Source organism: Macrobrachium nipponense, chromosome 47 (genome assembly GCF_015104395.2).
Source record: "Macrobrachium nipponense isolate FS-2020 chromosome 47, ASM1510439v2, whole genome shotgun sequence".
Taxonomy (NCBI): domain Eukaryota; kingdom Metazoa; phylum Arthropoda; class Malacostraca; order Decapoda; family Palaemonidae; genus Macrobrachium; species Macrobrachium nipponense.
The window spans coordinates 26948575-27020663 of record NC_087222.1 but is presented as its reverse complement, the minus strand read 5'-3'; the positions used below and the strand labels follow the sequence as shown (position 1 = coordinate 27020663).

Sequence of the window (72089 nt, the reverse complement as noted above, 5' to 3'; positions counted from 1 at the left end):
CTTAATTAATGGTCAACTATCACCCTTCAGCCATCTTAGCAACGGCGGTCTCCCAAGGACCTAAGGGTTGTTTGCAAATGCCTTGGTGACTTGAGACCTGAACTGAATATAACATTCAGGCCAAAAGATCAAACGTTTGGACCTATGAGGTCATTCAACGCTGAAACGGAAACTGGCTGTAGAAAAGGTTTAAAGAACCTTAAGCCCTGCCTACAGTACACCCCGTTGTACTTTAAAAAAAAAAAAAGGCTCAGTGATTGAAGTCCAGCAATCGCAAACCAATGGCATCGACAACCTAATACACTCGTGTTGCCCACGCAATTTATCGAGACCCTCATAAACAGAGGCAGGAAGTAAGTTCCAAAGCCTGAACGTGGAAGGAAATAAATTCTTAAACTGGTCTATTACTCCAAGGAAGATCACTGGTTTCCACAGACAGTAGATACGAGAAGAGGTGGCCTTGAAGGTTACACTTGAATTTATAAGAGACCGGTGGATATTTATCAAAACCATGTTTTAGTAAAACAGTTTTAACTTATAGACCTCCATACCATTTCAGAGACCTTTATGGCGTTCAAAGTTATTATAGTATTTTTAGTTTTAACTTACTGTAGTACACAATATTGGACTAAAATACACATAGAACCTGGTCAAGCTATCTTCATTAGTTGTGTACAAGAGTAAAACTCCACTGGAAGACATTACAAATACTATTGGGTAATAGTGCCAAAAAATGTAATAGTGCCAATAATTGAAAAAGAAACCCACAAAATCACTGTGTAACTTGTTTACTTCTAAGTATTTACATTTAACCTTAATCCACACTCATGAGTGTGGAGTAAAAATTAAATGTAAATACTGAGAAGTAAACAAGTTACACAGTGATTTTGTGGGTTTCTTTTTCAATCTTCAGAAGAAAACTGATAGAAGTTAGTGCCAATAATTAATATAAACACTGGAATTTGGCCTTCAAATGTAGCAAAGAAAAAAATACCGAATTCACGAATAAAAAACAGAACATAAACCTGAAAAAAATTAGAAAAACAAAAACAAAAAAAAAACTTACCACAAAAGCAGATATACACGATAAAATCCAACCTTATATAACAGACAATAACCACTTCTTATACACCTGGCGCATGAGCAGCTCATTAAACTCTCATTCAAGAGAGCAACTTGCGTCTGGAATCCATGGACTCTGGAAATCATGGGCTCTAGAATCCATGGAATTTGCAATCCATCGATTCTGGAAGATGGGAGTGATTCTCATACAAGGATTCCTGGAATCTATGGACCCTCGAAGATGGTGACGCGATTCTCATACAAGGATTCCTGGAATCTATGGACCCTCGAAGATGGTGATGCGATTCTCATACAAAGATTCCTGGAATCCATGGACTCTGGAAGATGGTGATGCAATTCTCATACAAGGATTCCTGGAATCCATGGACTCTGGAAGATGGAGGCGCGATTCTCATACAAGGATTCCTGGAATCCATGGACTCTGGAAGATGGTGACGCAATTCTCATACAAGGATTCCTGGAATCCATGGACTCTGGAAGATGGAGGCGCGATTTTCATACAAGGATTCCTGGAATCCATGGACTCTGGAAGATGGAGGCTCGATTTCATACAAGGATTGCTGGAATCCATGGACTCTGGAAGATAGAGGCGCGATGCCCATACAAGGATTGCAGACGCGTAGTTTGCTAATCACCCGACAGATGGCGGTGGGATCTTCAAGCAGGCTAATAGCTACTAATTTTTTCTGTGTGTAACTATAAACTTGTCCAGACCAGAGACCACATCAGCCCACTACCGACCAACTACGTAATATGCGTCTAGGCCAACATAAACACAAAGGTTTAAACTGCTAAGCTATAATGCGCAATTTCTGACCACACGAAAGGGATGCTTTATGACGTCATCGAGAAGGGCGTGGTCGAGCCCTTGTGCTTTTATGTCTCTCTCTCTCTCTCTCTCTCTCTCTCCATATACGCTGGAAGTAGAATACGTGGATTATATATCATGCCCATTTTAAGAAGTGCGTCCGTGGACGCTCGCTTGAATTCTGAGCCTCTCTCTCTCTCTCTCTCTCTCTCTATGAATTTAAGAATAATAATTAATGGTTTGGCTATCATCATCACTCTCTCTCTCTCTCTCTTTATGAATTCAGGGATAACAATTAATGGTTTGGCCATCATATCTCTCTCTCTCTCTCTCTCTCTCTCTCTATGAATTTAAGAATAACAATTAATGGTTTGGCTATCATCATCACTCTCTCTCTCTTTATGAATTCAGGGATAACAATTTTGGTTTGGCTATCATCATCACTCTCTCTCTCTCTCTCTCTCTCTCTTATGAATTCAGGGATAACAATTAAAGGTTTGGCCATCATCATCATCTCTCTCTTTCTCTCTCTCTCTCCCTCTCTCAAATTAGGAATAACAACAAACCGACCATCGTATCTCTCTCTCTCTCTCTCTCTCATTTCAAGGACCTGCCTACTTTCTTATTTGATTCAAAAGAATCATCACACGATATTTCTTGCATCATAATATAGTATCTATAATATCTTGAAAACATTAGGTTTGGTCATTCCTTGGAAGGGTGGCAGCTAAAAACGACAGATGGGCACCGTCTCGGAGATTAAGCGCAAGGGACGAAAGCTCTTCTTACTCCTCCCCACCAATCAGAGAGGTTAGAATCCAGATAGATCAGCCAATCAGAAGAGAGATAGAGGCTTGAGGGATATCAGAGGTGGAAATTTACCGTCAGTTTCTAAAAAATAGCAGGTATATTGAGTGATTTTATAATGGGAGAAATTTTATTTTTAAAAATAAATTGTGTTTTCAAAAAGTGTTATATATATATATATATATAATATTATATATATATATACTATATATATTATATATATAAATATTATATATATATAGATATAAATATATATATAATATATAATATATATATATATATATTATATATATATATATATATATAGAGGACCTGACCAAAAACGCCTTCTATTAACTATACATAGGACGCAACCACATCTAGAATCCTAGTGCTTATCCTTCATAGGACCCACTCACGCCTAGAATCCTATAGGATCTGACCAAAAAACCCCTCAATTAACTATACACAGGACACAACCACAAAGCAATAACAGAAGCACCTCTTCACATCTAGATAACTCTATCTAGATACTTCCTTCTAGACGCCTTCTTCTAGGCCCCGTTTTCCAGTCCTGCCCTTAGGAACCAAAGGAGAGGATTCCCTCAACCTGCAGGACCTGTATAGGATGACGAAAGGAGTCGCCTTCCATCCGGTAAATCCTGTGGGAGGAAAACTAGTTCCAGGCAGGGACTGACTCAAGTCACATCTTGGATATACTTAGTTTTTTTTTGTTATTGTCGTTTTTCTTGCGTACATACGTACACACGTACACACATATATGCATACATATATAAACACATGTACAATGTATATACACATACATCAGCTGTTATCAACTCCTTAATCTCTGGCAATTATGAATTTCAATTATCTTATCAAACCCTGCCAGTCATGATTCTAAAACAAAAAAGGATAGAGAGAGAGAGAGAGAGAGAGAGAGAGAGAGAGAGAGAGAGAGAGAGAGAGAGAGAGAGAGAGTGGGGGAGAGTTTTTTTGCAATTCTCTCTCTCTCTCTCTCTCTCTCTCTCTCTCTCTCTCTCTCTCAGGCACGACCGTGAAATGATTAAATCTCACAGGAGCGTGACGAATAGTTCCTGACTCACGACGTAATCCATTTCCTTATCGCCTTCTTAAATGAATCTTATCAAATCTATTATTAGTATTACTATCATTATAACAGTCTCTCCTAATTTTTCCAAAGTCTTATTTACAGAGAGAGAGAGAGAGAGAGAGAGAGAGAGAGAGAGAGAGAGAGAGAGAGAGAGAGAGAGAGAGAGAGAATTACAAAAACTCTCCACGGAGACCCCATATTGCTGTTTTCTGTACTCATGAGCATTGGCGTGGCGGCCTGTTCCAGGAGGCAGTGGGTTCTAAAGAGACCCAAAACCGTCCCAAATATAGGCCCCGAAGGTCAATTAGCTTAATGGCCAAAGCCTGGAGGCCTGGCCGGCGGGGAAAATGGCAAAAGACACACACACACAGCCATTACGGTGATGAAAGCAAGCTCCATCGCTTAATGGATCCAGCGTCGCCTTAGGCGGTCATTTCACAGCCGCCGATGAGACTGCTATATCTTCTTCTTCTTCTGCTTAGAGTTGTGGAATCTTCCTTCTCAGTCTCCACCTGTTAGGGAAATTCGTCTCCTTTGAGTGGCACTATAGATCTTTCTACTCGAGTGGCTTCAAGATGCGTCAACGTGTTTCTTTTTTTAGTTTGTTTTCTTGTTTCCATTCTCCCTGTAAGTGTGGGTAGCCCAGTTTTATTCGAAGTTATATACATTCCTTGACTTTTTAAAACTTACAGGAAGTATTATACGTGCTTACGAAGAAAGTAAAACCCTATTTAACAGTTTCTGTAAAACTTGGCAAAAGGGTGGTCCCAAAGACACAAGGCTCTGTTGGTAGTTGTTCCAGGATTGGTTCCAGACCCCTGGAAAGTACGGTTAGGTTATGCCATCAAAACTAATTCCAGTATCTGCTGGAATGCCTTCCAGAATCTTCTGGAAAGCGTTCTATCAGCTTCTAGGAGACTGGAACTATTGCAAGTATGTCTTGCTTCAGCTAGAAACCACAGGACCAATCAGAAAGGTTTGTACCACAAAACTGATTCCAGTATCTGCTGGAATGCCTTCCGGAATCTTCTGGAAAGCGTTCTATCAGCTTCTAGGAGACTGGAACTCTTGCAAGCACATCTAGCTTGAGCTAGGAATCACAGGATCAGTCAGAAAGGTATTACCACAAAACAGATTCCAGTATCTGCTGGAATGGAATGCCTTCCAGAATCTTCTGGAAAGTATTCTATCAGCTCCTAGGAGACTGGAACTCTTGCAAGTATATCTAGCTTTAGCTAGGAATCACAGGATCAGTCAGAAAGGTTTGTACCACAAAACTGATTCCAGTATCTGCTGGAATGGAATGCCTTCCAGAATCTTCTGGAAAGCGTTCTATCAGCTTCTAGTAGACTGGAACTCTTGCAAGCACATCTAGCTTGAGCTAGGAACCACAGGATCAGTCAGAAAGGTTTGTACCACAAAACTGATTCCAGTATCTGCTGGAATGGAATGCCTTCCAGAATCTTCTGGAAAGCGTTCTATCAGCTTCTAGGAGACTGGAACTCTTGCAAGCACATCTAGCTTGAGCTAGGAATCACAGGACCAGTCAGAGAGGTCTGCGCCCCGAAACTGATTCCAGTATCTGGTGGAATGGAATGCCTTCCAGAATCTTCTGGAAAGCATTCTATCAGCTTCTAGGAGACTGGAACTCTTGCAAGCACATCTAGCTTGAGCTAGGAATCACAGGACCAGTCAGAGAGGTCTGTGCCCCGAAACTGATTCCAGTATCTGCTGGAATGGAATGCCTTCCAGAATCTTCTGGAAAGTGTTCTACTAGTCTCTTTAGAAGACTGGAACTCTTTTAGGGAGTTAGAATTGTCCAGTGCCAATTCCAGGCGTTTTTTGGGGCACACATCCAAGTGCTTAATCAGCTTGATGGAAAGAGAGGTGGGAAAGTGAAGATCTTACTGTATGATATTGATAAATGGTAACCCTTCCAGGTAATGTGCACACATATATATGAAATGTGTCTAATAAATCACACATACACAGACACACCCACACACACTGACATCCATTCACAGATATTACTTGATGATCACTTAGCTGCAACTAATATATATGTTCAGACTGTGATCTTGAAGCAATTATGTTATTAAACCAGTGAAGTCTCCAATATTAACCTTCAAACATAGCTTTCCCCAATAAATTCTCACTCGTCAGAAGTTATATTTTCTAAATATTATCAATGATATATTTTTAGATATTTTTTTTTAGATAACGTAGTTTTTCAAGATCGAAAAGATGGAAAAAATTGAAAATGGAAACTTTGAAAAAATTGGAAATTGGCAAAGTAAAAAATAGTAAATACCTGAAATAAATTTTGCAAAATTTAGAACAAAAAATTATTTTAAATCTTTTAAAGAAGATGGTCTCAGGAATTTAACATACGAATATAAAAATGAACAACATTCACTTGTCAAATTGAACGAAATCAAAGAAAAATATTTGAAGACAGAAATATGATAATAGCCATGAATCTAATTAAGAATTCACCGCATAAATGAAAGGAAAAACAAAGGCGTGACGACCTCCAGCTTACTCGGAGTGCGAGCTAAAATCTACGGTCTAATGGCATGTTGTTTCACCAACGAAAATAAAAATGAATGCGCTGATTTTATTAGAAATTATTGTTCTGTACTGTTTAACCTGCACATTATTTATTTTCTACATTTTTATTCTAATAAATACTTCATAAATATCCTATCATAAAATTCCTGTAAATTTAACTCAACAACAAACACTGTTTCCAGACCTTTTAAGGCTTTTCCATAGACCTTTCCTACCCCCTAACAATAACAAAAACAAAGCATTTTGTAGGCTTACTCCCCGAGCAAAAGAAAATTGATAGCAACAAAGTGTATAACTGTATTCTGATTAGCAAGTGAATAAAAACGTAAAATTACCTAACATATTATTACCAAAGAGTAAAGTAACGGTGACTAAGTTATATAAATAGAAAAATACGACTGATTAATTATTGAGAGAGAAAATATACTTGCACAAGGCCCCAGTCATTCCTCATGTTCGAGAAAATCATTAGAAAAAAAATATCTATTTTGAAAAATGTGAAGACGAATATATCTGGGAGCGATGCAGGGGTCAACAATCATTCTGTCCGAAAGCTGAAGATGAGTAGTGTACCTTGACACACTTCCAAAAGACACTTATATTTTTAAAACAGAAATTAAGTTTTTCCTGAAGGAAAACTTTCATTTCTTGTCTCTGGGAGATTCGGGAGTGTTTATTTCCTATGAGTTGGATGAATTCATTTGATTAGAATTGAAATTCTCATACTGTCATCGTATCAGATATACGTGCCTGGAGATCGCACCAAAATGATAGAGTCATCGTTTCATCTAATGGTATCATCATATTGCCATCAGCTTTCGCCCGAATGTTGGGAATACCTTTCCCTGATGTCCTCAGTCATTTTTCCTCCCTTCTCAGCGAGGATGTCTTGAGAGAAAGGGATAATTAACGGGTATAAAAAAAACTGTCATCATCTCATACTCTGTACGGAAGTCTTCCCGCCTTTTTTCCCGTAATTTTTTCGCGCCATATTTTCCCGCAATTTTTCTAGAATCCTTGGGGAGTACTTCAGCGTCAGGAGGCAATTTGAAATCACTTTGCCAGTGAACGACCTTTCTTATAGTGTGAAGATTCTCTCTCTCTCTCTCTCTCTCTCTCTCTCTCTCTCTCTCTGTGTGTGTGTGTGTGTGTGTGTAAGAAAAGAAGGAATTACTCACAGGCTTCATTGTGCCCCACATTCTGACCGACAATCTGCGCATAGTTACCGAAGTTCTTCGAAGGTAAGGTAATTCAACATCTTGGTTAGTCTTTGAAGTCGCTTTCTGAGGGACCCCTGATTTCCTGATTAAATATATATTAAATTTATTTTAAAGTATTGGCTGGGATTACGAGAGGACTTTAAAACTACGCTATGTTACTGTATCTGTCCAAAGGACAGTGATTTGTCAGAGACAAAACAACTCGAAAATTAAGAAAAATCAAGCGACAAGTCCAGAAAATATGCAAAAATCTTTTGTCTTTATACCTTTCCCAAAGCAAGGATTCACCGCAGACCCAAAACAACTCGGAAATCTTAGCGAAAAAAAGTCAAGAAAATGGCCTTTGTTTTCACCTCTCCAAAACGAGGATTCGATCAAGACGAAAATAAGACGATAAGTAAGCTGTGACCATGATTCCCGAAGGTCTATAGAGAGAAGAGGAGTCCCACAGGGTGAAACTCTTTACCCTCTGGCGATCTCCCTCCAAGTTCACTCTAAAAAAAATCGGCTTTTTCTGGGAGAAGCAGAAGGAATAGGAGGTTAGGAAGGTGAAGGAGGGAGCAAGAAGATGTTGGAGGATAGGGAGAAGGAGAAGGGAGGAGAGGAACGGATGCGGAGAAGGAACACAAAGAAACATTTGAGAGAATGTGTCTAGTAGATTTGTCTGACGCGGAACCACTTTGGTGGCTGCTTGCTCAGTTCTCACGGAAAACTAAAGAGGAAATTCGTTTCCACGAACCGTGAAAACAAAAGAAGAAGAAGAGGGAGAGAGAGAGAGACAGCGTCTCTCGCAATCTCACACGCCAGGCCGGAAACAATAGACCGATGAGGGCTGGAAAATGAACCGTTTCTCACGGATATATGAGCCAGTGGGCTCCAAATTAAACCACTCCATTCGAAAATCAACCACCGAGCCAAAAAAATAAACCGGTGCTTTCAAAGGTAAACCCGTTCGCTCGAAAATAAACCAGTTCGTACAGGATTGAATCTACGTGCTCAAAAGTGAGTGTGGGGGAGTAGTTTTTTCAGTGTTAACCCTCAGGATTATAGAATAAACCATTTTGAGGTTCTATACGGTCCTATATTCGGAAATAAACCAATGAGGTTCAGGATTAAACCCATGAAAGTATGTGATAAACCACTGAAGCTGTCTTGACGCAAATATTTAGATTCCAAAATCTATAGATTTCCGATTGGAATCTAGACCGAGTAACTGAAGTTTTGATTAGTTTAGGGTTTAGTGTAAACTTCCTGGTTTATCTCAAACTCGCCCTAGCGTCTAGAGCAAACCATAAGCCAAGCTACAATGATAAACCACTGTGTTCCTTTACCTTTCGAAAGAAGAAATTGAGTTTTTGGGAAGAATTCATTCGTGGCTTTAGAACAAGCGGATAAATTCCTGGAATTAACAAAATTTAAGCTCCAGAATAGAGCTCTATCTTTCTCCAAATGATTCCTTGAGGCTCCGCCTTATTCCCGACTATAAAGAATATGCCATTGATGCTCCAGCATAAGCCACAAATGCTCGAGAATATGAATGAATATACGACGCTTTAAACAGCACTAGGCCTAGTACCAACACCTGTTCCATACCGATGGCTTTCCGACTTATACAAATGATTCCCCCGCCCCCCATGACATTCCAGCAGAGCTCTGGAATACATCCGCGATGTTCCAGTACTGGACTCTCTCTCTCTCTCCAGTACTGGAGGACTCTCTCTCTCTCTCTCTCTCTCTCTCTCTCTCTCTGTGTTTCTTTCGCATGACTCGAGTGTGCTCTGGAGTCGAGCGAAGGTGAGGGTCTCAAGGTGGCCTTGTGCACTGACTGGAACGATCGAGAAGAAGAAGAGAAGGACGTTACAAGGAGAAAGAGAAAGAGAGAGAGAGAGCTGAATAACTGGCTAAGGAACCTGAAATAATTCTGGAAACTTTAAATAAAAGCTTGGCTTTTACAAACACACGTTTTTCCAGTCTAAATTGTGTGAAAATGGGCCACCATAAGGATAAACAAGCCGAGACAGGGAGTGAATAACAGAAACATTTATCGTTCCTCAACCATATCAAATGCTGTGCGTAACCCTTTATCTATTTTCCTGAGTGTAACACAGTTTACGGTATAGGTCTAACAACCCCATTCCAGAAGGCCTTTTGTACAGCCTGATTTAAAGGGGACAAGGCCCTCTGGACCCTTGATTTTAAAGAACATGAGACCTCAAGAACCTCGATTTTAATGGTTTAAAAGGTATACCCCTCTGCAGCCACTGATTTAAAGAGTAAAAGACCCTCTGGAGCCACCTGATTCAAAAGGTATATCCCCTCTGGAACCACTGGTTAAAGAGTGAAAGACCCTCTGGAGCCGCTGGTTAAAGAGTAAAAGACCCTCTGGAGCCACTGTTTTAAAGAGTAAAAGACACTCTGGAGCCAAGACCCTCAAGAGCCACCTGATTTAAAAGGTATATCCCCTCTGGACCAAGCCATTGATTTTAGGGACAAGACCCTCTGGAGCCACTGATTAAAGAGTAAAAGACCCTCTGGAGCCATTGATTTAAAGATTAAAAGATATTCTGGAGCCACCTGATTTAAAAGGTATATCCCCTCTGCAGCCATTGTTTTAAGCGGAGAAGGCGCAAGATGTCAAAATTCATGAATATTCAAAGACCCTTCAACCCAGGACCCAAACGCCACTCGGAAGACGAACTTCCTCCGGAATAGTTGTGCAAGTTCTTGCCGAGCTTTCATTTCGAAAGAGGAACGAAGAGGAAGCTACCAAGAGGAGGAGGAGGAGGAGGGCAATTAGCTACAACCTCTTGGGGCACAAAAGGTTGTATAGGGGTTGTGGTGGCAGGAGGTTGGTGTTGCAACCATCCGTTATTATATGCTCGTCAGCGCGCTTCTCGTGAGCTTCGTGGAACGGTAGGAGGGGGGTAATGTTTGCTTCAGACTTCCCTTTCTACTGCTTCATTTTCCCTTCTCTCTCTCTCTCTCGCCCGCCTGAGGAAAGGTAGCCCAAGGAAGGTGTATACGTACATACCCTCGTGTGTCTTTTCGGCCCCCGAGGGCGATGGCATCTCCAAATTCTTTCCCCCCAGGATGAATAGAGAGGTCTTTGTTTCCGCTTCAACAAAGATATTTTTGTTTCCGTGACTTTTCTAACCTCTCGTCTTTTGACAGGCGGATAAGCTAGAGAGAGAGAGAGAGAGAAAGAGAGAGAGAGAATCCGGGAAAATGCTCTGTTAGCATTACCAAAATGAGTACGAAGCAATTGTAGCCACAATTCGAAACGGTAATCAAATCTGAAGCTGTAATTACAAATACAGGTGGCATTGAGAAGCATTATATTTAAAGCAAAACTAACCAGTTATTTTCGTTTTGGTCGGTGACTGGAAGGGTGGGCCAGACTAAATAAATAATATCAGAGCTCTTGAGACCGTTTGTAAGTTATAAACAAAAAAGGGGGATAATAAATATATCAATTAAAACTCACGTGACCTCGAATCATACGTGAACTCCAGATCACTTCCTCATCGACGGTGAGTCGTTAATTCGGTGAAGATGACATCATTAACCTTAGAATTCGGTGACGAAAACGTATCAGTCGTGCTTGGCCCTTAATCGCCGTCCTTCGACGAGCGACCAACTCTACCGAAAAACAGAACGAGATTACGATTGGAATTGATCGCAACTATGAATCCGGGTTGAGTGAGAGGTCGGCGGGAGCCACCATCTGACGGGAAGAAGGGTTAGTAGTAGTAATTGGGAAGTGTAGCCTTTGGAACGGCTCATCCTAAAAACAGCCTTTAATGAGGCCCTTTCGTGACCTGTGGATGGAGACCGTTATCCTCACTCTTAAGCTCTGAGGCAACTGGAGGCGACTTCCTCTTGCATTTTTATGCGGTGACGGAAGGTCGCGCGTGAGGTGGATCTTGCAAAAGCGCGCGATGGTGAGAGAGAGAGAGATGGTGATGATGATGAATCTCGAGTTGATTTGCGCCTTGAATTTGTTTCCCTTTGTCGAGGTAAATATTTATTTATTTTTTAAAATATATTTCTTGCTTTGCAGATGAAATTGGGATTAGAGACAATCCCACGAGGGGGAATCGACTTTGCCTTTGGTCAAGGTAGAAAAAGAGAGAGAGAGAGAGAGATCATGAAAACTGAGAGAGAAAGAGGCAGGGAGATAATAATAAACTTAGAGAGGGAGAGTGATAAAGAGAAAGATAACAAACTGAGAGAGAGAGAGAGAGAGAATAAACTTAGAGAGAGAGATAGAGATAGATAATAAACTGAGAGAGAGAGTTACAAGGAGTTACAAGGATTAGGATGTCTCAGAGACTTGTCAGTCCATCCTAAGAGGAGACATCGTGCGCTCACTTATCTGTAGGAGCAGGTTTTACTGTGCATTCACAGTGTCCTCCTAATGATTTAGATAATAATAAACTGAGAGAGAAAAAGACAGAGAATAATAAACTGAGAGAGAGTAATAATAATAAACAAAGAGATAATAATAAACTGAGTGAGAGAAATGGAGAGATAATAATAAATTGAGAGAGAGAGTTAATAATAAACTGAGAAAGAGAGCTTAGAAATATAATAATCAACTGAGAGAGACAGGGACAGAGAATAATAATAAACTGAGTGAGAGAAATGGAGAGATAATAAAAAAAAATAAATTGAGAGAGAGAGTTAATAATAAACTGAGAAAGAGAGCTAGAGATATAATAATAAACTGAGAGAGACAGGGACAGAGAAATAATAATAAACTGAAAGAGAGAGAGAGACAGAAATAATAATAAACTGAAAGAGAGATAGAGAGCTAATAGATAATAATGAACTGAGAGAGAAAGAGATAATAATAAACTGAGAGAGAGAGAGATAATAATAAACAGAGAGAGAGAGAGAGAGCACATAGCTCGGCATCTTACGTAGCGAAGGAAGAAGTTCCCTTCCTTTCAAGGCTAACCACTACAGCTTTTCCCTCACCCATCCACTACCTCTTCCCCCCCACCATTAATCTCCCTCCTCTCTCTCTCTCTCTCTCTCCTCTCTCTCTCTCTCTCTCTCTCTCAAACAGACAATCTCTGGGACAGCCATCAAATCAATGATAAAAATGTGAACCTGCTACTACACTCCTTTCTCTCTCTCTCTCTCTCTCTCTCTCTCTCTCTCTCTCTCTCTCTCAAGTCGACAATCTTCAGGACATTTCTCTGATCAGCTAAAAAATGCGGTGAACCTGATATGCTTTCTCTCTCTCTCTCTCTCTCTCTCTCTCTCTCTCTCTCTCTCTCTCTCTCTCAATATTTCACTAAAATGAATAATTCCCGTTTTCTATATACAAAGGTAAATTGATTATTTATAGCGTCTCTGTTAACGGTATTCTTTGTTTCTAATCATTTCCTATGTTAGTTTGTTTGTTTGTTTGCAAGCTAACGCTCACACTCTGTGCACTTCCAGTCGTGTATTTGTTTGCGTTTGTTTGTCAGCTTTTATTTGTCATATGTATATATATATATATATATATATATATATATATATATATATATATAGTATATATATACACACACATTTACACATCTATACATATATTCATAACAAGAAAAAAATTCTTGGCATAAAACCTGGTTTTTCAAAATAAATCCTTTCTCTATTGATGTTTTTTTTTATCTGTCATCTTTCCTTTTAGTTGTATATCTACCGGAAGACATTCCCACTCTCTCTCTCTCTCTCTCTCTCTCTCAGTTTTTATTATTTTCTCTCTTGAAAAATTCTCTGCCTGTCTATCAGTCTGTCTCTCTTTCTCTCTCCGTCTTAATTAGTTTCTATTTCATAGATAATCATTCTCTCTCTCTTTCTCTCAATTTTTATTGTTTTCTCTCTTGAATAATTCTCTCTCTCTCTCTCTCAGTGTCAATGAGTTTCTATTTCATAAATTCTCTCGCTCTCTCTCTCTCTCTCACTTTGCCGATGATCTCACACGAACCATTTCAGATAACTATTTATCCTTCCAATTCCTCAAAAAAAAAAAAAAAAAAAAAAAATAAAAAAAAAAAAAAAAAAAAAAAAATGGTATGCAATTTCCTCAAGTCTTCTGCCATAATATTTCCAATAGAACCCCCTTCCTATATCCCCCCCCCCCCCCCCCCACCCCCCCCCCCCCCACCGTCCAAAAGACGCCCGTATGAAAGTTCTGCCGTGGGTGGTAGGTAGGGTTGGGTTAGGGGGTTAGGGTAGGTAGGGGAAGGGAAGGTAGGAGCTTATGACGCATGCGCGCCGCGGAGCGGCGCCGGGAGTATATAAGGGGGCGCCACCGGGCGCTAAGCCGTCACTTACGCCGTAGTTATCAGGGAGTTCGGAGCTCACAGACACACACACAAGATGAAGACCGTAGCTGCCCTGCTTTTGTTGGGAGTCTCTGCCATCGGTACGTCGATTTGTAGAGATTTTCGTGTTTTTATTTTTATTTTGGTGAAATATTTCCATTTTTAACCGATGTGAGACATAAAAAAATAAGGACATTTTATTCTCACGTAAGAGAAAGTTATTTGTGGTGAATTGTTTCCGTCAGTAGTGATTTTCTTTGGTCAGTTTCGAGTGACGCGTCGGATGTATGTATATACGTACTGTTCCTCTTTGGTTCATTTTGTTTCAAGTAGAGAAATGATGAGATTCATAAAGATTCATTTCTAGTACCGGAAACAGTTCTGAAATAAAGTTAAAAAATTATTTTTAAAGATATATTTTATGACACAAAACCATTCAAAAGTTAATATATAAACATATAGAACATATATGATCCAAATTTTGATTATATTAAAAAATTCGTTCTTGTACCAAAAGCAGTTCTGAAATAACGTTTAAAAATTATTTTTAGAAATATATTTTATGACACAAAACCATTCAACAGTTAATATATATATATATATAAAATATAGAAAATATTTATTGTAATATGCTTTATGAGAGGTCTGAAATTGCGTTAAAAGATTATTTTAAAATACATTTCATGGCGTAAAATTTAACAGTTAATATATATAAAAAATATAAAAATATTTATTGTAATATGCTTTTTATATATCTCAAAATTTTGATTTATATTATAACATTCATTCTTGTACCGGAATCAGTTTTGAAATAGCGTTAAAAATTCTTTTTATAAATATATTTTAAGGGATAATATCATTAGACAGTTAATATATAAAAAATATACATTTCTTTATTGTAATATGCCTTTCACACATCTAAAAATTTTGGTTATGTTAAAAAGATTCATTCTTGTACCAGAAGCACTTCTGAAATAGTGTTAAAAATTTATTTTTTGAAATATATTTTATCGCACAAAACCATTCAACAGTTAAGTTAATATACATGAAAAATACCAAAAATATTTTTTATAATATGCCTTTTACACATTTCAAAATATTATATTTTAAAGCATAATAGCATTCAACAGTTAATATATTAAAAAATATCAAAAATATTTATTGCAATGCGCTCAAAAATTATATTCTACCAAAGGTGCTGATGGTAATTTCAACGCACCATTAGACATAGATAGTTATCCAAAATTGAATATTAGCAATTTTCTAATACTATTTATACATTAACTCTTAAAATAACTATTATAATCATATATTGCCCATAGTATCTGCGACGCCAATTTCTTCTACCAAATCAATAAATTTGTCAGATCTATGATTATCAAAAGGTAGAGATCTTTCTCGAAAGAATTTGATCTGAGGGATTTCAACGATTCGGTAGGTAGCTATCCCAGATTTATTTATTATTTATAATGGATAATAACATTGGTTTTGTTATATATTTCTTTTGGTTTAAGTAGACGAGGAATATCTTTTTTTGTTACATTTTATGTGTGATCATTTTGTCATTTTCTGTGATGTATATATATATATATATATTATATATATATATATATATATATATATATAATATATATATATACATATATATATATATATATATATATAGTATATATATATATATATATATATATATATATATAAATAACATAAAATAAGTGAAAAAAAACAAGGTAAAAAATATAATTTACGACGATTCATTTTTAATACGCTCGTCGTGTAGAAACAGCGGTGTTGCCAGATTCCGCTCACTCAATTATCTTAAGCATCAGTTTCACTTTCCGCGCACTGAAGGAGGTTGCTGATGAGATATAGCTTTCACTGTGGAATGTCAGTGATCTCTCTCTCGTCAATCATCTCGTCGTCTCATCTCGTCATCTCTCGTGTCTCTCCTCGTCTCTCTCTGTCTCTCTCTCTCTCTCTCTCTCTCTGTCGTCTATGGTACTAATTTTTCTTGCAGCGAATCAAGTTCTTCGTAATTATGTGCGCTCAGAGTTTCCTCTTTTAGAGAGAGAGAGAGAGAGAGAGCATTTACAGGTATGCAATCATTCCCCCCACCCCACCCATCCCCGCCCCCCACACCCCCTCAGAGCCCCGCACCCCCTCAGAGCCTGCGACTTTGGAGCGTTCTCACCAAAAGAATTCCAACCACGCCAAGCCGTTTTCGCTAACCGGTCGAAGGCAATTTCTTTCGTAGTATCTTGAGTTTCCCTTTTCTCCCGTTGTTCATTTGTTTTATTTACTTATTCATTTGTTTATTCGCTTATCCATTCATTTATCCGTCCGTCTTAGACGCGCGATTGCTTCTCACTCAACAATAGGTCTAGAGTTTCGTGTGCGGTCGAGTCGAGCTGGCTCGCGGTTTTGGTCTATAATGGCGTATTTCTCTCTCTCTCTCTCTCTCTCTCTCTCTCTCTGTTCTTCGAAAAGCTTTTGTCCTTTGTGACACCTGACACCTTCTGGTGACGGGGATAACTTTCTCTCTCTCTCTCTCTGTCGGTGGGCCACACAGACGAAAGTGAAAGGGTTGCTCCTTTCCACGCCATTAAAAGCTCACCACGTGACCTCTCCTCCTCCTTTCCTTTCCTTTCGTCTTTTTCGTCCCAATAGTCGGTTCCTTTGGGGGCACTGAAACCCAGTTTGTTTGTTTGTTTGTTTTTTGTTTGTTTCGGTGTGTGGTTTCTTGTTTTCATTCTTGTTATCGTCTGGGTGAGCTTACCACGTTTCGTTTTCTGATACATGAGGGAATGCAGATTATAGGCCTATAATCTGCATTCCCTCATACTTTTTCCGTTATCTATCCGAATTCCTATATCTGTACCTCACTGAGGCAATTTTCCGTTGAAAACGGTTCATTGTTAACGGCTTTAACTCTAAACTATAGACGTTTAATGAGAAAAAACACCAATTCTTTAAGTTTAGGCCTGGACCAGCGTCAACAAACCGTTGTTTGGTGCATTCTAAGCCTATGGTCACGATTTCCCGAATAATTTTCGGATCTTTCTCTCACTTAACCAGTTCCCCGTCGATGAAAACAGTTGATTTTTAACGTGATTAATTCTAAACTACGTTAGTTTAATAAGATAAGGTTAAATTATTCAGTAGTTAGTCTAAATCAGCGCTGAGACCTCGTAAAACTACACATGCGCAGTGTGCAAGGACGGATATGCGACTAGCAACAATGATTATGATTATTCCTTTCTTTTCGTTTGTCTCTCAAGCGCAAAATTTATCCATTTCCACGCCCTCAACTACCTGACGCCCACGTCATACGCCCACGATTTGGTTTGCACTCTGTGACACGGACGTTTTTGTACAAGAGTGTTTTGGGAGGCGACCCACTGTATACATACGACCTCAGGGCTACGCCCGTTTATATGTCACTACGCCCATGACTTTTTCTGTTTCAGGAGCGCCCACCTGCTCAACCTTCATGTCAGAATGATTGAGGCTTTTTTTCACCGTTTTTTGTGTCTTTTTTTAAAAGAGGTTGGGGCTAGTTTGAGGGATGATTCGTGGTTGTTTGTACTGATTCTCAAGTGTCTTGTGTCCTCGTAGCATTTTTTAGGTTGGGGGGCCGGTAATAAGGACTATTCCCTCCCTCTCTTATGATTCTATGATTCTTGTACCGTCTCTGAATCCTTAAAACCGTCAGAAATCCAAAAAAATGAGAATCATTTCTGCGAAAACTTACTTATTTCGCCATCAGTAATAGTAGTTGCATAGATTCGCCTTTGCAACGGCTCTTATCATACGAAGATAATTACTTTTGTCTCTCCAGTGCCGTAGACAGTCTTAAATTCCTGAAGCTGCCCAGGACGGGCAAATCTACCCAAAATATATACCCGGTCCCTTAAGAAAACCTGGGGGTAATGGTATTCCCTCTACGAACGAGAGGAAATGCCAACGAGAGATAATTCCGTAACCTGGGGGGGCATCTGCTCTTAGGATTGGTCAACCGATTGCCCTTTGAGGAACACACACACACACACACAAAAGAATAAAAAAAGAAAAAATAAAACACAGAAGGGAAATGAATATTATAAGTCTAGCGCCGGGGACGCGGCTGGATGCACGAAGAACCGATGATTGAAGGAGCCAAAGAAACCGCGATAGAAAGAGAGTGATTTGATTTGATACGAGAGAGAGACTGACATGTCTTCCTCCGTCTTCAGTGAGAAAGAAACTTGACATTTCTTTAGCCTATCGGAGAGGACATTTCCATAAAAAGGGAGAGAAAAGTATGATGACTCTTTACCATTCATAGGCCTAGAGAGGTGAACGGCGGGATTCAAGGCCGGTGAAAGTGGTTTTACGTTTTAAACTGCTATATTATACGCTCGCGTACGACCAGGAAGGGTTGCGTCTACTATAGCTCGTTTGACTATGTTGCCCACCTTTGGGGCTGGTTTTTTTTTGGGGGGCGGGGAGTGAGAGGGGCTTAATTAAGGTACCCAGAACCATTGTTCCTACGCCTTTCTGGTTCATGTTAAGTATGCCATCCAGTCTTTTAGAAGGGCGAATGAGTCTTAAAGACTCATATAGCCGAGAATGGCATGCTATTGCTATAGTGCATTCTCTCTTACATCTACGGCTGCTTTATGGAGGTAAAAGGGTTCGGAAGAACCCTTGGTTCCAGTTATCTTCCAGAAGGACCTGTCTTCCAGAAGCCAGCTTCTTCAACAGTCATTGGTTCCAGTTACCTTCCAGCAGGACCTGTCTTCCAGAAGCCAGCTTCTTCAACAGTCATTGGTTCCAGTTACCTTCCAGCAGGACCTGTCTTCCAGAAGCCAACTCCATAACAATCATTGGTTCCAGTTAACTTCCAGCAGGACCTGTCTTCCAGTAGCCAACTTCTTCAACAGCCATTGGTTCCAGTTACCTTCCAGAGAGACCTGTCTTCCAGAAGCGCCAACTCTTCAACAATCATTGGTTCCAGTTACCTTCCAGCAGAACCTGTCTTCCAGAAGCGCCAACTCTTCAACAATCATTGGTTCCAGTTAACTTCCAGCAGGATCCGACTTCCAGAAGCCAGTTTCTTCAACAATCATTGGTTCCAGTACCTTCCAGAATCCCCAACTCTACCAGAGTGGCGCTTTGTTTGTCTTCGTTCCAACAAAGAAAGCGCCAACTCTTCAACAATCATTGGTTCCAACACCTTCCAGAATCCCCAACTCTTCCAGAGTGGCGCTTGGTTTGTCTTCGTTCCAACAAAGAAAGGTCATACACTACGCAGTCATGCTTGTATCCAGGGCCCAGTTTAGGGTCCTTCTCCAGGGAAGGAAGGAAGGAAAGGGGGTAGGATTGTCTCCCCTTCTTCCATCAACAAACCTTCCAGGTCTTGAAGAAGAAGAGGTGACTGGGTCTGCGTGCTGCCTTAAACCGTTAGCTCGACCTACCTCAGTGAAAGTGAGAGGCTTTTTTTTTTCTTATGGCATTCCCACGAACGCCAGGGTGATAAGTAGAGTTTTGTCAACATTGCGATGTCTTTGAAAACATTCCTAGAGTTACAAAAGAAACTTTGCTACGAATAAGATAGAAGAATAAAGGAACTATGTAATTACAACATAGAGTTACCCAGAAGGCGAATAATATAGGATATTAATGCCCCCAGTAGACATTCAAATAAGATAACATGAACCGGTCTTGAAATAAGTACTTTGAACAACCGTGTTCTTTTTTAATAGTTTTTTCGTGGATCTTTTTTTTTTATTGATTTTAATATTTTCACCAACTTCTGTCTGAAAGTTAGCTGTTTGCTCTCTCTCTCTCCCTCTCTCTTTACATATATACCTATTTATATATGAAAGAACATCAAAACTTTGACTTGTAAATTATCTGGGAGGGTTGAACCTCTCTCTCTCTCTCTCTCTCTCTCTGTCCAGGAATCCCAGCGCTGGAAAGTTGAAACGTTCCCTGGAAACAACCCCAAGGTCTCTTTTCCCTTGAACCTCCGTTTTCTCCCAATTTTCCACAAAAGTTTCTCCTTTTGGGAATCCAAGGTGATATAAGCCTTAATCTCAAGGCTATAGGGCCTCGTTAAGACCAATTATCCATTAGAATAATTATCTGAGAGATGTTTGAGGTGATGTAAGCCTTGATTCTAAGGCTAACGTGTCTCGTTCTGACCCTTTACATATCAGATTTAGTCGCTGAGAAATGTTTGTTAAAACCGAATGTCTTATCCAACGGTTGTTGGAAACCAACGCCCTTAGGCTTTTATGGTTTTTTTGCGTCGTAACTCCTGCAATCATTTGCTATTTCTTCACTTGCCAATCATTTTAGCCGCTTCAATGGCTGTGTAAACAGTCTCTCTCTCTCTCTCTCCACGGCGTTTTTTGGGATTTTGGTATCGTATCTATTGCGAGAAGTTATCGTTTTTTTCACTTGCCAATCTTCCTAGTCGCGTCAGTTGGCTGTGTGTAAACAATCTCTCTCTCTCTCTCTCTCTCTCTCTCTCTCTCTCTCTCTCTCTCAAGCCTTTCACATCTCACGTCAGCCAGCTGTGTGTGTGTGTTCCGATTGATTATATATATATATATTTTTCTAAACGCGCCATTGATAAATGATGTAGCCTGCACACTCCTCACGCTGAAAGTGAACGATCGTAATTGGGAGCGAACGTCAATAATGGGAAAAACACACAAACTTTCACGTGGGTCAATGGCCAATGCGTCTGCGTTTTACAAGACTTCGTCTTTTTTTCATTTGATTCGTTTGTCAATGATTGTTGTGGTCCATTATTGGTCAGCTGATTCTCATAAGCTGTATAAAATAGCCGCGTTCCTTCGTCTAACGTATCTACCATACACGCAACTATAATACGACATTATGGTCACTTTAGTACCGCCAGCCACTTTTAGAACTTTAGTGCGACCATTTCAGCGAAAACTACAGTCATTTGTTTTACGGAGCGGAGCGAGCGCCCCGGTACTAAATCAGATGTTTCCCGCGATTGCGAGGAATAAACGTTTCCTGCCTTCTATCTAATGGGGTTCCTGAACGCGGCCGTGAGAAAACCACACGGCAAGATATGAAAGTTGATAAAAAAAAAAAGTAGTCAGAAAAAGTATTTTAAAATCAGTTTTCTGACTCAAAATTCCTCACGAGAGGAAATAGAATGCTCTATTTTCTCTTAGAAAGCAGAAATGCCTGTTGTCTCAGCTGCAGAGAGCTGGGAAAGTACCAATATGATAGATTATCTCTGTTGAATGGAAATCAAGATGGCTACTCTTGTAAATGATAGAGATTATCTTCGTCAAATTCAAGATGGTTATACTCTCGTGTATAGATTTGAATAGACAGTCATTGATATGATTTGATCAATATAATTCATATAGAATTGCTTCTCTCTCTCTCTCTCTCTCTCTCTCTCTCTCTCTCTCTCTCTCTCTCTCAGCGTGAAGTAACGGGTTTGCGAGAGGGAGAAGGAGAGAGAGAGAGAGTCGTAAATACCACTGAATTATTTTTATCAATAATCCTAACCAATAATCCTGACCTTAACCTATGCATAAGCTAAGCCAGTAGGCTGTAAAAGTAACGTGTAGACCGCAAACCTCTGCCAAGGCTGGCAAACCAAATCGCTTAACCAAATACTCCTTTATATAGAACGAATCTTCTCACCCAAACTTTGACCAAATCTTGTTAACAGTTAGACTCAGCTCCTGTCGAATTTTTAACAGATTCCACACGTAGGTTTCGGCTTAAATCGTGATCACAGGCGTACTTCATGACGTGCGTGACTGCCGGCTCCACGGAGCTAACGATGTAGCACGTGGCGGAAGAGAGCGTGGAATTCCGCCATTTTGAAAAAAAAAGAAAAAGTAGAAACTATTTGATACGTGATTCGATCGAATCTGTACGGAAGCTTAGCGTCTGTCTGATCAGGAACTGATACTTTTTAACGAATTATAAAATAAGGGGGGGCGAGGGGGAAGGTAGTGGAAAGCTCTCTCTCTCTCTCTCTCTCTCTCTCTCTCTCTCTCTCTCTCTGGTGCCAGGTTATTTGATATAATTGTTCATCTGTTTTTCCTAATTTTGTTTTATTGTTGGGGAAAATGCTCTCTCTCTCTCTCTCTCTCTCTCTCTCTCTCTCTCTCTCTGTTTAGTCCTGGACTGTAAAGCTTTTTATTTTTTGTTCTTTTGCAAGATTCGGTTACGTCCAATGCCACTAAAACTAGGCCTAAGGCCTGTTTAAGTGTACAAACTCCCTTTACTTGTTTGTGGCACTCCCCAATGACCTTCCTCTTGAGAGAGAGAGAGAGAGAGAGAGAGAGAGAGAGAGAGAGAGAGAGATTCATCACTGAACAAAAAAAAAAAACAACATTAGTTCCAACTGCTCTCAGCTGCGAAGACAAAAATATTCACATAAAAAAAAAAGCAATTTTACTTGTTCAAGCAGTCTTTGCTTGTGGCCACTTTCTCTCTCTCTCTCTCTCTATCTCTCTGACGTGGAAAGTGAAACTTTTGTTTTTTTGTATTTGTTGGACGTGTGACAACAGAATTAATGTCCTTAGCAGGTGCTGTTTGGTAAGAAACTGCAATTTTACTTATTTTTTGTTCATTAACTCAATTCACCAGCTGTTCCACAAGTCTGCTAGAACTCACTTCTGTCAAAGAGCAAGGTGGTCTGCCCCCCTCAACCTCTTCTCCCAGACTATATATTTCAGCGTCCTTATTATCTTCCTTAATTTGTCGCTGACTACTGATTATAATTATCCCTTCAATTCATCTGGTCGACTGGTTTTGTCCTATCCCACTTCAGAGTATGGGGTCTATAGCGTTTAAGCTGTCAGTTTTGATGGCAAATATATTTTACCACTTTTCTGTAAGAGAATTTGTTGATTTTTTATTTTTTATTTTTTCACTTTTTGGGGGGACCTTTACAAATTTCTCTGTGCCCTCAGAAAACGCCACGACGCCATGGTAATATAAACAAACAAATAAGTAAATAAATGGAGATATAACACCGAAAAAATTAACTCTGACCTTCCATTAACCTCCGAAAAAGGTCTGGCAAAAACATAAGCGGATATAAACTTTCTCCCTTTTCCAAGGAATCTTATCCTTCGTCACTCTCCAGCTCCCCCTGTGTGATCTTTGAGTCTATTGTTCGAACGAACATCGTGTGAAGCGTCCAAACTCATTAGGTCAGGGCCAGAAGAGACGGTATTTTGTTGATAAAAATGGCTGGAAATTGGTCTTTATTGCCACAAATATCTCTGTGAGTGGCCTGTCTTGTCTTGTACAGAGTGTGAGAAAGAGGGTACTAAGAATTCCATCCCTCAATCTTCATTGTTTCTCACTGACATCTTTCCTCTTCATTGTTTCTCATGCCCTCCTTTCGTACGAAGTGGAGAAAGGTCAGGTCAGGTCAGGTCAAGCCATAAATGCTTATTATAGTAAGGTCTAGGGGTCACGCTTTTATGAGAGATGAACCTTGCTGGGGAACTGAATCTTGTCGGAAAATTGGTTGGGAGAGTGAAAGGTCTCTTCAGTTTCTTAGTGATTACCAACTCTCTTTCTGCTATTGTCAGTGTGAATAGTACTAGATCTACTGGTACTGCTAATGCTCTTCTGCTCTTTACAGTAGGAATTGTCTTTATTTACACCGGCATGGCTCAGTGGTAGCTCGCTGACTTTGCCAGAGTTAAGGTCCTTGTCGATGACAACACTCCCAGCTTCTCTGGACAGATAGCTGGTCGCAAATCATTCCAGAACAACAAACAACTACGCAAACAAACAAGCAAAAGAGAGAGAGAGAGAGCCTCCTGGCGACGAGAAACCTGGATTAATATCACGAAGTTTCCAACGGGGTCTCCATGGTCTAAAGTCTCTATCTAAACCGTCTGCCATCTGTTGTCTCTGCTGGCGAGGAGAGAAGAGCCCACAATACAAACGACAAAGGCGTCCTCGGACTTCCATTTTCTATTTCACTTCACAGCTGCTCGAGAGGTTTTCAAGGCCCTGCCCTACATTTGGGTTATTCACCGTTCGCTCGGTTTCGTGGCCACAACGTTCCATTTGCGGTCGGAAAGAAACCGGGAGAATAAAAATGGAAATTGTTTTCGTTTTCTTCATGGCCGCTGCTGGAGGGGTTGTTGCTCCTAGGTCTAGTAGGTGGCAAGGGAGCCGATCATGAAGACATAAAGATTTTAGGTCTATACATACATATGTATATGGAAATTTGGGATGGTATTGAGCAGGGAACATCAAGAGCATTCACAGAGCCTTAATCTAGTCAAGGGTAAACCTGACATAAACAAACGAACAATGACAATGATGCATGAATTGAGACCATTGTTCATCTGGGTATTAGCTTCTAATAGGCCTCTGTTTTCATGTCTTTACCAGTATCGTGGTGAATATCTTTGAGAACTGTATCAAATTTATCCCCCTGCTTTCCTTACTTAAAGCTCTCAAGGACTCTCTTGGCAATCTTAACACGTCTTAGCCCCTTTATAAACTGCAGTTGTTAATCACAAATCATGCTATGCAAATAACGCTTATAAGGAATCCCTGAGGGTTATTCAAACCTGCTTTTACTTCTGGCTAATTTGAACCAGTATCTTTGATTATATTTTTTCAGCACAATGCTCTTCTTTCAAGCAATGTAAATCTCCTTTCTGTCCTGATGTAGTCTCATCCATTTGGTATATAATCAACTCCATCTTCAAGCCTAGGTTATAATATTGCATGCCAGCTTACTACTTCCTCTACTGGCTTCTAGGGCTAATTTCCAGGCCTAATGTAGCCTAATTCAGACTTTTGCCGCAGGTACCAGATTGCCACACTTGCTGTAAATGTAGAGTTGTATCATTCGACTTCTAAAAGTATTGTGAAACCAAATTACCAGCTTTAAATCATGTGTGATTGTTTATTGATAAGTGTAAGAAAGTGCTTGGAGATTTAAGTGCATGGATGTTTTTTCTGCTTTTGTTTGCTAAGTAATCATTGTTATAATGCCTATGAAGGTACTTTTGCTCTTGTTTCAGATGTCTGGATGTGCTCTGCATACACTTGAGTATTGGGACGAGGCTTTTAAAGTATATAGTTGGCATTAAGGATGAGAAAACAGACTTTCATAAACTGTTTCGATTAAATGTTTACCCAGCATACGCTTAAAGGCTGTAGTAGTTAGCCTAACCAATTTTGCTTCATTTTCAGGTTTCAATAGTGACAGAGTGTCCTCCTTTATCTTGAAGCTCTGCAATCAGTATGCAACTGCAGTAAAATGATAAATGCATGTTTATCTTTAGTTAATTATTAAATTCTCTCTCCCACCCTCCTCGTACGATACGCGTTGCCTTTGGCAAATACCAGGAGCGCAAGAGTCGTCGGTTTCACCCGGCGGTGCGGGCAACTGGCAGTGCCCACACGAGTTCGGCTTCTACCCCCACGACACCTCCTGCGACAAATACTACTCCTGCGAGGCGGGAGTCGCCACCCTGAAGACCTGCGGGAACGGCCTCGCCTTCGACGACACCGACCCAGAGTTCCTGAGGGAGAACTGCGACTACAGTCACAATGTAGACTGTACCGGTCGGCCTCAGCTCGGTACGGAGTGACAGGGTCAACACAGACACAATGGCTGATTGCTCACTCAAATATGGCCTCACAAAGCGACACTGAGCGTCCATTTCTTGCCCTGGCAGTGTTTGTTCACCTACTAACGCAAACATAGTCCCTCACAAGCAACACTGGGTCCCTTTTCTGTCCGGACATTAAAGAAAAGAGTTTAGATTGTGGTTAGCGGTGTCATATGGGTCTGTTCTCTCCTTCAGTGGCATCTTTTCGTCCAAGTCTATTTTTCATGGTGATGGAAATGTCGATACATTTGGGGAAAAACCGTATTTAAACTGGATCGAAACAGACCGGAAACAGAAAGTACGGGGCAAAGTTGGTGGTTGGGATTTTGTACTCTTACATTTATAGAAGGTCTGTGTGTTGTTCTCCACTGTGTTCCTCTCCACTTGAACTTGTGTACAGATACGATTTACAGGAAGAAGGTGAAGGGATGGTCTCACTAGTTGATAGCGTTTTGTTTCCTACTTAACTTAATCCACACTACTAAACAGGAAATGGCTCCCTGGTTGTTGCAAAGCAGGACCTTCTTGGAGCATAACAACCAGAGAAACTTGTCTTTTAATCCTATTGGTCTAGCTAGAGAACTGTGGGTTTTGGCACGAACTGACGGGTAACAGGTTATCATGTCCTCATACAATATACACTCATACCTAGTTTAGCACTTAGATTCCTTTCATTTCATGCATTACCTCCTTCTCTAATCACTGAACCTTTAGTATACCAATGATTCTAACTAATGGTGATGGCTCTGGAACACACGTACAGGACTGGCACAGGAGGACGATTTCATCTACGAAGATTTTGTGTGCCCCAAGGACAACGGCTTCTTCGCCCACGAGACCCAGTGTGACGCCTACTGGGGCTGCAAAGATGGCGTGCCTTCATTCAAGCTGTGCGGGAATGGGCTAGCCTTTGACGACAGGAATGACACGAGAGAGCACTGCAACTATCTGTTCACTGTTGAGTGTGGCAGCCGCACCGAACTTGGTAGGGCCGTTGGCGTGTGACAGAGAGAGCGTGACAGGAATTCTGGAGTCTCCTCCCTTGAATTTTTCTCACTGATGCATGACCCTTGCCTTTACTAGTCTGCATTTTGAAAGACACTCATTCATTCTCGCATGCTTTTGGACACCATTACAAATATCACATATATTTCCATACATCAGTCATATACTGTGTGAGCAAAGTGTGTAATATGGGATATGATCTCTGAATATATAGATGAAACTGGCTATATTTTCTATATTTTCTGTACCCAGTTGCCAATGCTACTAACTAAATTGTTGTCTGTTCTATGTGTTACACAGAACCCCCAATTTCCACCCCCCACTGCCCCAACCTCTACGGTATCTTCCCTGACCCTGATGACTGCGCCGTCTTCTGGTCTTGCTGGGATGGAGAGGCTTCGCGTTACGCTTGCGCCCCAGGTCTGGCCTACGACAGGAAGTCCCGCGTCTGCAACTGGATGGACAACATTGCCGAATGCAAACAGCAGAGAGGTTAGTATGGGTCCTGCTGGGTCCAGCAATGTCAATATTGGGAGTTACGGAGCAATGAGAATCTTTCCCGCTCATTTCTGGTCAGGAGAATCCTGGAGAAGCCAGTCTGTATTCTAGTGGTTCTTGGGAAATGTTGCTAAATCCGATAAGATCCTGATGTAAGAATTCTTGTTCTATTTCATTATTATTCTTATCATCATTATTCAAAAAATGAAACCTAATCATGTGGAACAAGCCTACCAAAGGGGCCACTGAACTGAAATGCAAACTTCCAAAGAACTTGGTGTTCATGAGGAAGAAATAAGATAGGTAGGACTTCTGGCTAACCGCCTTCCTTGCTCTTCCAGCTGCCATGGAACAGGACATCCAGTGCCCTGCCCCAGGTGAACTCACTGCCACCGGATCCTTCTCTCGCCACCCCCACCCCGAAGACTGCCGTCAGTACTTCGTCTGCCTGGACGGTGTTGCCCGCGAGTACGGATGTCCCATCGGCACGGTCTTCCAGATCGGCCAAGAGGATGGCTTCGGCCAGTGCGCTGATCCAGAGAACGTCCCCGGATGGTAAGCAACTCATAGCTCGTTTAAAGACCTTGAAATTTTTCCCCCATTGTGCATAATAATTGTCCCACTTTCCAAAAAAAGAGACTCCTTGGCAGGCATGGAAGAATGAAATTCAGATCTACGGGACAGAAAAAGGGGAATATGGGATCTATTCTTTCACCCAATAACATTGCAGAATTTGTCGTAGTAATTTCTGTGTCACTGTGTGTCTATATATCTAACTTTCCCAGTCAACTTCTGTGGAGAACGTAACAGCATGGTACTGCAAGGCTAGAATGTACTTTTACTATATTTACTTACTACTTCCTTTATATCAGTGTTCACCTTAGCATATATATCATTCTGACCATGATTTCATCAGAGCAATCACATAAGGCCACATCGACCTCTCCTGGCTCTATATATAACTATCAGCCCAGTCTCTCCATTTCTGTTGTCGCCGAGCACCAGCAGAGCTGAGAGACAGATCTGACAGTAATAGGACTCTGACTCTGTGGATTCCTCATCATACTGTTTCTGTGGCTCATTTGAGCAAGAAGTTCTGACAAGCAGAGCGAATCACATTACTGTCAGCTCAGTCTAGCCGTTCTCGCTGTCGCTTAGTGGCGGCTTTTCCCTCTTGCATGCAGGTTTCTAGAATTGATGATCACATACCTAGATGGCCTATATTACTGAAATGATTCAGACACTCCTGATTTATAGTCTTAGTCAAAGCAGTTTTAGATGTCTAGCACTGTTAATGAACGCATGGGAGGTTCTTGGCATGAGAAAAACAGAATTCATTATCTACCTCCTCTTCTGGTTTGATCATTTATAGCAATACACTCAGCCTCACGTGTAGTACTGGATTCTGTTCTAGAGAGAAAGAGATGGTGAGGGAAAGAGAGAGAGTTAACTTTTGATGGTGAAACAGAATCCAGGAAAAATGTGATGCTCCATCACGACCTGTAGTGATAAGGGTTTTGGGGGACGTGGTGGAAATGTCCCATAGATATATGCCCTCACATTTGGGTCCCAAAACCCTACTGTGAGGGTTTCAGTGGATCCCTTTCCCAGCAATTTAAAAGAGTAAAAACTCCCCTTTTAGCAAGCCTAAAGTCAAGGACCCTCATATTTAGGCCCAGGGCCCAAACTTTTAGGGTTTTCCATGACCTCCTCTTCCAAAATTTCAGTAGATACCCCATTCTGGAAAACTTAGTTTCACAGGTTCTCACACTGGAGAACCCAGGACCCTCCCCTGAGAGAGATCCCTTGACCACTTCCTCCAAACAGTCCTCAGGGAAGTCCTCATTGTAGGGTCAACCCTGTGAGGACTCCCCACCCCCCCCCCCCCCCGCCACCACCCCCCCATTCCCAGCAATTCACCCTCGTTCCCCCCCACCACGTCTCAACAATCGACTTTACGACTCTCTTAGTGCTGACTACTACGGCGATCTGGACCTAACCGCCCTTCGGAGGAGTCAGCTCCTGCTGGGGAATGTAGGTCTTCAGGACAGCCAAGGTGGAAGTGCGCCCCCAGCCGCCCCAGCCCACAGACCCCGCCGCCCAGTAGCAGCAGCAGCAGCAGCAGCCCAGCCTGCTGACACAGTAGCAGAGGAAGAAGCAATCCAGGCTTGAGATGCCCCGGCCCCTCCCGTCAACTCCAGCAGCAGCAGTAGGTGCGACAAGGTCCCCCCTCACAAAAAAAAGTTCCCATGACAAGGACGTCCTCCAGAATTTTTGACTAAGACTATATATACACCCTTTCCCCCCCTATTTATGCCTCTGAATATATCATTATCTATAAACTTTGCCCTCATATCAAGCACTTGCCATCCATTCCATTATTTGCCATCTCTACATTTTGTCTTCTTGTGTCAGATCTTGTTTTTATTTATGTTTTACTCCTGTGACTAAAATAACTTCTTGTTTTCGTCTCTGCATGTCGAAATAACATCAACTTCCTTCCTTCCTTCGTGTCCGTTTCTGATATAGATTTAGCCTCCACCTTCACGAGAGTGCAATAATATTAGTCTGATTATAGCATCTTGAAGCAATCTGCAAGATTAGAACGACCAGCAGTCACTAATTATAATATTTTAAAAGCATACTATGCATATTGTGAGATCATTGCAACCATTTTGTTTTGTTTTGTGAATGAACTGTCAAACTGAACCGCCCCAATGTTTACATTCTAACTTCATTGTAGCATTTAAAAGCAATTCTTAAGATTAGAACGACCAGCAGTCACTAATTATAGCATTTGAAAATATATTAAGCATATTGAGAGATCATTACAACTATTTTGTTGTGTTTTGTGAATGAATTGTCAAACTGAACCACCCCAATGTTTACATTCTAACTTAATTACAACATCTTAAAGCAATTTGAAAGATTTAAACGACCAGCAGTCACTAATTATGGCATTTATAAGCACTAATTATAGCATTTATAAAGATATGATAAGGTTATTGCAACCATTTTGTTGTGTTTTGTGAGTGAATTGACAAACTGAACCAATCCACTGTTTACATTCTAACTTAATTACAGCATCTTAAAGCAATTCGTAAGATTAGAACGACCAGCAGTCACTAATTATAGTTTATTATAAGCACTAACCATAGCATTCGAAAGCATATAGTAAGGTTATTACAACCATTTTTGAGTGTGTTTTATAAATGAACTGTCAAACTGAACCACCCCAGTGTTTACATTCTAACTTAATTATAGCATTTAAAACCAATTCTTAAGATAAGAACGACCAGCAGTCACTAATTGTAGCATTTATGAGCATATTAAGCATATTGTGATTTATAAGCACTAATTATTGCATTTATAAGCATATGATAAGGTTATTGCAACCATTTTGCTGTGTTTTATGAAAGAACTGTCAAACTGAACCACCCCAATGTTTACATTCTAACCGACTTCTTCTTCTTCCGTTTTCTCTCCACGCAGCGAGGACTACTACGGCGACCTGGACTTAAGGACGCTACGCGGCCTTGGTTTGAGAAAATAAATGTGATTTTCATATATATAAAAAACTATATCATTCGCATATGGATTTTATACAATGTTATTCAGAAGCGTCTTCATTTTTTTATATTACCAAAATAATCCTCACAGTGCCTTATAAACCAAGTTTTTATTTTATATACTCTCTTTTTATATCTTTTTAGTACTACTTTTTTGTTTCCCATCAAGCCTCATTTAAAAAAAAAAGTTTTTTCTTCTCACTTTACGCAATGAATGAAAAACCAAAATGAATGAAATTCATTATTTATTTAAAGGTCAATTATCCAAAATGGAAACTGCTGCTCATAATTTGGGATTAGCCCTGTATAGCCTGTACTATAGCAGCCCTAATTGTTTATAGCTGTGAAACAACTAAATTTCAGCCTTTTTCTTGAAACGTTTAGACTTCCTTTCATTATTCTTGTTTAGCTTTGTCATTCAGTAAGATCAAAACGTCCATTCCTAATTCATAGGTCTAGTGTATACGTACCTTCAGTCTTTTCCAAAGCGAATCGAAAGGCCTAGTCTGTCTTTTTTTGCCCAATCAATCTTGTTGTATTTTGGTCTTTTCGAAAGCAGAGCAATAGTGAATCAGCTCTTTTTTGTGTGTGATCTGTTTCCCAGGCTGTTAAGTAATAGCTATAAACAGGCTATACTCGCTGTAAAATCTCGAGCCTTAACCTAGACTTATGCAGGTTCAAAAGAGTCATTCAGTTTCGACCACTTTTCTCTCCAGTATTACCAGGACTTTTTTTCCTCCCATGTGGGTATCTGTACCCCACTGTGGGTATTTAAATATCCCTCTGGGTATTTATGACCCACTGTGGGTATTTAAATAACCCCCCTGGGTATCTGTACCCGATTGTGGACGTGTTTTTATCTTTTTTTTTTAATTTTCTGTAAAAGCCAGTTTTGTGTAAGCCTGTTGTATATTGTTAAGTTGTACAATAATTTTAAGTATTTTGTAAATAAAATACTCCAGTGATTGTCGTGTGTTTATTTCCACCCTATAAAACACATGCATATGTGTGTATTATACAGAGATAGACGAAAACTGTGACGTCAAGAAGGACATATATCCCAGAAACCGTGTTCTCGTATCTTATCAGAAGGCTTCCTGTGAGAGATTCGTAAAGTTTCTAGCTACGCAATAAATAACGATTTATTTTTTAAGTAAATGGACTTAATATATCAATGATACTATCTATCAAGTTATAAAGATAGAATTGGTATGTTAAAAAATATGAATTATGCTTTGAAATGACAAATTACACACGATAAAATTTACAATTTAAATTATATCTAGCAACTCGAAGGCTTCCGCCGCGACTCCAGACAGCGTCACTGATCTCTCTTACTTTTCAAGATAATTCGTCAAACAGACGAAAGTCGCGACGTATTTATTTAATTTCTAAATGAAAATACATCGATGAATATGAATGTTATTGGAATACATCTTGAATAATGCATGACGTCGATAAAACTCATAAATTAAACGAAAACAATCTTCAATCAATTAAGAAAAGTTTTCAAAATATGTAAGAAGTCGAAGCGGATGTACGATAATGCGTATTAATTCCAGATGAATAAAGAGAACAGATGCTATATATATTCAAATTAAATACATATAATATTAATATATAAAATCTAGATTAATTAAACTACCCACATTCAAAAGAAATTGGCGTAGATGAGGAAATATAAAAGATAAAGAAATTGCGACTTGGCACTTTAAGGCATCGACGCCCTACTGTCTGTCATAGGTACAGATGATAAGAAGAAATATAAGGTTAGTGTCATTGTGATTGTGACAGAAGAACAACGCGATGGTGAGTATCTAGCTGTCGTCCCTCGTCAATTCGATATATTTCTACATATATTTCCTTATTCGTCCATTCTGGAGTACAAAATATGCTTCTTATGTCCAGTTTATTATAGCTTAATCAGATCTGATTCGAAATGACAAAAGTTTGTCGAGTATTTGATTGGTGAAGTTGAAACATCTGAGGAAGAGTATTCCTAAATCAAAGAGGCGAATGAAATTATTGAAAACAGAGGAACTGAAGAACCAATATGATATAATTGTAAGAAATAGATGTGAAAGACAGCAACAAAAGGGTAAAAATGAAGATAGATATAGAGCTCTGGGTAGAATTATTAAGAGGGAATGCGCAAAGGAAAAGGAGAAATGGATGGATGAGATTTGTGAGGAGGTAGAAGGTTTGGATAAAAGGGATGGATGGAGAAAGTATGATAAGGTGAAAGAAACTACTTTTAAAAAGAAGAGAAATATCAGCACTGGTATAAAAAAAAAAGTGGATGGAACTATAGTAATGGAGTCAAAAGAAATACTTCTGGAAAGATGGACTGAATATGTAGGAGAATTGTTTGATGACGATAGAGTAGAAGAACATCTAGATTTGAATGACAACGGAGAGGGACCAAGTATAATTAGATCAGAGGGATAGAAGCATCTTTAAAACAAATGAAAAGTGATAAAGCAACAGGCGATGATGGACTAGCAGCAGAGATGTTGGTAGCTGTGGGAGAATACATCATTGATATATTGATGGAATAAGAAGTAAAATACTCCCAGAAATTGGCAATGAACAATGTGGTTTTATGAGAGATAAAGGGACAAGAAATGCAATTTTTATTTTGAGAATGTTGTTGGAGAGAGCAATGGAAGTGAAAAAGGATCTATATGTTTGTTTTGTTGACTATGAAAAGGCTTTTGATCGGGTTAGACATGTAAACCTTATAAGGATACTGGAACAGATAAATATCGATGGGAAAGATCGAAGATTGATAAAGAATTTATAATGGAATCAAGAGGTATCAGTGAAAGTAGAAATTGACGAATCAGAGACTTGGCACATCAAGAGAGGTGTAAGACAGGGCTGTGTGTTATCACCTGATCTCTTCCATTTATATAGTAAAACGATAACGAGAGATCTCAGAGATATGGAAGGAATTAAGGTTGAAGGAGTCAATATTAATAATATCAGATATACCAAACCAAAACTTCTTTCAGTTTTCTTCTGAAGATTGAAAAAGAAACCCACAAAATCACTTTGTAACTTCTATACTTCTAAGTATTTACATTTAATTTTACTCCACACTCGAGTACTTTCAGGCCCTATCTGTGGCCAATTTTCAAGACATCTCTTGAAAATGGGCCACAGATAGGGCCTGAAAGTACTCGAGTATGGAGCAAAATTAAATGTAAATACTTAGAAGTAAACAAGTTACAAAGTGATTTTGTGGGTTTCTTTTTCAAAATATCAGATATGCTGATGATACAGCACTTGTTGTAGACTCCCATGATAAACTTCAAATTTTAATCTGTACTTTACACAAATCAAACAGAGAAAGAGGTCTGTCAATAAATATTAAGAAAACAGAAGTTATGGTTATCACCAATGATGAAATGCACCCAAGAATAAATATAAGAATTGATGCTGAAACAGTTAAACAAACCGAAAGTTTTAATTATTTAGGATGCACTGTCACAAGTGATGGAAAATGCGAAAAAGAGATCAAGAAGAGAGTATCCATGCCTAAAGATGCATTTGGTAAGATCCAGAAATTAGTCACCAACTCGAAAATATCTATGAATCTAAGGAAGAGGTTTGTGAAATGTTTTGTTTGGTCTGCATTGTTGTATGGCAGTGAAACTTGGACTTTGATGAAGGCAGACGAGGAGAGGTTACAGGCTGCAGAAATGTGGTTTTGGAGAAGGATGTTAAAAATATCATGGACAGAAAGGAAAACTAATGAGGAAGTATTAGAGAGAGTAGGCTTTGAAAGAGAGCTTTTGGCCTCAGTGAGAGGTAGACAAATGCGATTTGTGGGTCACACAGTGAGAAGACAAGAACTAGAGCATCTCTTTCTCACTGGTAAAATCAAGGGAAGGAGACCGAGAGGACGACCTAGACAAAAATATATGGATGGATTGGTGAGAATGACTGGAGGAAGAATGTCTGCAGCTCAGTTGCTGCAGAGAGCTGGAAATAGAGGGGAATGGCGAGCCATGATTGCCGATGTCCTTGGGGATATGGCACTTGGATGATGATGATGATGATGATGAATAAAAAAATGCATACATATTAATTTGATCAGGAATATGTTAGCTATGAAATTGTTTGACATAAATATTTTAAGCTACTATATAATATATATTATTATATAATATATATAGATATATATATATATATATATATATGTATATATATATATATATATATATGCCCCAGCCCATAAAAACACCAAAATATAAAGAGAGAAATACTATATTTCAGAGACTGCTGTCTCCCTCTTCAGGTAGATGAATGAGAAAAGTTACAGAAAATGTGGTATTTATACCAAGAGGTCCATACACAGGTAAGCATATTTAGGTCACTCACGCTGATAATCTTCCTTTAATCTTCTTAAGCGTTGGTTGAATAAAAACCTTGTCGATCACATCTGAAAACCATGCTCCTTTTGAGATGTTCATTACCTGCCTCTCCTTTATTAAGGCCGATTCCATCATTTGACTCTTGTACCAGCAGTTGCCGCTATAAATTATGCGTGACAAATTCCAGTTTATTCTATGGTTATGTTCATTTATATGGTTGAAAATAGCTGAGTTCTGTTGTCCATACCTAACTGACCGTTTGTGCTGTATTAATCTCTGGGGAAGTGATTTTCATCTAAATCAAATGTAAGATTGGTCACGGTCCAGGCATGGGATTTCATAAATACCTGTGTCCTTGGGGGATGTCTTTTGTTGGATGTTAATCAGGGATTTGGCTAAGGTGTTTGGGTAAGTAGATGCATTTACTTACCCAAACACCTTAGCCAAATCCCTGATCAACGTCCAACAAAAGACATCCCCCAAGGACACAGGTATTTATGAAATCCCATGCCAGGACTGTGACCAATCTTACATTGGATTTACAGGAAAATCACTTCCCCAGAGATTAATACAGCACAAACGGTCAGTTAGGTATGGACAACAGAACTCAGCTATTTTTAACCATATAAATGAACATAACCATAGAATAAACTGGAATTTGTCACATATAATTTATAGCAGCAACTGCCGGTACAAGAGTCAAATGATGGAATCGGCCTTGATTAAACAGAGGCAGGTAATGAATATCTCAAAGGGAGCATGGGACTCAGATATCATTGACAAGAAGATTAAAGGAAGATTATCAGCGGGGGGGGTGACCTAAATTGGCTTACCTGTGGATGGACCTCTTAGTATAAATGCCACCTTTTCTGTAACTTTTTCCATTCATCTACCTGAAGAGGGAGACAGCAGTCTCTGAAATATAGTATTTCTCTCTTTATATTTTGGTGGTTTTATGGGCTCCTTTCATTAGATGGAATTCTGTTATAACAGAACATTTTTACCAGGTATATATATACAATTATATATATATATATGTATATATCCCAATGATCTTATAATAATATATAGATATATATATATATATATATTATATATATTAAAAGCCTGATCCGAATGATCCTCTATAAGTGGAGAATATATTATATATATATATTATATCTATATACATATATATATATTAATATGTATATTATATATATATATATATATATATATAACCTATATATATATATATATATATATATCAAATATGAAAAAGCCTGATCCGAATGGATCTATAGAAGGGAGAATATATATATAATATATATTATTATATCATATATATATATATATATATATATAATATAATATATATATATATTTTTTAATATATATATATTTATATATATAGATATATATATATAATAATATATTTATATATATAACTATAATATATATATATATACATTATAATAAATATATATTGTAACATAAAAAAAAATCTCTCTCTATGGTAAGGATTTACGAGGAGAATATATCAGGAAACAGTGACAACCCACTATAACTTAAAATGTACTTTAATAACAATTAGTAAGGAAATTGGAAATTAAAGTCACAAACAGAACATTAAACAAATTACGGACGCATTGCACAAAAGCAAAGACTCGCCATACAGCACTTCATCAAGACTACTCATCACTAATCACTGCATTTTACAGTATAATACCCAAGTCACAAAGCTTTACATCAACACAACATATAATTCACTGTAACATCAAAAAGTTAGTGGCAACCAACGTTACATCACACAAGAAAACTTCCAAATGGATAAACAATACATTACCATATATTCCTCAAAACTTGATACACTATTATAATCACTTGTTTGTTTCAGCTCCAACGAAAATCATCGTTTTGGGCCTTTATATACCCGACTCACGCTAGACATCCATGGACCAAATATCATTTTTCGGTACATTATCCTTGGCGACTACCGCCTACGCCAAGCGCTACTGCCATCTGTTGTCTAGTGTACACATTTTTTTTGTATGCAAATATCAATTTTCAACCTTTTCTGCAATTTTACATTCAATAAATCAATATTCCTTTACATTCCCCCCTTTTAACTCAGCGGCTTCTCCTCAGTCCATGCTGAATTTTCACTCTTTCAATCTTAAACATTAGCTACTTCCCTTCAGCAACTATCGGAGACTGCCACGTCGTTGGTAACAAGCACTTTCCTTTAAGTAATCAACAGATCTAGAGAGAGAATCTGCAATGACATTTTCTTTGCCTGCTATATGGTGAATATTCAGTTTGAATGGTTGCAAAAATAAAGACCATCTTAAAATTCTCTTATTGTTGTGCTTACATTTATTAATAAAGGTTAAAGGGTTATTATCAGTATATACATCTACTTCAAAGTTACTGTTAAGCAAGTATATCTCAAAGTGCATTAAACTCAAAATTAAACTCAAAGCTTCTTTTTCAACAATACTGTAATTTAACTGGTGGCTATTATATTTCTTTGAAAAGTAAGATACAGGGTGTAAAACACCATTATGTTCCTGTAATAATACACTGCCAGCTCCTACTTCACTGGAGTCTACCTGTAACTTGAATGGTAGATTAAAGTCTGGGGATTTCAGCACTGGCTTAGACATTAACATGAGCTTAAGTTTATTAAAGGCATCGTCACATTCCTTTGACCACACAAATTTCACATCCTTTTTCAGCAACTCTGTTAATGGGTAGGCTTACATCTGAAAAAGTTCTACAAAATTTTCCTGTAATACCCCACTGTTCCCAAAAATTTCATCACCCACGTTTAGATGTAGGGAGGGTCAAATTCTTTATGACCTCAATATGACAATCAACAGGTTTCACTTGGCCACTTCCTATTTCATGTCCTAAATATTGAACAGTAGTTTTTCCAAATTCACATTTGGCAAGGTTTATCGTAACATTAAATTCTAATAACCTCTTAAAAACATCATATACTTTTTTAATGTGATCTTCCCAGGTTTCTCCAACAATAATAATGTCATCTAAATAAACAAATACACCTTTGAGATCCTTCAAGATATAATTCAGTACCTTTGGATGTGGACTTCTCTTCAGGTAGTCTCACTCCATTTCCTTTTACAATATTCTCAATACAACCAACATTACTAACATTTTGAACATCATTGTTACCTATTTTGTAACTTATATTCTCATCAACATCACATATATTATTACTGTCGATGCTATCGTTACAATACCTCTTACCTGGCCTAAGGGGAGAAGCAAACAAACAAGGACCTCTGTCACCACATGCTTGTGGTTGATTCAACAATGCAATGGTATTTTCAGGTTTATGATCATCCTTAAAATGTACAGGTTTATCTTTAACTTTATTTACCACTTGAATTGGACGGTTTATTGTGCGATGTGGACAACTCCTACTGATGTGTCCTGGTTTGCCACAACTGAAACATACAAAATCTCTAAAATTTTCGCCTATATTTTGGTAACTAGGTGTAAACTGATCATTTACACTGTATCCTGCTTTTCCAGCACTAACACTAGGACCAGAACTATATTGGTCCATGGATGTCTAGCGTGAGTCGGGTATATAAAGGCCCAAAACGATGATTTTCGTCGGAGCTGAAACAAACAAGTGATTATAATAGTGTATCAAGTTTTGAGGAATATATGGTAATATATATATATATATATATATATATATATATATATATATATATATATATATATATATATATTACTTTTTTTTCAAAATGCTACCCCACTTAATCTTACAGATCACCTATGGTAGGGGTTTAGGGTTATCAGTGTATAGATTCCAGATAAAACTCTGAAAGATAAGGATTTTAAGTCATGCCTTGTGTATATATATTTACATATGCATTTATGTATGTATGTATAAGTGGTTTAGTGGTTTCCAGCCTTAACTCATTAGTATATATATATATATATATATATATATATATTATATATATATATATATATATATATATATATATATATATATATATATGAAAGTGATTTTTATTTCAACCCTTAAAAATTAAGGAATACAATGAAACTTCAGAAACGTTTATGTACAAAAAATATTGTAAATAAATAAACGTTTAAATCAATATTATCTCAGATATCAGTAACAGATTTTGTTGAAAGTTTCTCGACATTTTTATTTGTAGTACAGACATTTCATTTGATAAAGATTGACGAATCATAACTATAAAATGAGACGCCATGTTGAATTGTCTCCCTCCCACCGTTTTCTTGATAAAGATATACAGATATTGTCTTATATGGTCATTTTATTTTAGTTTTTCACATGAATTATGATTTATTCGTGCCTGTAGATGGTGCAGGTTTGGGTAGAGGCACCAGAAATAGTTACTTACTTCTCATTTATTCATTCCTAATTGGCTTCAAATCTCCTCCAGATGAATTATGACTGACCCATGGCCCCCAGGCTGTTGTGGGTGAGGGCACCCACAATGCTGCTGCTGTGGGCAATTGTGGTGGTCCTCCTCTCGCCCCCCACGATTGCCCACGACACGCAGAAGAACCTCTACGTCGACCCAACGGCTTATGCCAATTCGCAGCGCAGCTTAAGGCATCACATTCCTTTGGGTCAGGTGAGTTTAGGTCAACTTTTTTGGATATCTCAGAGGGTTTACTGTAACACCCTTGGGTCAGGTTACTTCAGGTCACTCTCTGGGAGGCGCCGAGTCTGCGTCGTAATGCCGGCGAGGTCACATACTCCCGCAATCTTACCGTTCGAATGTATTTCAGGCCGGCGACGAGTCTGAACCGAGCGATGACTTGGCAATCCAGATTAAGGGCGGGAAACAGAAGGCTATCGAGTTGGCGCAGAGCTACGGTTTGGAGTATTTGGATCAGGTGAGTTCGGATATTTCTTAGGTCAAGGTGATAATTGGAGGTCAGAGGGTAGGTAGGATCTATGCAACCCACTAAAGAAGCTGATGTTCAGATGGGCATAAAGTCCAAGGTTATATTGTGAGGTCAGGGTCAAATAGGAATTATTTTAGGGTCAAAGGTCAAGTAGGTGCCTAACCTTGGAAGCAACTTTTGAACTATACCAGATTGAGGCTTCGCATTTGGCATGAATAATCCACAAATAATGCTGAAACTTAGAGAGATAAAACCAATGTCATAGTTATGGGGCAACAATTAAGTAGTATTATAAATTCATTCTTTGTAGATATAATATATATATAATTTTTTGAAGATATAATGTATATTTATATAATTTCAGGTGTTCGACGAGCCAGCCGTCTTCCATTTCCGCAGACTTCGTCAGAATCGGAGCAAGAGAGGCAGATCTCGGAGGGAGACGACGGCGAGGGAGTTGGTCGAAGCCATAGCCAGGGATCCTGGGGTACGTAAACAAACATATTATTATTATTATTAATATATCAATATGTATAATCAACAACTTTAAAGGCCTCGTTATCCTGCCGCGGCAACCTACCAGTCAGATATCAGACTGTGTAGACTGGTAGATTGCCAGAGCACGATTAGGAGACCCATAATTGTTAGATTCAGCAAAGGTTTCTCTAAAATGTAGGAAGTTAATAGAGGATAGTTGACAAAATATATTTTTTGAAGTATCAGAAGACTTGTAGTGAATAGCATAACCTCGTGACCTCTCCCCAAAAGGTCGAGTGGGTCGAACAACAAGTGGCGCTCGCGAGGGAGAAGCGAAACAACTTCGTCAATATTGGAAAACAATGGGTGACATTTCACGAGAGCGGCGACGTTCGCCGCAGTCCCCCTGGTATCCGCTCTGCTTCGAGACACGCTCTCAACCGGGTGCTTCAGAGGCCTTCGGGCGAATCGTCTCGAAGGATCGACGGATACCTCGAAGACGACTCGGAAATAGACAGAGCGACTGAATTTGAAAATGGACAGTACCACGAAAACCAATTCGTTCGAGTCCCTCTCTCTCGAAGCCTTGGCTATGGCATCCAACGCGCTCGAGCCACCGTTTGCAAACAATGCCAGGATGATGAAGATGACATGAGGCCTATGATCCCTGATAAACAGAGACCCAGAACTTTAAGAAATAATATCAAAATGGCTGAAATACCGGATGGACAAGTTTCTAACACCGCGAATGATGTTAGAGTTGATAAACTAACCGAAACTGAGGCCGATGGGATGGACGTTTCACTCCCTCCTCCGGATGAAAGCTTCGGTCTGTGGCTCGACCACCTGGGCGAACCATTCATGGACTTCAATGACCCATTTTACAATGATCAGTGGTACTTGGTGAGTACAATGACTAGGCCAGTCATTATCAATATTATTATCACTCAAAATTCATCATTATTCATATCTATAAAAGCCACCAACTCGCAGACAGGAGAATATGTCTATATATTCATTTATTTACTCAGCGCAACACGGGTCAACTGGGTCGTCAGGGCTATGACCTCAACGTGACTTGGGCCTGGCTTCACGGGTACACGGGTCGCGGGGTCGTCCTCTCCGTCCTGGATGACGGGTTGCAGACGACCAATGCCGACATCGCGCAGAACTATGTAAGGGAAAATGAGCCGTTGCAGAGGCATAAATCGTTTATTACTACTGCTGTTATTAAATTTTGTTTTTTTCATTTTATTTTTATTTTGTTTTCATTGTTGTATTTGGTTTTTAATTCATTGGTTTTTGCTGTGTTTTGTTTATTTGTCTTGTATTAATCCTAAACAGTATTCAGAAAGGAGAAATTATTATTATTATTATTATTATTATTTTTTTATTTTTTTTTTTTTTTTTGCTCTATTACAGTCCTCCAATTCGACTGGGTGGTATTTATAGTGTGGGTTCCGGGTTGCATCCTGCCTCCTTAGGAGTCCATCACTTTTCTTACTATGGTGGTGCGCGGGTCCGTTTCTAGGATCACACTCTTCTTTAGCATTGAGGCCCGGAGATACTTCAAGCCTCTAGTTTTTCCAGATTCCTTTTCAGGGATCTTGGGGTGTGGGGGGGTTGGGGATCGCGCCATAGTGGTCCTATGATTATGGGTACACGGATTTCCAAAAACTGGCATATCCCATATCCTTCTTATTTCTATTTTCAGATCTTGATACTTATCCATTTTTTCCCTCTCTTTCTCTTCAACTCTGGTGTCCCATGGTAGGTTGCGACATCAATGAGTGATACTTTCTTCTTGACTTTGTCAATCAACGTCACGTCTGGTCTGTTTGCACGTATCACCCTATCCGTTCTGATACCATAGTCCCAGAGGATCTTTGCCTGATCGTTTTCTATCACTCCTTCAGGTTGGTGCTACGTACCACCTTAATTATTATTGCAAGGTAGCTGGTTTTCTTGCACAGGCTCCAGTGGAGGGTTCTTTTGCCACTGAATCATGCCTCTTTTTGTACTGGTTCTGTGCAAGTGCCGGGCATTCACTTGCTATGTGGTTTATGGTTCATTTTTCGTATTGCACTTCCTACATATGGGAGAGATGTTATTTCCGTCTATCATACTTTGAACATATCTGGTTCTTAGGGCCTGATCTTGTGCCGCTGTTATCATTCCTTCAGTTTCCTTCTTTAGCTCTCCCCTCTGTAAGCCATTGCCAATTGTCATCGCTGGCTAGTTCTTTAGTCTGTCTCATGTATTGTCCGTGCATTGGTTTGTTGTGCCAGTCCTCTGTTCTTTCTGTCTTTCTCCTGTCTCTGTATATTTCTGGGTCTTCGTCTCCTTTTATTAGTCCTTCTTCCCATGCACTCTTTAGCCACTCGTCTTCACTGGTTTTCAGATATTGCCCCAGTGCTCTGTTTTCGATGTTGACGCAGTCCTCTATACTTAGTAGTCTCTCCCTCCTCCTTTCGTGTTATGTATAGTCTGTCCGTATTTGCTCTTGGGTGTAGTGCTTTGTGTATTGTCCATATGTTTTTTCCTGGTTTTCTGATCTATGCTGCGGAGTTCTGCCTTCGTCCATTCCACTATTCCTGCGCTGTATCTGATTACTGGCACTGCCCATGTGTTTATGGCTTTTATCATATTTCCGGCGTTGAGTTTTGACTTGAGTATCGCCTTGAGTCTCTGCATATATTCTTTCCTGATCGTGTCCTTCATCTCTTGGTGTTTTTATATCTCCTCCTTCCATTATTCCCAGGTATTTGTATCCTGTCTCGTCTATGTGTTTGATGTTGCTCCCATCTGGTAGCTTTTATCCCTTCAGTTCTCGTTACTTTGCCTTTTTGTATGTTGACTAAGGCGCATTTTTCTATTCCAAACTCCATCCTGATGTCCCCAGATACAATCCTTACAGTCTGGATTAGGGTATCTATTTCCTTGATGCTCTTACCATACAGCTTGATGTCGTCCATGAACATCAGATGGTTGATTTTGTTGCCTCTTTTCTTGAGTTGGTACCCGGCATCCATCTTCTGTAGTACTTTTGTCATGGGAATCATGGCTACTACGAAGAGTAGTGGGGGGACAGTGAGTCACCCTGGAAGATCCCTCTCCTGATATTAACCTCTGCTAGTCTTATTCCAGAGCTTGTAAGTATTGTATTCCAGTTGCGCATTGTATTTTTGAGGAAGCTGATGGTATTTTCCTCTGCCATATATATTTTCAGGCATTCTATTAGCCAGTGTGTGGTATCATGTCGAAGGCTTTCTTATAGTCTATCCATGGCCCATGCTTAGGTTGGTTTTCCTTCTCCTACTGTTCTTCATTACCATTTTGTCTATCAGGAGCTGGTCTTTTGTGCCCCTACACTTCCTTCTGCAGCCTTTCTGTTGGTGGGGGATGGTGTTTGTCTCCTCTAGGTAGTTGTATAGCCTTTCACTGATGATACCTGTTAGTAACTTCCACTTATTGGTAGGCAGGTGATAGGCCGTAGTTACTGGCTATATTTCCCTTACTCTTGTCTTTTTTGTACTAAGGATGTTCTTCCGTGGTCATCCATTTGGGTGCTTGGTGATTTGAGATACAATGTTGGAGTTGTTCTGCTATTCGTGGGTGTAGGGCCTTGAAGTTTTTGAGCCAGTATCCATGGACTTCATCGGGACCTGGGGCTTTCCAGTTTGGCATTTTCTTTAGTTGGTGTCTGACTGTGTCTGTCGTGATCTCTGTGAATCTTTGTTTTATTCTCCCTGTTTTCTTCTTCCTTGACTTCCTGGAGCCATGTTGCATGTTTGTTGTGTGATACCGGATTGCTCCATATGTTTTTCCCAGAGTCTCTTACTTGGTTCGGCTTCAGGAATTTCTGGGTGGTTGTCTTCCCCTCTTATTTGGCTGTATAGTCTTTTCTGGTTGTTTCCGAATAGTTTGTTCTGTTGGTATCCCTTATTCCTGTTCATGTACCGTTGGATCTGTGTGCTTTGGCCTTAAGCCTCTGTTTTACATCTTCTATTGTGTTGTTTAGTCCCCTCTCTTGTACTTTGTATTTCTCGTTGAGTCCCCCCCTGTTTTTCTTGCTTCTTAGCCTTTTTTCTTCCATCTCTTTCAGTTTACTCAAGTCAGATCTCATCACCAAGATTTGCTTTTCCAGGCGCCTTTTCCAAGGAGGTTGCTGTTTTGGTTTCTGTTGGGTTGGTTGTGCTGGTGGTGTTGGTGTTCGAATCCCCATCAGTTTCTGCTACTAATCTTGCTCCTGCATATGTCAAGTTATTTGTTTCTGTGATACTGGTGGTGTGTATTAGGCCCATTATTTCATTGACCCTCACTTGTTTTCTCTCTTAATTTCTTGGTGTTGTAGGCTTTCATGGAGGGGATCTTTGTTCTCTCTGTATCTGGCTCCATCCATTGTCTAATCTTTTCTACCCATTTCCGTCCTCTCTGTTACTTCGTCGGCGGTGTTTCTTCGTGTGTCGTTGTTTGATACCTCATCCTCCCTGTCGTCTTATTATTATTATTATTATTATTATTATTATTATTATTATTATTAACTATCTACACAGGCTCCCAACATCAGCTATTCCCTGGTAAAGGACAGGAGCAGTTTGAATGACCCCTCGCCTAGAATTGACAGCGCATTCTCCAATTCCCACGGGACCTACTGCGCTGGAATCATCTCGGCCATTTCCAACAATTCCATCTGTGGCGTAGGGGTGGCTTACGATTCCAGAGTTGGAGGTGAGAAAGCTGTGCCTCTCTCTCTCTCTCACTCTCCCTCTCGTCGTGTGGATATTTTTATTAATATCCTCAAGTTTACTTTGTTTGTGTGTGTGATAGCTCTGAGATCTTTTTACATGACTCTCTCTCTCCCTTTGCAAGGCAGACTGTACGTAGGCCTTTAATGCCTCTCCCAACCTGCGCTTAGCTTAGAGGTCCAGAAATGGGACTGAGGCTTTTGTTAATTTAAAGTTTAAGTATTTTAATTAATCCTCACAGCCGTGAGACTTGTCGACGGAAAGGTGACAGACGTGCAAGAGGCTCACGGCCCTTTCGCGCCATATCGATCAGGTGGACATCTTCAGCGCCTCCTGGGGTCCCACCGATGACGGTACGAAGCTCGAAGGGCCTGCTAGGCTGACCCAGATCGCTTTCATCGAAGGGGTGACGAAGGTGAGCTTTTGCTTGTTTGTGCAAAAGGGCCCTAGGTCTTGCCCTAAGAAGCCAAGACGCCCTTAGATAGAGTCTAGAGTTTACTGATAGGTATGCCTTCAGACGCATATCCGTCCCTCTTATCCCACCCTCAAGGGCTGGGCAAAAGTGCCCCTAGGAGCCAATACGCCCTTAGATAGTCCCATAAGGGCGTGATGGCAGAGGTGTTTAAATGTGGCGTTTAATCATACGTACGCCTTCAGGCCTATACACGTCCCCCTTAGCCCACCCTCAAAAGTGCCCCTAGGTCCTGCCCTAAGACCCAAGACGCTTTTAAATCAAGTCTACATCAATTACTCCACAGGGGCGAGGTGGCAAGGGCGCCATATACGTCTGGGCGTCGGGAAACGGGGGCGTTGTAGGTGACAATTGCAACTTGGATGGCTACACGTCCTCCATTTATACCCTGTCGGTCTCTGCCCTGACGGACATGGGTACGTCGACCTTTTACGAGGAGCCCTGCGCCTCTACCCTCGCGGGAGTCTACGTCGGGGGGGAAAACTCCTTAGAAGTAGCCAAGGAGAGGCAAAGGAAGCATCTGGAGTCACTGAATGTGGTGGGTACCTCTCTCTCTCTCTCTCTCTCTCTCTCTCTCTCTCTCTCTCTCTCTCTCTCTCAGTTGAAAGAGGGTTATGTTAAAGTCTTCTCCTCTCTCTGTCTGTCTGTCTGTCTGTCTGTCTCTCTCTCAGTTGAAAGAGGTTTATGTTGAAGTCTTCTTCTCTCTCTCTCTCTCTCTCTCTCTCTCTCTCTCACACACACACACACACACACACACACAGTTGAAAGAGGGTTATGTTAAAGTATTCTCTCTCTCTCTCTCTCTCTCTCTCTCATTTAAAAGAGGGTTCTGTTAGTGTTATTTTCCCTTTTTCTCTCTCGTTTTCTATAATGGTTATATGGCTTACTACGATAAAATGGACACCACCACTTCTCTTGTGTTCCCCCTCCAGGTGGTTCCGGAATTAGATGGCCACTGTAGCCACGACTTCCAGGGGACGTCAGCGGCGGCGCCTTTGATGGCCGGGGTCGTGGCACTCGTCATCAGTGCCAAGTAAGACGCTTTTTAAAGCAGTTTCGAAGTCGGACATAGGTCTACGGTGCTCCGAAGACTTTGAAATATCTGTGGGATTTCTTGATAGATTTTTACTTGATTTGTCCTGTTTTCTTTAAATTTTGCTTTATTAATTATGATATTTTACTTTGTATGTCACATTTTCATTATATTTTACTTTCAAACAACGCAGTGGTAACCTGACGTGGAGGGACGTGCAGCATATAGTTGTGGAGACCTCCACCCCCACCCCACACGCTCTGCAGGAACCAGGTTGGCAGACGAACGGTCTGGGAAGAAAATTCCATTTGAAACAGGTTCGTATTTTATAGAATTTTATGTTATTTTATAGTATTTTTGGTTCACGAGCAAGCCTATGGGGTAGGCAATGCCCCTATGTCCTGGGGTATACGAGTACAACACTCCTTATGGGTATTAAAGTGCCCAGAACTTAATGGATGTCTTAGAGGAACTCAGTCCTGGTTTGTTCCATGTCTTAGGCCTATACTGTATTACAGTAAACTATAGAATTCCCTTTCTGTTCCGTCAAGTAACTCAATAATGGTTTGTTCCATGAAAACTTAAGCCTATTATCAAGTTAGCCTCATTACTCAGGCCTATGATTCCCTTCGAGTGTTGAAAAATAGCCTGAACTCTCGTCCCATTTCCAACCTGGACAGGGCTTCGGCGCGGTCAATGCTGGAAGGATGGTGGAAACCGCCCTCCGCTGGAAGAACGTCCAGCCTCAGAAAGTCATTGTGATCCCTTTATTCAGTGGGCACAGGTACGTCTCTCTCTCTCTCTTTCATGGAAAGTCTCTGAATTTGCTCTTAAACACTTTAGAATCCAGCAATTCCAGATACCGTAGAGATACTCAAGTCCTTCGCTTCAAATTCATGATTGACTTATCGCATTGGTTCTCTGTCATTGGCCCCCCTCAGAATATTCCACCCGTCCGCTTGGATGAACCTCAGTCATCCGGTCGACTCGTCCGCCGTCCCACCCACCCAGCGGATGACCTCGGTCGAACATGCTGTAGCCAACGTGACCTTAATCCACCCAAGGAGGAAGTTGCTGACCATCTTCATTGTGTCGCCAGCTGGTAAGGATGAGTCAACGCCCATTTTCTTGTATATCTTTCTAATCCTGTGTGTGTGTATCTCTCTCTCTCTCTCTCTAATGGTTCCTTTTTCTCCCCAGGGACGACGTCGCAGGTCCTGACCCACCGCCCCCCCGACGAAGACAAGGAGGGCTTCAGGTCGTGGGGCTTCACGTCCGTCCACTTCTGGGGGGAGTCTCCCGAGGGGGGAGAGTGGAAAGTGGCTCTGAAGGACGATTCCGGGAGACAGGCTACCTGAAGAAGGTCCAGCTGACGATTTTCGGGTCCTAGGGACGTATACGTCTGTATAGGAGGTCGTGTCCTTTAGAGTCGAGCCCTATTGGGGCTTTCTGTGTCTGATTTTTGAAGTGGGACGTCCGTCTTCAATGTTGTATATGATTGTAAACCATCTCTAAGCGTCGTAGAATAAAGATATAAAGTATTTTTGTCTTTATTATTATAATCCATATAGTCTTGAAACGGGCCATATTTGCCGACGAAAACTAACGTCTATTTGAACCTAGAACAAATTGCAAAGTCAGGCAAGAAAGTATTCGAACGTTGGGCACCAAGACTATGCAACAGAATACCGCCTGGAGGAGAGATCACACGAGAAGAAAGCAAATTTGAAATAAAAAAAAGAATTAAAGCTTCTATTCTGCAGGAAGAGAGGTAGATCACACGAGAAGAAGGCAGATTTAAAATAAAAAAAGAATTAAAGTTTCTCCTATTCTGCAGGAAGGGGGGAAGTTCACACGAGAAGAAAGCAAATATAAAATTTAAAAAATGCAACTCGAACCTCTCCTATCCTCTGGGAGCCATGACACCCACGAGTAAACACTAAAAAGAACAATATTATTACAAGAAATATAAGAAACACCCGCCAGAGGGGGAATCATCCCTGTGGAGGGCTGTGCATAAAAGGGGGGTGGGGCGGGAAAGACGCGAAATTCTTGATAAAACAGGGACGAATTTCGTAAATTCTCATTCGCGAAAAGGAAGAAGAAGAAGAGTGGACAGTCTCTCGCTTCGGGGTCCTTGGAGGAGCACCTCTGAGGCAGTGTTGCCGAAGTGCGGAATTTTCGTCTGCTATGCGGAAAAGTCTACGGGGCAGCTATCCAAGTTTGTATGCCGATGCGGATTCGACATCTACATTTTCAGCAGCAATTTCTTCATGGCGCATTTATGTAAATTTATCATATACAAATTGCATATTTTTTTTACTTTTAAATATTTCTCATTCAAATACAATATTATAAAAGATAAGACTCTTATCAGAATATGACGGTGATATGATTAATGTAGTACATCAATCTGTTGATATATTATAAAATTATTTCCTATATGATTTAATGAGTTATATACTGATACATAAATGCTGTTATGCTTATTATAAACTTATCTGTAAATATATCTGGGACAAATAAGAAAGGAAAAAATAATACTTCTCATGTATATATATATATATATATACAGATATATATATATATATATATATATATATATATATATATATATATATATATATATATATATATATATATATATATATATGTATATATATAAAGGTTTTTTGCCACGAAGGAAAAATGAAAAGCGAGATAGCCAAGTACTTTCGTCCTGTTTCGGACCCTTTACAGACCGAAAGTACTCGGCTATCTCGTTTTTTTCATTTTTTCCTTCGTGGCAAAAAACCAAATTTATTTATACATAGCATCACGTTTTATATACTTCGTGATCAAGTTATTCATTATATATATATATATATATATATATATATATATATATATATATATATATATATATATATATATATATATACAGTGCATGTATAGAAATATATGTTAAATATAATGTATATAAATATGTATATATATATATATATATATATATATATATATCATATATATATATATATATATATAATAATACTATATATATATTAGTAAGTACCTTAAGTATAACGAAATTGATATAAATCGTTCAAATCCCTATGTGCGAAGTTCATGATCATCATATCCTACGAATAGGTGCAGTAAAACAAGCGATCAATTACCTCCAACAATCTCCTATGGGCATACAGTTTTTTATCGCTAGTAGGTAGTACGCTAAACAAGTGCGATGCTCAGTGTTTTCAACGAAGGATTCTCAGTGCCAGAATTCTCGCCTCAGTTGGGAGACCTGAAATACGACAATTTTGAGGTCGGTGGGCGAAATCGAGTTTTACTCATCTCTGGTAACATTGATGTGTGCCACAGCCAGACGTAAAATATTAGTGCTCTAGCTAACCTGTAAGTGGGTCAAAAATGATTTTTTTGTGAAAGTATCTGCAATGAAAATATCACGAAAATGACGATGTTTTGATATCCTTCCGTTCCGTTGCGTTTTACATAAATTTTCCATGGTTAATCATATTTTGTTGTACGACATTTTTCCCATCCTAACACTTTTCTGAAGCGGAGAGGCAGGAGCAGTGTTGCCACACGTACGATAATTATCGTACATGTACGATAAAAACGGCCTTGGTACGATGTACGATAGCATTTTCCATAATCGTACGGTTTGTACGATAATTTCTAAGGTGTTGATAAGTATATAATTACAATATAAGTGGTCGGTGAACTCCTCCATGAACAGGCTAATTTCTAAAAAAAAAATTAATAAATAAATAATTAAAAAATATATAAAAAAAATAAAAACGATTTCAGAGTCCGTACATGGCTTGCCGCCGCTTGTCTCCAATTGTAACGTGGTTTGTTCAAAGCTATTGGAACAGTGGGAGGCACTGAAGCTATTTTTCTCAGGAGAAGTGGTTCGCTGACAAACTATAGCAACAGAGTTTGATTATCAACTCCCTTCATGATCCTTTCATGAAGTTATATTTCATGTTCCTAGACTGGGCGGGTTATTCCAAAGTTTACTGAGTTCAACAAATTTTTCCAGTTAGACAGGACCTATGTAATGAAAACTGATGTAAATACTGTAAATCCTGACAGACATGACAGGCATCTTAGTGACAGCCAAATGTATGTACCTAGGAGTTAAAGTTATGCAGGGATTAAAAAAAAAACCCACCATACAGGAAAAGAAAGCTCAACAGCAGGAGTTTTTTCAGAGGTGCAGAAGTTTCCTTGTAGTGGCATGCACAGAAATAAAGAAGAGGTAAGAAACCCCAATCCCCTCCCCTCTTGCATCTGAGATTCCCCTGATTGTAACCCCAGATGACCATCACTACTTCAAAAGCTGGATGATCAATGGAGAATGTTTCCCATATTGCAACATGAACTTCAACATCTCGTTAATGAATCACCTGATAAGTTCAGGGGAGAAGTGTCCCAAAAAGAGTCTAGCTTTCCAGACCTAGCCAATTTTGCTCTAACTGCTCTTTGCTTGCCGCACTCTAATGCTGAATGCGAACGAGTGTTCAGTAAAGTTAACCTCTTTAAAACTAAACAAAGAAACAGACCGAAACAAGCAACAGTTAATGGGGCTCTTCTCTCTGCTAGTTGCACGTTTATCATGTTCAGCTGGTGAGTCTCCAACTATAACAATATCATCCAGATATGGATAAGCAAAATCAGAAGAAGCTAACAAGTGGGAAATGAACTTCTGAAATATTGCAGGAGCAGAATGGATACCCAATGGTAACCTTACATATCTATATAGACCCAAATGTGTGTTCAGTACCAAATATTTACGGTCTTCTGGAGCAACTTCCATTTGCCAAATAAGCATTCTTGAGATCAAGTCTGGTATAATACTTATATCCAGACACACTGGAAATTAATTCTGACATATTAGGTAATGGGAATTTAGATTCATGAAGAATTTCATTTATTTTACGAAAATCCCCACAAACCCTAAGGGATCCATTCTGCTTCCTGACAGTAACAATTGGCGAGGTATAATCTGAGAATTCTACTCTTTCTATAATATTTTTTTCAAGCTCTTGCAGCGCACTCACAACCTCACTGCGTAACGTCAGTGGCGCCGTGCGGATCTTCTGAAAAACAGGAACATGACCAACTTTAGGATACAATCTGGCTTGAAAGTTCTTAATAGGTTTCAAACTATCTACATTATAGTTTTCCACAAAAATCTGTTAAATTTAACTGATGGACATTGATTATATTGCACTTATCTATTAAATTCCTACCAATCAAGTTATTTGGGGAGTCTGACCCAACAATTATGAATTCAACGTCTGAATGATTTTGCTGTTTGTATTGAAAATTTGAAACTTTGACCTTCCCAAATACTTTGATTGGCACTTGGTTATAACCCTGCAATTTAGTTCTACAGTTCAGTAATGTCCAATTTAACTAACTTCTTGAAACCATCATACTTTAATGTAGAAATAGCTGAACCGGTGTCAATTTCAAATAAAAATGGCTTATGATTCAATTGACAACTAACAACATAAGGTTGAACAGAACTCTTGTTTACTATACATCTCAAATCAAGTGACTCTTTATCATTGGATTCCCTCTCTTGGATTATAACTTGATGAGTCTTCTTCAAGTTTGGTTTCGTCGTTGGCGGCGCTCTTGTGAAAACTAACCTGAAGCTGCTGTACAAGCCTAAGAAGACAATTGTCATAACTTAATTAATACTTTCGCGGGCTCAAGGTGGATTAAATACACACTTCGTGTAAAGTACTCACAGCTTTATTGTTCCTTCACCCCGTTACAGGTGGTATAACTTATGACTTATGCATAGCGTTACTCTCCTGATCCTGGCTGCCCTTTTTCGGATCTTGTTTACATGCTGACCTCTTTTTGACCGGGTCCCGCCAGTATTACAAAGCAGAGAAATAGTAATGTATCTCTATATCAGGGTTGTAACAGCAGCTATATGCAGTATGTATGCTATATATATTTTTTTTTTTTTCTTTTTTTTCAGTTTTTAGACATCAAAGGTAGCGTTGGAATTGTTTAACAAGGAAATTCTGAAATGTCACCCTTGGGGAGATCCGGTCAGGGCGACGTAAACAGAACATAGAAAACAACTATTATTCGATATTGAGTTGAAATAGGCATTTTCTGATAATTCACGGAACTGTCAAAAAGTTGTCATCTCATATTTTAATTAATCACTGACTTCTCATTTTGCCTTAACATGAAAACTGTGTGTGTGTGTGTGTGTGTGTGTGTGTGTAACACACTCGATCGGTGGCCGAGGCAAAACACCCTGTTACACTTCTTTACAGTATACATGGGATTTCTGAATGACGAGTCCAGCGCAAATTCATTTTAATAACACTACCAGAAAGTAATCTATCTTTTTATATTTTACCGTAAATGATTTTTCATCACATAATAATATAGAAGCTTCACTTGTATGTGTGTTTACATCTACGGCATTTCAAAAGAAGTCTTGCGGTTTCTACCGTTTTGTGAGTCGTCCGCCCGACGTCGGTGACGAAGCAAACTTTCATTATAAAGAGACTCCTGTTCTACAACTATTAACGTCAGATAATTTTATTTATAGTGTATGAAGAGGTGAAGATACTTTCTACTTATATAATATCAGCAGATTGATCTGAGACGTAAACTGATGGGATTTCATTTACAAGAGGGTTTTGTTGAGTGTCTTCAAGACCAAGTAATTTCGCTTAAGTTCCTGCAGCAATTTTACAACTGAAGGATACGGGTATGGTAGAAATCAATTAATTTATATTTTACTGGACATCAGTTGCCTTGTGAATGAAAAGGTATTGGTAGGTCTATATAAATATTCCGCAGCGAGCTAAACTATGGCAGTTGACGTTTTTCTATGCAGTTTTACCTCCTATTCGTTTCGGGAACAAATGATCAGCGTAAGGCTACTGAAACTCTATAGGCTATATCCCAAAATTGTTGCGGACTACAGCGGATATTGGTAATTTGGTATAGGTATTTTAGGCGGGTGAAAATACAAGAGCGAAATAGGCATACAAGGAGGTATTCTAACATTGCCATGGCAACCTGTAATATCTGTAGGTTCTGATTCTGAAAAGGGTAAACTTTTTTTGGGTTGGGGGGTGGGGAAGTGATACGAGGATGTGTTTTAAATGGTCCATGATACTTTAATGAAGGGTATTAAAGTGCAGCGTGCACTAGTTAAGTAAGGACCTGGTAACTTAGCTTGTGTTAGTGGTCTACCAGGCTATGACCTGATACCTAGGGTTTAGTTCAGGTTAGGTAAGGGTAGATTCCCAGCGATAATTTTTAATGTTAAGTTCCCAAAGTTAGGTTAAGTTGCAGTCCAGGAGGCGGCAAAACAAGTATGGCTATGTATAAGGCCTTCTGTGCCTTTGACTTGGTTACATTGGGTTGCAACCCTGTATCTTAATTCACAGTTCCATAAATTAGCGTAGGTTTGCGGGGACGCTCACGACAGCGATTCCTCCTGGCATCCTAAGTTAGGATTCCCTGATAGGTGAAGTAAGTCATGATTTTTCACCCCCCACCCAAATACCCAGCTTTCCATACAAAAGGGGGAGGGGGGGTTTTATTATATAGAAAAAAAAAACGTATTTTGGCCAAGCCCGACGTGCTAGATATAAGGTTTTTTTTTTTTTTTTCAATTCGTTCAAATGCAAATTTCCTCGTTAATTGTAGCACAGTAATACCTTGATAAAAGAGACAGTATTCATAATAATACCTGGATAAAAGGGACGGTCTTCACAATAATCCCTGATAAAAGGCCTTGTCCACCACATTAATGCCTGGACAAAATGGGAGGGACGCATAGTAATACCTGGAACGTCACCACATTAATACCTGGTTAAAGGCGACTGACAGCACAGCAATACCTGGATGGAGGGAGTGTCACCACGGAACATTGGATAAACGGGACAGTCACTACAATAATACCTGGATCAAAGGGATAGTTACCACAGCAATACCTGGATAAAAGGGACAGTAATACCTGTCAGTTCACCCCCACGACTGCTAGAAGGGTGAACGTCCACGTGGTAAAAAGTAGAAGTGTCAGTCGGACCATCGCTCATTTGCCAAAGAAGAGACACAACTCAAAAATGTGGAGCTATTGATACCAGCAGATAGCCTCTTCTTTATTCCATATTGTGGTGAAAAATTCTTATTTGTATTTGTCAATAAAACAGCTCAGGAAAAAGAATCATCTAAATATAAATAGACAGAGTATAGAGAATTTCAACTTTCAGATTGCTTTTCCCGGAATATAACAATTTCGAGTTAAGACACTCTTCTGGCAAATGAGCGAATATATACTCATATCCAAATTTTGATCCTCATTTAACTTTTGTTAAAATGGGGATATAAGTGAATTATAATCAAGTCCTGACGATTTGGTTCGTTTCTTCATTTATCTAATGAATGGAAACTCGGTATTAAGAATTATTTTTATTAATTATTATTAATTATTAATTATTAATTAATTACTATTATTATTAATTACTATTATTATTAATATTATTATTATAATATTATTATTATTAATTATTATTATTATTATTATTATTATTTTATTATTATTATTATTATTTATTATTATTTATTATTATTTTGTCAATTGTGTAAGTTTTTTTAAAAAAAAATCCCTATGTAGTATTCTTGCTTAAGATTTGCATAGTCCTCATGTCCAATTACCCTTTTTGGGCATATTTCGGTACTAGCTATGATTTTTATTTTTAACACCCGTGATGCAGTTGATCATCACGGAGTTTATTGTTATTTCAACGGAATAGATAAATTGATAAGAGTGACATTTTCTCCTTCGGTTCTAAGTCAAATGGGCAATTTCCCCACGGTTTGGACCTTAAAGGGGAACTGGTTGCATTTCAGATGTTCCATATGTGGTATTATTCCATTTAAGTACCCCAGTGAAAATTTTTTTTGGAAAGGGGAGTTTTCTTATTTTTTACAACCAATTTTCTATTGCACCACGGGCGCAGCCATTTATGTGCGTGACGTCATGTCGCGGTATGCTCAAATAGGCGGAACTATTCCACCAGGCGTGCTCTTTACACAATTCTGGAGACACACACACACACACACTTTTTTTTTCTTTAGAAAACTGTCGTTCACCCCACCCCTCACACCACGCACATTTTGATTGACAAGTATAAATATCATTCAAATTCCATTGATATTTATACTATATACTATGCTAGTATATATATATATATATATATATATATATATATATATATATACATATAATATATTATATATATACATACTATACACATATATAATATATATAGATAATATATATATATATATATATATATATATATATATATATATATATATATATACTATATGTATATAGTATATATATATATATATATTGTAACGATCTCGTAATTAGAGACCAGCAGGTTCAAAATAAAACAAGAAATTGGGCTGGAATGACTGACGAAAGGCAAGGCAAATCAAGGAGGAGGACTGAACAAAATACAAAAATAACCTTAATAATAATTTATTTACAAGTTATTACATTATGTACAAGTGAGATCAGGTTTTGGGTGGCGAAAATACACAAATTAGTTATCAAAATGATAAATCAACCAAAATTAGACAGTAGTGAACATAACACTAAATTAGAGCATGAACTCGCTCGACACAAGAAATAATGAAAATTACAATAACATCATTAATAGAGTCATACACATGCTCAACAAATTAAAATAGCATTAATAGAGCCATACACTTGCTCGACACAAAAATTATTATTAACAGGCAATAACACGAACAGCATAAATAATAATATCACAAATAGGCAGCATAAAGAAAATATACAAAAAGATAATTAATAAGCCAGCAGTAAAAAAAAACAATCATGCAGCACGGAAACATAACACCAAACTGCATAACTATCTCCGTAGAGACGACACGACAGACCCAGCTGTCGAAAAGGATGGATACCATCAGACGATCTCCGCGAAAACATCGAAGCAGTCACCAACTGCAAACTAGAACACAGCCATCACACAGATGATCAGAGAAGAAACGTCAATACAACAATATGTTGTTGATCTGGAACTAAACTGCTCCACAGACGACTATGGTTTAGCCATCTCCCATCCAACTGCTACCACGGCCAACAGGTAAAGTTAAACCTGCTGAGGTCACAAATGACTTCCAGCTGCTCTAATACTGCCATGCTGCTGTTGCCTTCTCTGCCGAGGTTTCCCAGAACCTCTCAGGTCGCCATCCAAAACCTGTCTGCAGGTGTCACTCACACCATGACAAAAGTAACCTTCGTCATCATGACGATAAACGCTGGCGGGTAAGGGAAACAATGCAACCATCGTAATGGTTGTTTAAAACAAATAACGACTAATCGTTACAATATATTATATATATACTATATACATATAAGTATATATATATATATATATATATATATATATATTATATATATATATATACATATATATATATACACACACACACACACACACACACATATATATATATATATATATATATATATATATATATATATATATAATATCAACCTAGATGGACAGATTAATATTAATAAAAACCTCAATTGGAGCATTATACACGAAGAATGGTACGCACACATTAGCTTTCCTATTCCAAACGGAGTAATTTCACATACACTGTTATATGTAAATATACTAATACACCGTTTTCTACACAAAATTACACTCTCTCTCTCTCTCTCTCTCTCAACTTATATCGAATGCAAAGCCTTAAACCTAAATGAACCGAACAAATGAAGAATTCCAGACCTTAGAATGCAGATGAGAGAGAGAGAGAAATTCATTAGACAGAAGGGTAAATAAAGGAAAATCCCCGAATTTATTGCCATAGATGAGGTGAAAAAAAAACCCGGAAGAGAGAGAGAGAGAGCAGACAAAAAAAGATACGGACTGTATTAGTGCGTGCATACTTGTTGCAAACGTTCAATTGAACTAAAGAATTCATTGAAGAATCATTTGAGTAGGGGGACTTTTGGTAACAATTATAAATTGCTTGTGAAAATGATTTCTGAAAAATTAACCATCACAAACACAAGTCGCTAATGAAACTCTGTGTGTAAGTGCGAGTGTGTGTGTTTGGTGATCTCTTCATTCTGTATATCCAATTACCTTCCGTTATTATTTTTTTCCAATAAACGGCAGAATACTATTCTTTGGAAGCGTGAATTTCAAGTCACTGGACCCTGTGGTGGTGGGCTTATTCCATATGAATGAGGTTCATCTCTAGAATAATAATACTAACTTTGAGACTACAACGGTCCCCTAGAAAGGCTAAAAAGGTTAAAATAGAACGGACGATAAACTAGCTCACGAAATCAGGAAACAGAAAACTTCTTAATGGTATCAGACATCCGGTGTCTACATATCCTAAGAAACAAGTGGCCAGCGTTACCCACAGGTTCTATGTCAGTGAATTATTATTACCCAATAATTCAAGTTACTCATTGGCATAATGATTGTTGACGGTCATGCGAATTGTTAGGGGCAGTTAGGACGGGCAGCCAGAGGTCCTGTTCTTACCCAGGGCCGGAAAAATAAGAAAAAGGTAGAAAGGAAAGGGGGTTCTATAAACCGTATTTATATTGAACAAGCCCACTTGAAATTCAAGCTTCCAAAGAATATAATGGTGTTCATTAGAAAGTAGTAACAGAAGGTAACAGACAAACAGACAGAAGAGACTAGTTAATTGGAAAAAGAAAAAAAACTGAATTAGGAACAAATAATTAAAAAATAAAAAGTAAACAGATAACTCGTAAAATGCTAATGAGAGTTATAAAAATACACACTATTAACAGTCATTTCACGTTGGTCTATTCTTACTCACAGCTGTGGCCATCACTATTTCCTTTAAAGAGAAAAAGGTCAAGTTCCTGAATACGCTATTTCGAAAGAAGAAGAAGAACTACCTGGTCACGGTTTGTGATCCCGAAAAAACATCATCATTAATAACCGTAGCCATTTTCTCTCTCTCTCTCTGTCTCTCTCTCTCTCTGTCTCTCTCTCTCTCTCTCTCTCTTAGTACTGTTGCAACATCACGTATATTACGCCCACAAACACGTGCGCACGCGCGGTAAGCTTGCGTAAGGGCTGTCATTATGCCATGAGTGGGTCTCAATAGTCCCCTTTCAGGTGTGTGCATTCCTGCTTCAGTATACTTTTGATTCATTTGTGTCCTTTGGCGTTCCTCGTGCGTAGACAGCATGTCTAAAAGGTGACCTGACTTTGGGGCATTATATTATATATATATATATATATATATATATATATATATATATATATATATATAATATATATATATATATATATATATAAATATATATATATATATATATATATATATATATATATATATATATATATATAGACAGAATGAATAATATTAATATAAACCTCAATTGAAGCATTATACACTATGCATGGTAGTACACACATTAGATTCTCTATTTTTCTACGCAAAAATACGGTCTCTCTCTCTCTCTCTCTCTCTCTCTCTCTCTCTCTCTCTCTCTCTCAACTTATTGAATGCAAAGCCTTAAACCTAAATGAAGGAACAAATGAAGAATTACGGACCTTCGAGGCAAGCAAAAAAGAAAGAAAGAAAGAAAGAGAGAGAGAGAGAGATTTCAGCAATTTATAACACCAAGAGACAAAACATAATTAAAATTCAGAATCTTTCCTTCTATATTTCGATAAACCAAAATATCTCTCGTGGAATATAGAAAATCAACGAAAAATCGAGAGTGAGAGAGAGGGGAGTATTTGAACTGAATACTTCAGATATGGATTTTTCAGTTTGAAGAAAACGTGGCCTTACCTGGCCTTGGCAGCAGCTGTTATTAGGACGTTTTGGTCCAGATGTTGTTCGAAATCCGGAAGATTGTTTGGTGTGGCTGCCTATTCGCTGGCGAGATTTCTCTCCTGACTGATGATGATGGAGCTGAACGGCCTAAGGAAAAGGAACTGAACGAGAGAATTACGGCCTTGCGAGACGCCATCCCGTACCAGAGAGAGCAGCGCATGCACTTGGACAGGACAATAATTCTTCAGCTACAACAGAGGCTCGACTACCAAGAAGAGACGCAGAAGGCGGGCGGAAGGGAAGAACGCGTTCGTGAAATTCAGATGACTCAGGAGGTGTTGCAACAGCAGGCCCACTCGCTCGAAGCTGGAACGATAAAGAGAAGAGGGAGAAACGGCAGCTGGAAGACAAGATCGTCAAGATGGCGGAAGAAGACCAGCATGTGAAGAACAACGTGAAGGAAATTGGTCAGAGGAACGATGCCCTTTGTGAGAGGATAAGGGAACTGTCTGGGCAGTGGCCAGACGCAAACTGCCTGCTTGAGGGGACGAGAAACTCATACGACAGAAGGAGAAAGACGTGCAGCTAAAGATGGCAGAAGCGGCGTGGATAGCGAGGCTCATCTAGGAACAAAAAGACTCAACCGAAAAGTGGGAATCCGACAGGAAAGACCTGGAGCTGAGGTTGGAGCGTCTGCAGAAAGACTTGGAGGACCTCTTGGAAGGAAAAGTGTGGACTCCAGTGTGAAGTTGAGACAGCGAAACTCAAGAGGAACGAGCTGGCATGCCTTCTAGAGGAAGGAAATGATCGCCTGGAGTCGCTGGAGAAGAAGGCCGGTGTCCAGAGCGAACGGAACGACCAGATGGATGATGAGGTTGGAAGGCTGCGAGGAGAGAAGGAGAAAATGGTCTCCGAATTGAAGAACCTCCAGGAAAAATAAAGACGAATGGAGGAGAGCAACTGAAAACTGCAAAAGATTCTGTCGATCTTCAAGAAATGGCGTTATGAAGACTGCATTGGCCTCACTCAGACGGATAAGATGTGGAAATTCTGAGGAGGATGTTTATTGAATGGAAAATTTGATGTTTATTTTGTAATAAGTTTGTTTTGTTAATCATTGAAGGAAATTGAACTAGAACAGAAATAAATATGTTAAACAGTTTTCTTAGAGTTTTATTGATTCCTGAATGGAAAAGAACAGCGGGGAAATATAGAACGGGGAAAAAAATAAGGGGATTGGTGTAGGTGCCGGGAAAAGAAACAGGATTAGGAGAAGCTGCAAGAAAATTGAGAGGATTCGATAGGATGAGTGGAGGTGCCAGGAGAAGAAAGAGAGGATTCAGTAGGATTCGTGGAGTGCAAGGAAAGGAACTACAAGATTCAGAAAATCCCCAAAAGAATTGTGAGGATGCAGTGGCATATTCTGGTTCTAAGAAGCAGAATAGCTATTACACTGTTTAGGGACCTGGCGGGATTACAAACTGTTCATGACTCCCCGGCGGGCTGAGGCTCGGGCCACTGGGTCGGACGGGTTTGGGAAAGCGTCCGCCCCTGGTCCCGGGACGGGCGGGCAGGTTGCCCGCCGCGGTCCCTGGGACGGGCGGGCCAGGCCGTCCGCCCCTGCCCGCCATTGGGCGGGACGCCCGCGCGGGTCCCCGGACGGGCGGCAAGGCATCCGCCCCTGGTCCCAGGACGGGCGGAGGGCCAGGCGTCCGACCCCATGGTCCCAGGGCACGGGGGCGGGCATGCCCGCCCGCCGGGTTCCCGGGGTCCCAGGGACGGGCTGGGCAGGCGTCCGCCCCTGGTTCCCAGGGACGGGCGGGCAGGACACCCGCCCAAGCGGGTCACCCGGGATGGGACGGGGCCAGGCGTCCGCCCCCTGGGTCCCGGGACGGGGCGGGCATGGGCGCCCGACCGCGGGTCACGCCCCGGGACGGGCGGGTTCAGGCATCGCCTCCCCTGGTCCCGGGACGGGACGGGCAGGTGCCCCCCCCCACCCCCACACCCGCCGCGGGTCCCGGGTACTGGGCTGGCAGTTGGCGTCCGCCCCCTGGTCCCGCCCGGGACGGGTCGGGCAGGCTGTCCGCCAGCCCTGGTCCCGGGACGGGCTACAGGGGCGGGCCCAAGGCGCCGCCGAGATTCCCGGGACGGGCGGGGCAAGGCGGTCCCGCCCCTGGTCCCGGGGAACGGTGCGGGCAGGCGCACCCGCCGCGGGGTCCATGGGACGGGCGGGCAGGCGGTCCAGCCCCTGGTCCCGGGGACGGGAGGCGGCCAGGCGGCCCGCCAGCGATTACCCGGGACGGGTCGGGGCATGGCGTCCGCCCCCTAGTCCCGGGACGGTGGGCGCAGCAGGAGCCCGCCCGCCGCGGGTCCTGGGGACGGGTAGGGGGGCAAGGCCGGTCCCGCCCCTGGTCCCGGGACGGGCGGGCAGGCGGCCCGCCGCGGTGTGGTGGTGGGTAAGGGCGGGACTGGGCGGGCCAGGCTTCCGCCCCCTGGTCATGGACGTAACGGTGAAGGGAAGGCCATCCGACCCCATGGTCCCGGGAAACGGGCGGGCAGGCGTCCACCCCTGGTCCCGGGACGGGCGTGGCAGGCGCCCGCCCGCTGGGTCCCGGGGGGGGACGGCCGGGCAAGGCGTTCCAGCCCCTGGTCCCGGGACGCGGGGGCTAGGCACCCACCGCGGGGTTCCCGGGAAAAAAAAAAAACAGGTCCGGGGCAGGCGTCCGCCGCCCTGGTCCCAGGGACGGGAGGGCAGGCGGCACCCGGACCGCGGGTCCCGGGAACGGGGGCAGAGGCGTCCCGCCCTGGTCCCGGGTACGGGCGGGCAGGTTGCCCACCGGCGGGTCCCCGGGTACGGGCGCGGCAGGCGTTTTTTCCGCCCCCTCGGTCCGCCGGGCACGGGCTGGCAGGCGCCCGCCGCGATTTCACAGGGACGGGGGGCAGGGCAGGTCATCCGCCCCTGTCCGGGAACCGGACCGGGCGGGCAGGCATAACCGCCCCATGGTCCCGGGACGGGCGGTCAGGCGCCCGACCGCGGGTCCCGGGTACGGGCTGGGCAGGCGTTCCAGCCCCTTGGCCCGGGACGGGAGGGCAGGGGCAGGCCCCGAACCGCGGGTCCCCCGGGATGGGCTGGGCAGGTGTCCGCCCCTGGTGGGGCGGGACGGGCAGGCAGGCACCCGCCGCGTGGCGTCCGTCCCTAGGTCCCGGGACGGCGGTGGGCAGGTGCCCGCCGCAAGTCCCGGGACGGGACGGTCGGCAGGAGTCCGCCCCTTGTCCCCGGGACGGGCAGGCAGGCGGCCCGCTCCCCGCGGGAGTCCCGGCCCGGGACCCGGAGCGGGCAGGCGTCCCGTCCCTTGGTCCCGGGACGGGCGGGCAGGCGTCTGCCCCTGGTACCGGGACGGGCGGGCAGGCGCCCGCCGCGGGTCCTGGGACGGGCGGGCAGGCATCCGCCACGGGTCTGGGACGGCGGGTTAGGGCGCCCGCCGCGGGTCCCGGGACGGGCGGGGCAGGTGTCCACCCTGGTCCCAGGACGGGCGGGCCGGGCAGGCGCCCGCCGCGGGTCCCGGGACGGGCGGGCAGGCGTCCGCCCCTGGTCCCTTGACAAAGGCCGGCAGGTGCCCAGCCCCTGGTCTCGGGGACGGGCGGGCGGGCAGGCGCCTGCTGCGGTCCTGGGACGGGGCAGGCAGGCGCCCGCCTCGGGTCCCGGGAAGGGCGGACAGGCGTCCGCCCCTGGTCCCGGGACGGGCGGGCAGGTCGCCCGCCGCGGGTCCCCGGGACGGGCGTGCAGGCGTCCGCCCCTAGGTCCCCCGCAAAGGAAGGGCAGGCGCCCGCCTTGGTTCCCGGATTGGGCGGGCAGGCGTCCGCCCTTGGTCCCCTGGGACGGGCGGGCAGGTGTCCGCCCCTGGTCCCGGGACCGGGCGGGCGCCCCTGGTCCCCGGGACGTGGGCAGGCGCCCGCTGCGGGTCCCGTGACGGGCGGGCAGGCTCCTGCCCCTGGTGCCGGGACGGGACAGGGGCAGCCCGCAGCGGGTCCTGGGATGGCTGGGCCCACCCTGGTCCTGGGGACAGACGGGCAGGCGCCTGCCGCGGGTCCCGGGACGGGCAGGCGCTGCCCGCCACGGGTCCTGGGACGGGTGGGGCAGGCGCCCGACCCGCCCCTGGTCCCAGGACGTGTGGGCCTGCCTGCCCGTCGCGGGGTCCCCGGACGGGCGGGCAGGCGTCCGCCCCTGGGTGCCGGGTACGGGCGGGCAGGCGCACCCGCCCCTAGTCCCGGGACAGGCAGGCAGGCGCCCGCCCGCGCGGGTTCCCGGACGGGCGGCAGCGTCCGCACTGGTCCCGGGACGGGTCGGGCAGGCGCCCGCCGCGGATCCCGGGACGGGCGGGCAGGCGTCCCGCCCCTGGTCCTCGGGACGGGCGGGCAGCGCCCGCCGCGATTCCCGGACGGGCGGCAGGCGTCCGCCCCTGGTCCCCGGGACGGCGGGCAGGTGCCCGCCGCGGGTCCCGGGACGGGCGGGCAGGCGGTCCCGCCCCTGGTCCCGGGACCATGGCGGGACGCCTTCCCGCCCGTCCCAGGACGGGCGGAAGGCATCCCGCCCCTGTCCCAGGACGGAGCGGGCAGGCGTCCGCCCCTGGTCCCGGGACGGGCGGGCAGGCGCCCGCCGCGGGTCGGGACGGGTGGGCGGGCAGGCGTCCGCCCCTGGTCCCGGGACGGGCGGGCAGGCGCCCGCTGCGGGTCCCGGGATGGGCGTGCAGGCGTCCGCCCTGGTCCCGGGACGGGCGGGCAGGTGTCCGCCCTTGGTCCTGGGACGGGCGGGCAGGTGTCCGCCCCTGGTCCCGGGACGGGTGGGCAGGCGCCCGCTGCGGGTCCCCCGTGACGGGCGGGCAGGCTCCTGCCCCTGGTGCGGGACGGGCGGGCAGGCGCCCGCAGCGGGTCCTGGGATGGCTGGGCCCCTGGTCCTGGGACAGACGGGCAGGCGCCTGCCGCGGGTCCCGGGACGGGCAGGCGCTGCCCGCCACGGTCCTGGGACGGGTGGGGCAGGCGCCCGCCCCTGGTCCCAGGACGGGTGGGCCTGCCTGCCCGTCGCGGGTCCCCCGGACGGGCCCGGGCGGGCAGGCGTCCGCCCCGGGTGCCGGGACGGCGCGGGCAGGCGCCCGCCCCTAGTCCCGGGACGGGCAGGCAGGCGCCCGCCCGCCGGGTCCGGGTCTACAGGTGGGCAGGCGTCTGCCCTGGGTCCCGGGACAGGCGACAGGCGCCCGCCCCTGGCCCCGGGACAGGCGGGCAGGTGCTAGCGGCGGGTCCCGGGATGGGCGGGCCCCTGGTCCCAGGACGGGCAGGCGCTGCCCGCCGCGGGTCCCGGGATGAGTGGGCAGGCACCCTCCCCTAGTCCCGGGACGGGCGGGCAGGCGCTCGCCGTTGGTCCCGGGACGGTTGGGCAGGCGTTCGCCCTGGGTCCCGGGACAGGCGGCAGGCGCCCGCCCCTGGTCCTGGGACGGGCGGGCAGGCGTTCGCCCCTGGTACCTGGACTGGCGGGCAGGCGCCCGCAGCCGGTCCCTGGACGGGCGGGCGGGCAGGCTTCCGCCACGGTTCCTGGGACGGGCGGGCCGGGTCCACTTCGGGTCTCGGGACGGGTGGCTGGTGTCTGCCTGGCTGTCCCGGGACCCGTGGCGGGCCCTGCCTACCCGTCACAGGACGCGTGGAGGACTCCGCCCGCCTGGTGTCCGCCTGTCCTTGGAGACATGGCAGACACCACCTGCCCATCTCAAGATCCGCGTCCGACACCGCCTGCCCGGCCTCCCCGTCCTGGACACATGGCGGACACCGTCGCGATTCACGGGATGGGCGGGCAGATTTGCGCCACGCGTCCCTGGACGGGCGGGCTGGACCCGCCGCGGGTCCCGGGAGGGACAGGCAGGGGTCCGCCACGTTTCCCAGGACGGGCGGGTCGGGCCTGCCACAGGTCCTGGGACGGGCAGGCAGGGGTCCGCCACATTTCCCGGGACAAGCAAGGAGGCGTCCGCTGCGGTTACCGGGACGGGCGGGCAGTGTCCGCCACGTGTCCCAGGACGGGCGGGCTGGGCCCGCCGTAGGTCCATGGACGGGCGGGCGGTGTCCACCATGTGTCCCGGGACGGGCTGGCTGGGCCCGCCGCAGGTCCCGGTACGGTCGGGCGGTGCCTGCTACGGGTACCGAGACGGGAGGGCGGTCTCTGCTACGTGTTCCGGGACAGGCGGGCTGGGCCGGCCCCAGGTCCCCAGGTTGGGCCACCAGTTTTTGGGTCCCCGTCGGTGAGGTGACCAGATTAGAACGCCCCTTGGCGGGGAGGAGACTCGGTCTGGCCGTCCAGCGTGGGGCCCATGGCCAGGAGGAAATAAGTCTAGTTTTTCAGACCAAGCCAATTTTGCTGTAACTGCTCTTTGCTTTAAAACTAAACAAAGAAACTGACTGAAAACAAGGACAGTTAATGAGGCTCTTTTCTCTCTGCTAGTTGCATCAAAGGTTCTGGAGGGTCATGTGCTCATTTTACTCCTGAAAATTATATGTTTTCCAGAATAATAATCATGCACAGTTAAGTTATTCCAGAACATCAGAGAACATGAATTTGATTTGAAAGAAGTTTCTTAAAGATATACTTTACAATTACTATTGTTATTAATTTCTTCATCATGGGATAGGTATCAGTACCATTCATGTTTATTTATATATATTTATTTTAAATTACTACTCAGTGATGCTATTTTGATTTTTGATGTTTTGGAGTGTTTAAAGAGATGTATGAGTGGTCCTATCAACTCACATATCTTTGTGTTAATTTGTTATCAGTTTAGTTTACACTATGGAAAGAAGTGACGTTCTAAGCTGAATACTTTTTTTTTTACCACATATATAGTAATATAGTAATAATTTGTTCATAACAATTGTTCATAACATTAACTGATTATTTATAATTCTATTTTTTTCGTTTTTGTAGAGAGAAATGTTTCATTTGTATTTTTTTCTGAATTATGTAAATTGCAAGATATTAATGACTGCAAAGAAATCATACATATATTCATTATTTTGTCAAATTATAAAAATGTGTTAAATATCATAAACAGTGTAAGATAATAATTACGATAAAACCTACAATTTTGTACGATATTTTTACTGAAAACCCCATCATTTTGAGGAGCCAGTACGATAAATCCAACCCGAGAGGTGGTGGCAAACACTGGCAGGAGGAGCAGCTGCACACAACAGTGTTGCCAAAACGCGGAGAAACGACCAAAAGTGCGGAGAAGATTCGAGTGGGAGTCTTTGAATGCAGAGCTGCGGTCTGCACTCCGCACGCGTGCGGAGCTGTAGGTCCGCATATTGTATTTATGCTATTGAAAAACTTTTTTGTTTTTTTTCCATTAATAAAAGTTAATTTAAATTATAACTGTTTCATTAACTACATTGACATATTTAATATTTCTTTAAATACTAATATTATTAAAAAAACGAACCATTCTCACCTAGTCTTTAGGCTACAGCAATCTTCAATCTGCCCTCGTAATTATATATATAGGTTAGTAAAATTTGGTTAATTTGTAAATTAATCTTAGGGCGAAGACTGTCTTACATTATTGTAAACTTAGTCATGTTTAATGAGTATTTTTTTTTTTTTTTTTTTTTTTTAGAAAACAAGTGCAAATGTGTTAGGCAATTGCATTAATTGAAGTGATTCAACTGATTATAACCGAATAAGTTTCGATACCAGTATACGCCTCAGGAAGTGTATTTAAGATCGTGTATTTCTTTATATTAATGTAGTTTTTGTTTCTGAAAATTTGGACTATTTATGATGTGCTCTTTTCCAATTTCTTGAAACTCATAGCCCTGAATAGGGCATTCGTTTGGCTTAGGATTGCCATATATATACCATAAAACATGTAAAATAAGCTGTCCATTCTCCTGGGAAAATATCTCATTACAAAATATCAGGATAATAAAAGGTGGCATAGACCTACATGTTTAATATCGTTTTTTAAGCCTAGACCTATGTTATATATTAGGTGTTTATCATCATTATTACTTCAGCAAAGGTTCTGATTTAACATACTGCATATTACATAAAGTGACAAATGTGGTTTAAAAAAGAAAGGAAAGAAAACAAACTACCTATGGAATATCGAAGGATTAATGGAGTTGGCTAACGCAAAGAACCGAGTGAAAAGCAATGGTTTTTTCTTTAGTAAAGAAATACATTTCAGTGCAGTTTGTTTTAACTTCCACTTTTTGCTGAAAACTTTATGAATAAATTTACTTGCCAGCGTTCACTTTGTAGCCTAATTTTACGAATCAAATCATATATAAACAATAAATAACTATAAAACAATACGTAAACACACACACACACACACACACACACACACACACACACACACACAACACATATATAATATATACTATATATCATATATATATATATATATATATATTATATTATATATGGAATGTAACTCAATCATCTTCAAGACTGAACACCGTGCACGTATCTCGTTCGATTCTAAATTTTACTATCATTAAAGTTACGTCATGTTTCACAAGATATGAAGCAACTGAATTTCGGAAAGGGAAAATCTAACTCTAAAAAGGTTTAATTAGTAGACCCAACTCATATACTGGTAAAAATTAAGTATAATATAACCAGGGTGACTATTTCATCTATTTAGTGTAGCAAAATAACATTGCTTGGTAACACGTACTACACCTCCCGGTGCGGAGTTAGTTTCTCGGCGATGTGCGGACTTCGCGGCAACCCTGGCACACAACACATCACTCAGTAACCCGCATACCTTTGATGTAATTATATCGTTCACTTCTGAGCCGGAGTTGTCAAGTACTCTTTATATCTAAGTCCGTTTTTTCTTGTTTATTCATCAAAATGCCAAGGAAGAAGCAGTCAAGAAAGCGTACATTAGCTAGAGAAAGGTTGAAAAAAAAAGGCTTAGAAAGATAATAAGAAAGAACACCAAGATGAAGAATGTGCATTCATTACCTCCCAGCCTAGGCCTAGCTGGCAACAATGAGTGGGGTCGTGCCTCATGATACCCACCTCCTGGGGGGGGGGGGTTAATATCACTTTTTTAAAGTGGGGGGACCAGATACCATAGAAGTATGCTGTTAAAATAAGAAAATCAAGCTTAAGTAAATTTTTATATTGATGCTTATGCAGTTTTCACTGAGAATTTCATTACGCAGACTTTAACTCGCGATATCTCAAAACTATGTTTTTCAGTATATGGGTCGCTTTAAAACCCTAAGGCTTTTTTATTTGTTGTCCTATTTTCAAAATTCTAATACCATTGAAATCCTTGATAAATTCTACATCGAAAGAATTGGAATAATTTCCAAAATATTCTAATTTCTATTTTTTATGAATTTTTGAAATAAGTAATTAAATTTAAAAAAAATTTTATATCAATGAATTTTTTTTATCTTATTTATTTTTTTAATATTTCTCAATTCATTGGATAGAGCAACTCTTTGTGAGTATTAATTGCTTTAGTTATTAAAATTTAGTTAAAAACTAAGGAAGCCTTAGGGTTTCAAAGCAATGCGTCTAAAATTCGGGAAAAAAGTTAATATAAAAAAACTAATGGATAGAAATTTATGAAACTTTTTGTAGTAACTTTCCATTAGGTGACTTATAGATGGGTAGCAAAACATAATTGCTGCAGGCAGTATTTCGATACCCTCCCCCCCCACTGAGGTGGTCCCCTTAATTAATTTGCTATGTACAAAGGTAATGTCCAGAGTTTCAAAAATATATCTTTGAAACTCCTAATATTATATATACCTGCATCTCTGCAAAACTCGTAAAGATCAAGTGGCAACCATAATTATGCGGGCTAAGTATTCTATTTTCCCAGATCGCCAATCCATTATCATGTCATCTATGACATTTATGCTGAAGTAAAATTAGTAGTGCACATTATTCAATCTAAGTAGATTCACATCAGCCGTGCATTTGATGTCTAAGCCAGTCCCTTGTGACGCTCCTGATTGGCTGTTGATAAGCCAATGACAGGGCTGGAGCGTTCACATAGGCAGGATGTATGTTCCACTTCTCCTGAGGGATGCTTTTGAAAGACGTATCCCTCATGAGAGGTGGAACATATATCCTGCCTGTGTGAACTCTTGAGAGAGACTGAGAGTTTCCAGCCCCGTGATTGGCTTATCAACAGCCAATCAGGAGCGTCGTAAGGGACTGGCTTAGACATCAGATGCACCGGTGATGTGAATTTACTATAGTAATATCTGTTTACATCATAATACATTTAAAATAGACCTGAAATTATGTTTTCTTTATGCAGTGAGAAGTTGAGCTTCTATTGGATTTGCACCAATATTTGATTCAGGACCCAGGACAGATTAAAACTTTTTCCTTGTCATATGTCATCATTAGTTTGTTTTCAATGAGTAATCGAAAATAAGGATAAATCAGACTCCTCCTTTTCAACTGGAGAACACCCTATTTCTTCTTAATTGGCTGAACTTGAACGCCTACTGTTTCCTGTCCCACCCTTGGGCGAATCCTTGTGGGTGCCGTGATCCATCGTAACCACCCACTTGATGGGTCAAGGTTCAACACTTACAACTTGCCCCATCACATTTTGTTGTGTCTATGGCACTGGTTTTATGGGTCTCACTTTTCAAACATCCTATTTTCCGTTCAGTTTTTACCTCTCTCTCTACCTCTCCTTCGCCTTCATCTACCATAACTCTACTAGTAGATTTTCCTAGCTAATATATTCCCTACATAACTATTTCTACAAACTTCTGCATTCTTAACAATGCGAGTTTGTATGATTATGAAATGTGCCAGAATTTTCTTGTTTTTATTTAGTTTAGTGGTCTCAAGACAAAATTAATTGGATAATAAATATCTTAAATATGGATTATTGTGTCTCAATTGATGAAAACTACTGCGCCAAGTAGTGCTCTCAAGTTCAAAGCAAACGTAACTGTCGTTTCTCTCTCTCTCTGGTAGAGAAGACGATTCAGTGTTATACTAAACATCAGGTACTGGAATTGTAGGTGGATGCATTACAATGCGATAGAAATTATATCCAATATAGATAGGTAGGTTACTCGGTTGTATGAACATATATACAGGGTGTTTCGAAATTAAAGCCACCCCCCCCCTCTACAGCATAAACTAAAATTGATATGGACAAAAACAATAGTAATTCAGAACAGGTATTTATTTAAGTTTCTCTTTGAGTATTTGATATTTTGTGTGGCCTCCATCTGCCTGTACTACAGCCTGCATTCTTGAGCGGTATGATTTCAGTAAATCACAAAAAAGCTGAGACTCAAACTCCATTTCCCTGAGCACTTCAGTCACCTCTCTTCGCAGGTCGTCGAGGCTTGGTATACCATCATAGATCACTGTGCGTGCTTCAACACGATCCTTTAAATTACTACCAATGTTTTCACACACATTAAGGTCAGGGAAGCTACCTGGAAATTCACTTGACAGGAAGAAATCGATACCACTTGTTTCAAAGCAGCTCCTGTGTCTGAAGAGCCTTGAAACATGGTGCCTTATAATCCAAAATTGTGATTTCTTCAACAGATAACACATTTTCAGAATCTTTGAGGAAAGGAAATACTCCACCAGTAAGCACAGTTTCTCTGAAGTATTTGCCGTTCCATGACTGTCCTTTTTCTTTGATGATCCACATTAACCGTTTGGCTGTGAAACGGAGAAAAATTCCCAAACATTCAGGAAATTTCACAACTTGGCGATAGTCCACGTCATCGCTGATATCATCCAACTTTGGAGCCCAAATGATGTCATTTTTATGATTTGGCTTCCTGACTGTGCAAATGAAGAATTCGTCTGATGCGGCAACATGGAGATAGTCAGCTCCATCCAAATCTTTAAGAAATGAACCACAAAACCATGCACAGTCTTCTCTCTGTTGCTGAGTGATGTTGGGCTTGCTGATAACATGAAATGGCTTGATACCAGATTTTTTCAACTCATGATATACAGCACTATAACTTCTCTTCTTTCCCCTTTTTGTTTCTAGTTCAAGCGCCAATTTACATACAGACTTTCTTGGTCTACCCAATGCCTCAGCTATGATGTCTTTTGACTCCTGAGAAAGGACTTCAGCCCTTACAAGATTCTTACTCTTTTCACGATGACAGTCATATGGATTTTTGTTCCAGTTTCTTTTAACAAAGGATTCATCTCTTTTAATGTATTTAGCTATCCAGGAACGTGAAATGAAGGATATGCCAGCATCCCTGGCCTCTCTGAAGGTTATAGCCCGGATTCGGTCAATCCATCTGATTTCCTCCAAGTCATTAGCTATGGCTGTATCTAACTCCATCACTCAGTCTGGAAATACAAGAAATGTAAAAGGAAAAATGACTTAATAGAAACTTAAGATAATGTACTTGGAGATAGCCTATAGCAGAAAACTTCATAACTTTCCATTTGTTCTGTGGAAGTTGGGGGGGGGGGAGCTCTAATTTCGAAACACCTGGTAGTATACTACATAATTAATTAGTCAATGACTGACCACTTGAAAATGGAATT

At 41.6% G+C, this 72089-nt stretch overlaps 2 protein-coding genes across 5 annotated transcripts; both read left to right on the top strand.

The window, feature by feature from the left end:
* The first annotated feature begins 13883 nt into the window (after positions 1-13883).
* LOC135204815 (protein obstructor-E-like) lies at positions 13884-31582 on the top strand. 4 transcript variants are annotated; one of them, XM_064235003.1, is made up of 6 exons: positions 13884-14000; positions 26308-26529; positions 26850-27041; positions 27389-27602; positions 29018-29260; positions 30540-31582. In XM_064235003.1, the coding sequence occupies exons 1-5, from the start codon at positions 13955-13957 to the stop codon at positions 29217-29219; spliced, it is 876 nt and encodes a 291-aa protein (XP_064091073.1). In that variant the 5' UTR covers positions 13884-13954; the 3' UTR covers positions 29220-29260; positions 30540-31582. The 4 variants fall into 4 exon arrangements, with proteins under 4 accessions (XP_064091073.1, XP_064091072.1, XP_064091071.1 ...); XM_064235002.1 differs by lacking the exon at positions 26308-26529 and adding an exon at positions 25279-25512 and having other exon boundaries at positions 13899-14000; positions 29018-29256; XM_064235001.1 differs by lacking the exon at positions 26308-26529 and adding an exon at positions 25279-25512 and having other exon boundaries at positions 13899-14000.
* A 7827-nt stretch (positions 31583-39409) lies between these two features.
* On the top strand, positions 39410-48175 carry LOC135204813 (furin-like protease kpc-1). The gene is given in 15 exon segments (XM_064235000.1): positions 39410-39626; positions 39784-39891; positions 40268-40390; positions 40672-41283; positions 41412-41555; positions 44937-45111; positions 45370-45413; positions 45415-45543; positions 45887-46138; positions 46533-46633; positions 46827-46950; positions 47314-47417; positions 47575-47735; positions 47834-47971; positions 47974-48175. Coding segments are annotated over 15 exon segments (2442 nt in total). The 5' UTR covers positions 39410-39449; the 3' UTR covers positions 48024-48175.
* The last annotated feature ends 23914 nt before the right edge of the window (positions 48176-72089 follow it).

Coding starts and splice junctions, on each gene's coding strand:
- LOC135204815 (XM_064235002.1), top strand. CDS start 13,955: ATGAAGACCGTAGCTGCCCTGCTTTTGTTGGGAGTCTCTGCCATCG. Junction 14,001..25,278: donor GTTGGGAGTCTCTGCCATCG/GTACGTCGATTT, acceptor GGCAAATACCAG/GAGCGCAAGAGTCGTCGGTT. Junction 25,513..26,849: donor TACCGGTCGGCCTCAGCTCG/GTACGGAGTGAC, acceptor TGTGTTACACAG/AACCCCCAATTTCCACCCCC.